We start from the raw sequence: 71,754 nt of genomic DNA, 5'->3' as shown, positions 1-71,754 counted from the left end.
GGCACCATGTCACTTCGTTTCAGAAGTTCTGACTTTTCCCATACTGGGTTAGGCCTTTTATCATCACTCACCTAAAGTATTATGTCACCGTTTGACTGGATTAAGTGTCTGTTGGGTTCCTGCTCTGTGGCCAGCCCTAGGAATACATTGTCCCTCCGTTTCCTGAATTATGAATTAGAATAACTACAGATGTTACTTCCTGCCAGGACCATCGTGTCTCCTAGTAGATCAGGTGAGCATGTCCCTTTCCTCGTGTGTTGGTAGGGAAGATACCAAGGGCTGGGGAGTACGAGGCGCCTCACCTCTGGGAGCCACCATCAGCTGGATTAGACTTCAGGAAAGGCAGGTGAGTGGATGTCAGTATTTGTGAGAAGTCGATGACCAGTTGTCAAACCAGCTCGTGGAACTTGTGGTGTGGTTACATTACTAGTGTACCAAGAGAAGCAGAATGAGCAGGTCCAGCGTGGCTAAAAGTAGCATCAACGTTTGTTATTTGTTTGTTTTGTTTTGTTTTGTTTTGTGGTTTGTTTGTTTGTTTGTTTGTTTGTTTGTTTGTTTGAGTTCACAGATAGGAATTCCCCTACTCTATTCCATTTGAAGATCATGTTTTTTGAAATTCTTGTGTTCAAGTGAACGAAACTAGCAAAACTTACCTATGTAAATTGGTGCCATTTCTCCAGTTGTTTTAAGTGATGTTTTGTCATGATTTGTTAATTTGTGTCAACAGTCTTTCTTTTTTTTTTTTTTTTTGTATTTAAAAAAAAAAAAAGATGTTTTATTACCACCAGCAAGCATGGGCTGTATGGTGTGCTGGGCTCAGGGGAGCACTGGACTGGGTGGACGGGAGAGGCAGGGAGGCCGGCGCTGGGGCCTCAGTTGCATTTCTGGCAAGGGATGCTCTTCAGGAAGGACTCGTGGCAGGCAGTGGCTAAGCCTCCAATGAGATTAAGAAATTCTTGGAAGTCGAGCTGCCCGTCACTGTTTAGGTCCAACTTCTTCATCATGCGGTCAAGGACGCCAGGGTCCTTCTGGTTCTTGGTGAAGGCGCCCAGTTCTGTGTTCATGAAGGCTATGAACTCTTGGAGAGTTTGCAGCTGGTTCCGTCCCTTCCAGCATACTTCTGGAAAATGGCGATCAAGGACTCGATGCATCGCTCCGTCTCTGTGGGCATTTTTGTGGGCTGGAGAGCGGCGAGGCTTGATGGAGAGGACAGGTTTGATGTACTATGCACTCGGGGCTCAGGGCTCAAGGCTCCAGCTCAACAGTCTTTCTTAAAAGTCCTGTACTTCCCTGGGCATAGTGGAGCATACCTGCAATCCTAGTACTTGAGAAACCAAGACAGGAGAATCACAGGTTCAAAGCCAGCCTCAGAAATTTAGAGAAATTCTCAGCAACTTAGTGAGAATTTGTTTCCAAATAAAAAATAAAATAAGGCTGGGTTGTAGTTTGGAAGTAGAATGCCCCTGGGTTCAACCCCCACTACCATATACACACCAAGAAGTCCTATCCCTCATTTAAGGAAAAATATTAATAAATGTGAATTAAATCATATTTCAGGGAATTTTTATATTGCTCTCCTAGATAAACTGGAGACATTCAGAATGTAATATTTGGTTGTGTTTTGTAACTGGGGATTGAACTTGGGGTCATACTAACACTGAGCTAGTCCCCCAATTCCTCCAGCCTGTTTTATTAATGTTTTTATTTTGAAACAGGGTCTCACTAAATTGCTGGGGCTAGCCTCAAATGTGCGATCCTCCTTTCTCAGCCACCCAAGTCCTGGGGTTACAGGAGTATGCCACCACACCTGGTTAAGTGCCACATTATTTAATTGCACTGGTGTTGCTGATGAGGTTTAGACGTTCAGTGACTTGCCTTCACTTCCTGTTGTCTGTTTTCCCTCAAGTAACATTTTTAAAAATAAGCTATTACAGAAAAGGAAAATCTGAACTCAATAGAAATGCTCTTGGACCCTTGGATTTTGCCTGGGGCTTTTGGCAAATGATTCCAGTTGACAAGTTTGCTTTTTAGAAAGGGAGAATTACAATGAATCTAAATAGAAAATGAATTAGAACTACTTGAGAACCTCTTATATCTTTGATCCTTTTTTCCTTCGGAAATATATAAATATTTTGCTGCTTTGAAACTCCAAACAAGGACCTTAACTGTGACGGCCACCAGGGAAGGCTCATCTGCTGGTCACCAGGAATTATACAGACCCTGTTCCTCTGCAAGTCCTGCCTTGTTTCTTTATACAGGTTCATGGGGGAAGGTGGGAGAAAGGAAGGAAGGAAGATGACGTAGCCTATTCTGCAGTTGTTTAGCATGGACAACTTATGGGTATCTGGACCACACGTTGAGCCTTTTGTAATTGTGGTTGCCTCTGGGGAGTGATGCTGCCTGGAAGTTCTCCTTGGGCATCTGTGACCCAGAGCTGAACGCTGCAGGGAATGGGCAGAAGGCCCAGATCACGGCTGGTAATCCCATCTGTGCCTCCTCAAAGGGCAGTTCTATGCGCTGTGGACACTGGACATGCCGGTCAGATCTTGATCTGAAGAAGGAAATCAGATAATCAGTGATGTTTGCATCTACCACTCCTTAATGATGGTTCTCAACTGGTCATTTGAATAATTATCACGCAAGATGGTGTGGGTGTCTAGGATCATGGAGTTTAACTTTCAGCTTTTTAGTCTTAAAACTTTCAACCCTATACTAAAGCAGAATGAACCCCATGCAACTTAATGGCTGATGAACAATTAGCAGCCAACTCCTGGCCAGTCTTGTGCCATTTACATCCCACCTGCCCTCTCCACTCTTGCAGTTTCTATCACCGTAACTTTGGTTTTCCTGCTCCTGACCTTCATGTAAATACAGTCGGACAGTACTTGTTGCTCTTTTGCAACTGGCGGGTTTTGCTCGTGAGTCTGAAAGATTCACCCATGCTATGTGTATCAGTATTTTGTGTCTATTTTTTCTTTCTTCCATCCTTATTTGTTTGTTTGTTTGTTTGTTTATGGTACTAGGGGTGGAACCCAGGGGCTTTTTGCCTCCAGGCTATACTCTCAGACCTATTTTATACTTTGGAAACAGGGTCTCACTAAGTTGCTGAGAGCTTCACTAAGTAGCTGAGGCTGGCTTCGAACCTGTGCAGTCCTCCTGTCTCGGCCTCCTAAGCCCTGGGATTACAAGTATGCCCCACCGTGCCGGGCCTTCCATCCTTTTGTAATTGATTAATTATTTAATCTATTTTTGGTGCATGCATGTGGCACTGGGAATTAAATTCAGGGGTGCTCTACCACTAAGCTATATCTACCACTAAGCTATATCTTTATTTTGGCCTTGAACTTGCAAACCTCCTGCCTCAGCCTCCCAAGTAGCTGGATCAACAGGTGTGCACCACTGCTCCCCTTTCTTTTTTTCTTACCTGCTAAAAGGCTGAGCTTCTTGGCCCCTGCTCTGATGCTTTCCCATATCTGTATCTTCCAGGCCTCTTTTGTGCTCCTTCTCTTACTGATTTCCGAGTCCACTCCTGAGCTCCTCATCCCCTTTATCTCTCTCGGGCGACCTCTGCTTCTAGCATCTTTCCTCTCGCCCTACTTCCTCAGCTTTGAGAAATGCTCTGATGCCAACCAGCTCATAAAACAATCTGGCCCCTGAAGAGTTATTTCTCTTCCTGTCTTCGGCACACAGCCAGACTTCCAAATAGCCCTATACTTGCCACCTGGGTCCCTGAACCCAGAGTTCTCTCTTCAGCTCCTTAGTAAAGAAGCTCTAATCCCTTCACACCATGGAAACTCTTCGTGCAGAGGTCCGCAGGCACCAAGGGCCACCCTGACTACCAGGATTGTCTAGGCTTGCTCTCTCCTTCCTTTACTAAGTAACTACCCAGCTTTTAGTTGGTGGATGACAATTCTGGGATGTTTGGTGCTTTTTGGGGGGAGGGTTGGTTTTTTTTTTTGTCTTGTTTGGTTAGTTTTTTGGTGGTATTGGGGTTCCTGGAAACCCTTCTACCTCCGGGCTACACTCCCAGACCTATTTTTATACTTTTTTAAATTTGGAAACAGCGTCTCTTAAGCCAGCGAGGCTGGCTTCGAACCTGCGCAATCCTCCTGTCTCCGCCTCCCAAGTGCAGGAATTACAAGCGTGCGCCACCACGCCCGGCATGGTGCTTTGTTTTTTAATCATAAAAGTATCACATGTGAGCTGGGTATGGTGGCCCACGCTTGTAATCTCAATACTTGGGAAGCTGAGACAGGAGGATTGCAGGCTCACTGCCGGCCTCAGTAACTTAGGCCCTCTGCAACTTAGACTCTTTCAAAACAATAAAATAAGGCTGAAGGTGCAACTTGAAGATAGAATGCCCCTGGGTTCAATCCTCAATCCAAAAAAAAGTATACCTCCCCTCTGACCTTGGCAGTCTTCTAAGTGGCCGCCTCCCCTGTTGCCTCAGTTCTAAACTGGGAAGAACAATGGTAACAACCTCATAGCATTGTTTTGAGGAATAATGCAGTTCATCCGTAAGGCCCTTGGAACAATGTTTGGCAAGAGTAAGTGCTATATAAGTATTACCTATTATTATTAAAAAAAAAAACTACAAACTTCCAATTACAGGAATATATATATGCCTATCTCATCAACCTAGTGAGACCCTGTTTAAAAAAAAAATTAAATAGGCCTGGGGGGTGTATCTCAGGTAGAATGCGTCTGGGTTCAGTCCCCAGTAACACACACACACACACACACACACACACACACACACACACACCTAAAGTTCTTATCACCTAATAATAACAACTACATTTTAGAGTATATTTATCTAATATGATGTGTGTGTGTGTGTGTGTGTGTGTGTGTGTGTGTGTGTTTGTGGTACTAGGGATTGAACTCAAAGGCTTTCTACCTCTGAGCTACACCTCTAGCCCTATTTTATGTTTTATTTTGAAACAGAGTCTCACCAAGTTGCTGAGGGCCTTGAACCTGTGTTCCTCCTGTCTCAGGCTCTCAAGTACTGGGATTACAGGTGTGCACCACCAGACCTGGCGTTTTTTAACTAAGCATATTTATGCAGCGTTAACTGGCCTTCCTGACCCTGCTTCTGCCCCCAGCACTTCCTTTCTTCCCTAATCCTCCCTCTCCTCCCCTAGCTTTTGAGTGTTGCCATCTGAGGGCTTCCCTGCCCCTTCTCTGTGCCTTTGAAGATGTCCTCCCTGACCTTGTCCCTGTCCGTGTGAGGAAGGCCCAGTCCATGGGTGCCCTCTGCTCTTTATTTTTTTCATGCTTGCCAGCAGCCATCTCCATGTCACCACTCTCTGTTCAGCCCTAAGAATAATGTAGTGTCTGTTCCTACCTTTCCATTTCTCTTGCATTCTGCTTTCTCTATTTTGTGCATTCTAGTTGTCTACGTATTTGAAATCTCGTGCTGTAACACCTCGTGACTGTAGATAGCAGTGGATGGCTTCCACGTGCCAGCTCTTCTCTATATTATTTCATTTGATCTTTACAGTCCTATGTGGTATGTGTTCTCTTTATCTTATATTACACATAGAGAACCTGGGAGTTCAGGGAGAATGAATGACTTAAAACCATCCTACACTAAGTGACAGAGCTCAGATTTGAATTCAATTCCATCTGATTAGGCCCCAAACCTGATTCTAGTGCCTACCCCTGGGCTTCCATGGAAATCGTCTTGACTTTCTTGACTTTCTCTGTCTCTCACTTCTGTTTCCCTTCCTAAAGCTGCTCCATCACTTGTCCATCATCACTCCCCTATGCCCATCACATCTGTTCAGAAACCTTTGGTGACTCCAGTTTCACATTAAAAAGCCACTTAATCTGGGCGTGATGGCGCACGCTTGTAATCCCAGCACTTGGGAGGCTGAGACAGGAGGATCGAACAGGTCCGAAGCCAGCCTCAACTACTTAGTGAAGCTCTCAGCAACTTAGTGAGACCCTGTTTCCAAATAAAGTATAAAAAATAGGTCTGGGAGTATAGCCCAGAGGTAGAAAAGCCCCTGGGTTCCACCTTCAGTACCACACACAAAAAAAAAAAGCCATGTAAGCCAGTTGTGATGGCATATATCTGTGAGACAGAGACAGGAAGATTGCAGGTTCAAGGCCAGCCTGAGGAATATAGTGAGAACCTCTTTCAAAATAAAAAGGGTTGCAGATTTTATTTAGCCCAGTTGGAGAACATCCATGGGGCCAATCCAGTGATGTATAGAATGGAAAAAATAGTCACTTTAATCTACTCTCTGGTATTCCCCCAGTATCCACTCTGAAATTCTCTTCATCTATTCTGGTTCCCAACTGTCAAGGGATAGTTCATTGCAGACCTAGATCAGCATATGTCTTCTCTGCCGGCCCTTCTGCAAAGTCCTCATTCCTGCCTTTGGGTGTTTTGTTGGAGTCCGTCCTTCCTTCCTTTCTCATATCTGTGGTGTTCAGGATTGAACTCGGTGCCTTGTGCATGCTCCAGCCTCCTTATTTATATTCAGGACTTAGTGCATCCTGCTGGAATCCTGAGTCCCGTCACCACCAGTGGGGTAGCCTGCATTCATTGTTGGTGATGCCCAGCCCCCAGGGTGATCATAAATGTCACTGAGATGGACAGACTCTTCTTAGTTCTTTCCCAGCTGGGTCCTCTCTGACTCGCTTCTCCTTCCCCTCCTAGAAGTGGGCACCACCGAAAGCCCGAGAATGGCTAGCGTCACTTCTAGTCTAACGTGGATGCAGCAGCATTTGCCCCTTGCCTCCCTTTCCTCTCTCCCATTATGTGTTTGGGTTTGGGGTCCTGTTGAAATGCACTCTTAGGGGGTGAGCTCTTATCTGCTCAGCAATATTAGAAAGCATGTGCCTGTTGCTCAAGGTGGACCAGATGCTTGGCCTGTAAAGCCAGACTCTAAATATCTCTCTTCTGTTTTGTCAGCCCACCAGGGTGGGGACAGAATGGCTACATCCAGGTTGAGGGGTTCCGTCACAGCTACCCTCATCCCTGCTCAGCCAGGAGAGGGAAGAGAGGGCCGGAGGCAGGTCCTTCAGGGAGGCTGGTTGAAGGACACCCAGGTAGTCACAGAGGTGTAAAGGAAGGTGCAGGTTTGCTGGGTTTAGGTGTGAAAAGGGCCACAGATCACTTTGTCAGCCAGCCTGTGGAATGTTCTGCCTCCTTCCTTAAACAAACTGGTCTTGCCTCCTTCAAGGTATACGTACTGTATCTTTGTGTTCCCCACTCTCATAGGTCAGGCTTGGTTTAAAGTGATTGTAAATTTATTTAACAGGTCTAATTCAGAAATCGCTTCCTTCTGGCACGGTGGTTCTTTAGGCTTTAAGGAGGGAGCATCAGAATCACTGAGCAGGCTTTCCGGAACACAGGTTGCTAGACCCACCCCGGTCCTGGGTTCTCATTTGGTAGTCCTGGGTTGGGATCTGAGAATTTACATTTCTCTCTCTCTCTCTCTTTTTTTTTTTTTTTTTTTTTTTGAGATTTTACATTTCTAAGAAATCTCCAGGTGATCCTGAGGTTGCTGCTGCTGATATGGAGACCACAGACGGAGAGCCAAGTTGGTCCTCCTCTGTGGCTCCTTCTCTTCACAAACGCTTAGCACCTTGGGATACGAAGAAACAATCCCGAGTGTGATCTTAAGTTGTCTGGGAATCCCTCTTCATATAGTAGTACTCGCCTCAAAGGCAGTGAGGTGTTGTTTGTTTGTTTGTTTGTTTGTTTGTTTGTTTTTGTGGTACTGGGGTTGGAACCCAGGAGCTTTTATACCTCCAGGCTATACTCCCAGACCTTTTTTATACTTTATTTGGAAACAGGGTATCACTAAGTTGCTGAGAGCCTCACTCAGTAGCTGAGGCTGGCTTCGAACCTGTGCCATCCTCCTGTCTCAGCCTCCCAAGCGCGGGGATTACAAGCGTGCGCCACCACGCCTGGCAAGCAGGGAGCTATTTTAAGACAAGTTTTGTCTTCTGCTTCTCTGATGGAGCGCACTTCTCCGCCCACCTCAGCAGGCTTCTGGGAGTCAAGAGGGATGCAGGGTGGAGCGGTGCTTTTAGAAGCACCTGGCTTCTTTTCAGCTCTGACATTTATTTTCTAGATATCTTTGAGAGCTTTGGCATCTCTGGTTGGCAAATATATTATTATTGAATACTAACTTTAACCTGATCTCCAAAATAGAATATTAGCTAAAATAAAAACGAGATGCATAGCAGTGCATTCAATATGTTTCTACTTGTTTTTTTTTGTTGTTGTTGTTTTTTTTTTTGGGGGGGGGGGTTTGTGTTTGGTTTTTTTTTTTTTTTTTTTTTTTTTTTTGCAGTACTGGGGATGGAACCCAGAGGCATTTTACCTCTGAGCTACACCCCCAGCCCTATTTTTGTTCTTTATTTTGAAACAGGGACTCACTGAGTTACAAAGGGCCTTACTAAGTAGCTGAGGCTGTCTGCGAACTGTAGATCCTCCTGTCTCAGCCTCCCAAATGCTGGGATTACAAGCATGTGCCACCACGCCCAGCTTACTTGTATTTTTAAGACATAAATGCATACTCATGTCATAAGTGCCTGAGACCGGAGGATCGCGGTTCACGGACAGCCTCAGCTACTTAGTGAGGCCCTCCACAACTTAGTGAGACCCTGTTTCAAAATAAAGAATAAAAAATAGGGCAGGGGGTGTAGCTCGGAGGTCAAATGCCTCTGGGTTCTATCCCCAGACACCCCCCCCCAAAAAAAAAGAAACTGGTAACAGTGATTGCCTATGAAAGTCTAGAGTTCAAGGAGAACTAGATTGTGTTGTACCCTCAACAGCTCCCTACCTAACAGTTGGAGAATGTAAATAGTTCAAAACTGTTCAAAATGTTTACTGTTTTCTTATTCCCCTTGCTAACATTTGAAAGCTACTTAATAAGGCAATAGTAATTTCTTCAGGGATGTCCTGAAGAGTAAACAAAATACCTGTACACAAAGCCCTTAACACAGTACCCAAAACAGAAAAGCCAGTCTGTAAAATTACCTTTGCTTTCAATATTCAGTAGCTGTTGAATTAATCCGTTCATTTATTCATACATTCTTCAGTAAACACTTCAGAAATAGGGTCACCTTAAGCCAGCCATGCAGAGAGAAGCAAACCTTCTCTCAAGCCAGTCTTGATACACTGGGTAGAGACTAACACTGCCTTGTAAAGTTGCTCTCAGTGTTGACTATAAACACACATCTCCGTGCATGGCTGGATCCTGGCACAATATTGCATGGAAGGAACTGGGTCCTACACCTCTGTGGGTCACTGTAAGAGGGCAGCCCCTCGGGGGCCCGCCTTCAGCAGCTGAAACCCGTTTGGAGTGCAGCACGCAAGTGCACGGCAGCGGGACCCTTGAACCCTGAGGCCCACACAAGTGGCCATCGCCTGCTGGAGGCAAAAGTTCAGAGTCACCAATGGTCCCTAATCAAGTGTGTGGGAACCCCAGGAGCTCCCACTGGCTTCTCAGAGCTGTGCAGGGAACCAGGGAGGTGGGTATCCACTGGCTCAAAACAGTATTTTGCAAGATATCTGTAGCAAAGAGCAGCAAGGTATATCCTTTTTCTAAGAAAACAAACACTGGGCACACAAACATCCCCAGGTGATAGGTTCACAGAGGCTGGCGTGTTGTTCCATCACACGTCTTGACCTAACCCAGGTATTTATCGAGGCCTCGTTCTTTGCATTAGTCAGTAAGAGAGGGAAGGTGGCATGTGAGGCCTCACCTGCTTGATTAGGACATAGCTTTGAAGTCAGAGAAACTTGGATGCAAATCCTGTTTCTAGCTACGTGATCTTGGGCAAACTGTGTGACCTTCCTGAGCTTTGGTCGGTCTCTACAGGTATGAAAAACCCAGCCCCTTATGGTTACAGAGAATATTAAAAGAACTAACATCTGTAGAGAGTGCTTTAGGACAGTAGCTGGCACATAGCAAGTAATGAATATAGATATTTGCTATATTTATGGAGCTTACAGTTTAGGAGGAAGAAAATATTTATACAAATCAGTTGCGTAATAGGCATTAAATAGCATACAATTAAGCACTGAAACAAATGGTGTTACAAAACTTTTCTTCTCAGGAAAAAACAAACAAACAAAAACAAAAACCTAGATACACATGCCAAATTTTGCATAAAATTTTAGAGTATTCTAAAATGACGACTCCGCCTGCCTGCTCTCTTTATGCCTGGCCAGCCCATGAGGAGTCCTTGATCTCCTGATCTATACACATTTAGCAGGAATAATTCATAAATGCAATCAGTAACTGTTAACAAAAGTAGTTAGGGAGACCTTCTTTGGAAGAGGTAAGAAGTGAACTGGACTTTGAAACAAGAGAGAATTTAAATAAGCCAAGAGAAGCAGGTAGAGAACTTGAGAGGAGGAGCGGAGGTGGGACTCGAAATCACAGCCCACAAGGCGGGGACTAGGGTGTTGCACGTAGCCACAGAGGTTCCGGCCTGGCCTCCGCAGTCAGCCTAACCGGCTCCAACCCCAGCCAAGCAGCTTGCTAGCTGTTCGACACTAAGAACATACTGAACTTCTCTATGGCTCAGTTTCTTAATTTGTAAAATAGAGAGAAGTCAAACCTACCTCATAAAGCCATTACGAGGATTTAGTAAGATAATGTACTGACCGAGTCTGGCACTTCAGCAAGCTCCAAGTAGAAATAAGCTTCTCCATGATTAGGGTGCATGATTAGTGTTCATGGGAGCAGAAACATTAGCAAGGATCTTGAGTACAAAGTGGAGCCCTTTGGGCTTCTCTTGGGGGATCTTGGGAAACGCCTGGAACTTGCCTGAGCCAGCTTTTCAACGAAGTGAGCTGAAAGTGGTGCTGTGTCCAAGCATGGTGGCCAGGAGAGATTAGGCTAGAGGACTAGTCCAGGCAGAGTGTTGGTTGTTACAGTAGGCTGAGGTTCTGGCTTGAGGTGCAGGGAACCAAGATGCAAGAAAGATGGAAACCAGGAGAATGGGGAAAATCGGAGTCAAGAGAATTTAAAAAGTACCAGTATCTAAGCTTGCACTGTCCAGTAGAGCAGCCAGTGTCCAGTAAGACACCATGACCATGGAGCACGTCGACTTGACTGGCCCAAACCGAGATGCACTGCAAGTGTAAGGTGCCTGCCTGGTTTCAAAGATTAGGACTAAAACGTGTAAACACTCTCAGTAATTTTTATAAGGATTACACATCAATTTAGTTCATACTAAAATTTTACTCTTTTCTATCTTTCTTTTCATGTGGCCCGTGAAAATTTTTAAATAACACATGTGGCTCACACTTCTATGGGATAGCTCTCGGCCTAAGGAATCAGAAGGCAGGCTGAGACAAAAGGATGTCTCAGTGACCAGGACAGTGGAGGTTTCAGTCCTTCAGAGAGATTGGGGCCGGGCCGTGGCATTTTATTGAATTTTGTCTGTGACTGTGTCCATGCAAGTGTAAATTTCAAGAGACTACCATTTGGACATTGGAACTGAGGTAAAGGTCACAGTTGTATGTGGAGTGTTTTGGTCATGGATAAAGTCATAGGGTGGAGAGAGCATCCTTTCCTTCCCCTGAGGACCAGTGTGTGTCAGGCAATGCTGACTAATTTACATGTGTCTTCTCAGTTTATCCTGGAAGCAATCCTTTGAGGTAGATGCTATTATTAGCCCTTCTCTTTCTTTCTCTCTCTCTCTTTCTTTTTTCCTTCCTTCCTTTCTTTTTTTTCCCTCTTTCTCTCTTTCTCACTCTCTTTCTCTCTTTCTCTTTCTCTCTCTTTCATTATTTCTTTCACACTAGGGATTGAACCCAGAGACATTCTACCTCCAAGCTACACCCCCAGCCCTTTTTATATGTTTGTTTTTGTTTTTGATTTTGTTGCTCTGTTTTGAAACAAGGTCTCACTAAGTTGCTGTGGCTGGCCTCAAACCTTTAATCCTCCTGTCTCAGCCTCCCAACTACTGAGATTATAGGTTTGTGCCGCCGTGCCCAATCATCCTTTCCCATTATATAGATGAGGGAACTGAGGCTCAGAAAAGTAAAGCACTTGAAGAAGTGAGTGATGAGCCTGGATCTGAATTATCTGACTATAGAGGCCCTTATTGGCTCTGCCTCCTCACGAGGGACTGACCCCTGAGAGCGCCTGCTCAGAGACAGGAGTGAGAGCTGTTGCAAAGGGAAGCCATGGGACAGGAGCAGCATTGTCCAGCATCTTAACACTTTGCAGAAGGAAATAGCTTTTAAGGAAACAAATTTAGACTTCAGTAGCAAATAAGTATGTTAAATGAGAAAAGTGATTTCATGCTAAAGGAACAGGTCAAGTCCTATAGGTTAAAGTCATTAAAAGAAATTAGAATTTTTCAGGGCTTACTCAGAGCTTTGTATAAGAGGTGGTATTTTTTTCTAAGTTGATCTGTTTAAATTTCTGGGTAGAAGTAAACATGGGCAGGATCAAGAGGCAGAGACTTTGGTCATCATCAGTTTCTCTAATGAGGGACCTACATCAGACTCACCTAAGAAGTTGGGTTTGTTTGTTATCGTTGCTTTGTTTTGTTTTGTATTCAAAATTAAACCCAGAGGCATTCTAACTCAAAATTATACCTCCTTTTTTATTTTATTTTTGAAACTGAGTCTTCCTAAATATTTAAGGATCTCAGTAAGTTATTGAAGCTGGCCTCAAACCGGTGATCCTTCCATCCCCGCCTCCCAAAGTACTGGGATTACAGGTATGCACCACCACACCGAGTTGGAAGGTTCTAGTTACAGCTTCTTGGGTCCTGTCCTGGATCCACTGAAGCAAGTTTATTTAAAAAGTGCCCCAAGTGTTCTGGACGCACAGTGAAGTTAGCAGTTCTCTGCCCAGGCTCTGCAGCTCCCTCTCCTTCTGGATTTATTACAGGGTTGGCTCATTCCCATGGCTCCCTGCCAGTTTCTCGAGGGCTTGGAGGAGGATGGGATTGTCTTCTGTCTTTAGCAATAGCCTTACTTGGAATCTGGGGCAGTTGTTCTTTTAAATAAGAACAACCTTTTCTCCTCGGCTTGTCTTTTTGCAAGGCTGCTTAGAGCCACATCTCCTCCTGTCTGGGTGAGCCGCCACAGTCCCCCAAAGGAGCCTGGTGTCTTCTGTGCAGAGCTTCTGGCTGCCACCTGCCCCTTCTTTCTCCCTCTTTCTTGCTGTGTCCCTGCTGTTCAGAGGCTTGTCAGTACAGGGTGGTGAGAAAGACCACAATCGGGAGTTGATAGCACCGAGCCCAGCTCCACCATGTAAACCACTGTGCAGGAATTGCTTAGCATTTCTGTGTCCTTCATCTGTAAAACTAACATGATAAAAGGGTATATCTTCTAGAGTTATTACAAGAACTCAACGCAGTGATGCATGGAATTTACTCCTGGGCACAGACTAAGTATTCAGTAAATGGTGGCCATTGTCAAAGTTAATAATTTTTGATGTATTATCTTTATCGTTATTATTCAGAGCTGTACCCTGGAAGGCAGGTAAAATCAGCCAATGAGAAGCACCAGACATGGACCTCAGAAACTTTACAAGTTTAAAGCATGCTACTTGTACAAGATGAGCTGCTCATGGTAGGCCAGTTCTGAGCTGGCATAAACTTCTCTTAACTGAGCGCTACCGCTCTCTCTCCCCATCCTACACCATATCCTCCACCTCTTCCTCTCTTCCCCCACCAGCCAGTAGCATGTTCCTTTTGCCCTTTGCTCTCAGGACTGTGCAGAGCAGGCAGAGCAGGCACCTGGCCACAGGTTCAACGAACTGCCCCGGGCCTCGTGGCCTGCAGCTGTGGTAGAGAAGGGAATTGTGTCTCATTTCTCCCTCCTTTCAAGTCTGGAGTTTGGGGTGTTCTGCAGTGATGGCATGGCAGTAATAGAAATCATAGCTAGTATCTCTTAAGTTATTCATGGCTTACCAAACACCCAGTTAATAATTGTGCATTGCTCGTGGTTCAGTTACAGCAAACAAAGTGCTCTGGGCAGTTTTCACAGAATGGGCTTTAGAGCTGGGAGTTAGATGCTTACCAAACCATTTCAAGACTGGAGGTGCAGGAGTGCAGATCAGGAGGCTGTCACAACCCCCGCCTCGCTGTCCTCTCAGTACCTGGGTGCTTGTGACCGGACAGTGGAGGTCCCCTCACCTCCACAAACAGCAACTTGCCTGTCAGCCTGCTGTGGGCAGAATAATCCAGGTAGTTGCAAACCCGCCTCCCTCGATTCCACCTGTCAGACCTTGCCTAAATGTACTGGATGGTGTTGCCTGCGCGGACCAGAGCCCCAGGAGCAGGAGGACCCAGGTGTGTTCATTTGCCAAGAATGTATAAGCGGTGGCTGCAGGTGAGAGGGCTTGAGCAATGGCAGCCGAAGCGCTCACATTTGTGCAGACTGCAAGTCTGAGATCGAAGTGTTGGGCGGATTTGCTTCTTCTGAGGACTCCCTCCTTGGCTGAGATGGCCGATTCTCCTAGTCTTCTCTCTCTCCCCCTTCTTATAAGAACACCAGTCATACTGGGTTAAGGCTCACCTTAATGCTTTCATTTTGATGCAGTTGCCTCTTTAAAAATTCTGTCTTTGAGCCGGGCGTGGTGGTGGCGCATGCTTGTAATCCCTGCACTTGGGAGGCTGAGACAGGAGGATCGCATGGGTTCGAAGCCAGCCTCAGCTACTGAGTGAGGCTCTCGGCAACTTAGTGAGACCCTGTTTCCAAATAAAATATAAAATAGGTCTGGGAGCATGGCCCGGAGGTAGAAAGTCCCTGGGTTCCATGCCAAGTACCACCAAAAAAATAAACAAATAAATAATAAAAATTTTGTCTTCAAATACAGCCACATTCTGAGGTCCTGGGGGTTAGAGCTTCAACATATGAATCTGTGGGGGACACAGTTCAGCCACAATGCTGGGAGCTGTCAGCTTCCACTTTCCAGCCCTGCAGTTCAGGGAGGCACACGAAGGAGAAGGTACAACTGCTGCCGAGTGCCCATCCATTAGGCACCGGGAAGGGCTGAGTGTCACAAGGTACAAGCGAGGAGCGTGCAGGTGCCAAACACGCAGGAAAGGCAGTCTCTATATTAAAGCCATGTGCTTTTTCTTTTCTCTTCCTCTTTTCCTTCTCCTCATCTTCCTCCTCTTCCTTTTCTTTCTCCTCCTCCTCCTCTTCTTCCACCTCTTCCTTTTTCCTTTTCTTTTTTATAATGCTAGGAATAGAACCCAGGACCTCACACATTCTAGCAAGATCTCCACCACTGAGCTCTACTCTCAGCCCCTCACATATCTGATGCTCATAACAATCTTTGTTTGTGTGTGTGTGGTACTGGGGATAGAACCCAGAGGCATTCTACCTTCGAGCTACACCCCCAGCCCTATTTTTTATTCTTTATTATTATTTTTTTTTTTTGAAACTGGATCTCGCTGAGTTGCAGAGGGCCTCACTAAGTAGTAGCTGAGGCTGTCCTCAAACCGCGATCCTCCTGTCTCAGCCTCCCAAATACTGGGATTACAAGTGTGTGTCACCAGGCCTGACTCACTCATAACAGTCTTTTAAGATATGAAAATAATGCCACGTGTAGTGGTGCACACTTGTAATACCAGTATTTGTGAGGCTGAGACAGGAGGATCGTGGTTCAAAGCCAACCTCAGCCACTTAGTGAGGCCCTCTGCAACTCAGTGTTTCAAAATAAAGACTAAAAGATAGGGCTGGTGGTGTATCTCAGAGGTAGAATGCCCCCCTGAGTTCCATCCCCACCCAGTAACCCCCCCCACACACACACACACTAGATATGAAAGTAAGCCAGGCATAGTGACACACACCTATAATCCCAGTACTTGGGAAGTTGAGATAGGAAGGTGGCGGGTTTGAGGCTAGCCTCTGCAATTTAGTGAGACCCTGTGTCCAAAAAAACTAAAATAGGGCTCGGAGTATAGTTTAGGGGTAGAACTCTTCTAGCTTCAGGATGGATGGATGGATGGATGGATGGATGGATGGATGGATGGAAGGAAGGAAGAAGTATTATTGTCCCATGAGAAAATTGAGGTTTAAGTAGTTTCCAGGCCTTGTTCAGGGCCTCTGAGCTACATAAGTGGGAAGTGGGGGTGTGAGCGCAGGTGCCCTGGCTAATCTTTGACCGTGTCTCTGGAACTGGATATCCAGGTCCTAGCGTAAAGGCAGCATCAGGAGTTCAAATAGAAGGCCGGGCAGGTGCGCCAGCAGATACTGAAGGGGCAGCACTACTCCAAGCCAGCCCAACTTTGTAGGATATTCTGATTTTTCCATATATCTTTCTTTTAAAGTGAAATCTCTCGATTTTTTAAATGTCCACAATCAATTTATAGTTAAAACACACTGGAGTTAACTCTGTGTGTGTGGCCCAACCAAACACATCTGCAGCCTGGCTGCGGCCCGCAGACTTTGGGAGGAATAGTAAATGCTTCTGAGAATAGAAAAACCATTCCTAACAACCCGCTGCGCGCTCCCCACATTTTCACTGAGGCCATATTAGAAAGTGGTTGCTACCTGGTCCCACAGCTTTGAAATTCTTCAGTAGCTATCTGAATCTTCCTCCTGCTTCCCACCAAGCACACGCCCAGGGACCCAGCATTTAGTAAACGCGGGTTCACTGACACATGCCAGGTGCGTTGTGTGCTGCGCCTCTCTGCCCCCCTAAAAAACCCTCTGGCGTAGGTCTTCCTGATTCCTTTTACAGAGAAGGGTCAGACATCTGAAGTGGAAAGCAAGGTCAGAGGGGGAATAGAAGCCTGTGGTCTTTTTTTTTCTTTAAGCCACTCTTTTATTATAACCACAGGGGCGTGTTGGTTTGCTCATGAAAGCTGGCCGCTCTCCAGTGATTCAGTTACCAGCCAGACCCGAGTGGCTTGGGACTTAGACCCAGGGGCTTCCCGGTGACTTGCTCCCGGAGTGTGCTCCAGAGTATGCTGGGGAAGCTTTCCCTCCTTCCCTCCTCTGCAGGCCCCGTCCACAAAGATTAAAATGTCCATATTTCCCTAATGAGACATCTTGTTCCTGGGAATTTCTAGGAAGCTGAGAATTCAGATGAACTACAGCATTAAAACCAATGTAAATGATTTGACTGGAGAAGTACTGCGTGTGTTTATTCAAATCTCTTACCCTTACGCAAAACCGAAAGTAAAGCTGCAAGAGGGACAGCCAGAGTTTCCCCACATGGCCCTCTGCACAGGCTCACACAGGCCCTGACCCTTTGGGGCAGGATGGGACCTTGGGGGCTCAGGACCCCCGGATGCAGACTCAGTCCTTGCCCAGGAGCTCCAAGAGAACTTCCTTGCCCAGCTCCTGCTTTTATGAGAGCAGAAGTCCAGGCACTACATATGCAAACAGATGCTTTTTTCCCAGAAGGGGTGTTGCATAAACACAGCAGTTGGCAAGCCCTTGACTCCAGGTCACAGGGGGCCAAAGTCACTCTTGATTAAGAGCCACAGTGTGGAATGTTCCCGTGATGTCCCGAGTATTTGTGAATCGATTTAATTGGAATTGCACCCTGTTCTTGGAGCATACAGGAGGGGTAGTTTCTGAAGAGAAAAGGCTTACAAGCTTTGCTCAAAGTATGCAGTCTGGGTTACCTTGAAACAAGCTTTTCTTCTCTTTCTCCCTTTTTTTTTTTTGGGGGGGGTTATATGTAGGAGTTACTGGGGATTGAAACCCAGGGACATTCTACCTCTGAGCTACACCTACATCTTTATTTTTATTTTTAATTTTGAAACAGGGTCTCAGGAAGTTGCAAAAGGCCTTGCTAAGTTGCTGAGGCTGGCCACAAACCTGCGATCCACCTGTCTCTATCTTTCTAACCTGTTGCCTTACCTGTAAAATACGGGTGGAATAGCAATGCCCCATGCCGGATTGTGGTGAGGCGTCCTGAAATGAGATGTGTGAAGGCAGCATGCATTCTCCAGGTCCCATACAAAGATTAGGTGGTGTTTGCTTAGAAGCTGTTCTTGGTGTAAGGAATTGGGCTACCAGCAGAAATAGCTACAGACCCTTGCCATTGAGAGGAGACCAGAACAGACCCTCTGGAGGCACAGAGATGTATGGAGATGCCTCTATCCAGCCTCCCAGACTTGTTCTGCCCCAGCTGTTGAGGCAGTGCAGAGCAGCTGCAGCTGGCCCAGCTCTGGGAGCGCCTCCTGCCACTCAGGAGTTAGGCACAGGGCCCTGCCAAGACAGAGGCAGCTGAGGAACTCCATGTCCCTCCAGGAGGCTCCTCAACTTGAAACTATACAGTTTCAATCTGACTTCTCCACAGGAACAAAGTGATAATCAGAGATGATGTTCTTTTCCAGTGGCCCCTTGTAAAATGTTTTCCAGGGATGCCCACAATTAGCTTCCCAAAACTAATGCTATACAGTGTTCAGTAGACAGCTGTTTGGTGTTCAGTGAGTCTGTGATGCAGTAAAAAAAAAAAATTTCCATGTCCAAAACTTTAGCTAGTTATCCATGTACCTGCAGATGGGAAGAGACTTTCAGGAAAGGATTGCAGAGCACTGGCAAGGTTGGATCCTTTTAGTTGTTTAGTGTTGTTTATCTCTTTTAGGGCAGAAGCTATACCTGTCTTATCTATTTGTTCTCTGCATACTGTACCAAGTACCCGTAGCATGAATTAAAAATGTATTGAATAGCTGGATGTGATGGCACAGGCCTCCCATTACTTGGGAGGCTGAGACAGGAGGATCACAGGTTCAGGGCTAGCCTGGAACAGCTTAACAAGACCCTTTATTTTGAAACAAAATAAAGAATTTTATTTATTTATTTATTTATTATTTATTTATTTTTGGTGGTACTGGGGTTCCTGGAAGCCCTTCTACCTCCGGGCTACATTCCCAGACCTATTTTTTTATTCTTTATTTTGAAACAGGGTCTCACTGAGTTGCAAAGGGCCTTACTAAGTAGTAGCTGAGGCTGCCTGTGAACCACAATCCTCCTGTCTCAGCCTCTCAAATGCTGGGATTACAAGTGTGCGCCACCAGGCCCGGCTAAAATAAAGAATTTTATAAGAGGTTTCAGATATCATTCAAAGGTAGAAATGCCCTTGGGTTCAATCCCCAGTACAAAAAAATATATAGGCTGAGCACTGCATTTCGTGCTTTTGTCCCAGCTACTTAGGAGGCTGAGGCAGGAGGATCATTTGAGCCCAGGAGTGCCAGGCTATCCTGGGCAATATAGTGACCTCTCTATAAGAATCAATCAATCTCTCTCTCTCTCTCTCTCTCTCTCTCTCTCTCTCTCTCTCTCTCTCTCTCTCTCTTTGTAGTAGTATTGAAGGTGGAACCCAGGGACACTCTACCACTGATATCCTAAGTTATATCTCCAGCCCTTTTTATTTTTTATCCAGTAGGGTCTCACTGAGTTGCCCAGGATGGCCTCTACTTGCAGTCCTCCTACTTCAGTCTCCCAGTTAGTTGAGATTTACAAACATGAGCCACTCTCCTCCTCAAGACCCCATCTCTTTAAAAAAAAAAAAAAGAAAGAAAGAAAGAAAGACATGTTTTATGGAGCTTGTAGAGCTTGAAACCCACAGGACTCCCCAGAGGAACCTGAGGAAGCAAAGAGGAGGCCCTCCAGTGAAGGAGATCTGAACAGACATCAGAATCGAGAAAGCCGCATGAATTCAGGGCTGACAAGTGTGAATTGTGGATTTTCTCTTTTTTTTTTAACTTTATTTTATTGCTTCTTACTAGCTAGCTATTTTAAGTCCTGATTATAATTTAATCATGCAGAAAGAAAGTCCTCCGTGTACTCGATGCCAATTATCTCACCACTTTGAGAGGCACCTACCCAGGCTTCTTATAGAGGCCAACCACGGACCATTTGCTTTATGTCCACGCAGGTGGGAACAGGGACTGATCCAGTCTCCCTGCATGTGACCTGTTTGCAATTACAGAAAAACCTGTCCAGGCCTTGGGAACTGTGTGCCCTGCAGGGTGAGAAGAGACTACTTGGCATTATTCTCATGCAAAGGGAACAGTTAGAAAATCCTGAGGAGGCAGCCTGGGAACCACAGACCTATCAGAAAAGGTGTCCTGTCCCCATGCTGGAGGGGACGGGCCTGAGGACAGCCACCAGCTGGAGGGGAGTCCAGTTTCACAAGCCGCAGGGAATGGAATGAGGTTACCCACAGCCTCAATCACATTTAGGGGAGCAGAGAACTGGGCTAGGCCAGGTGGCTGGGTGTGGCCGGCACTGGGGGAGGAGATTGTATGCCTCCCCTTAGGGTGGGGCCAAATGACTGAGGAATCCCTGGAAGAGGCAGCTGGTCCTGGACTCTGTTGAAACCAGGTCGCCCAAGGCCAGGACCAGAAAAGGGCAGCCTGCCCTGCCACGTGCATGCTTCCTCCTTCAGGTTTCCTGTTCTGCTAGGGCTTCTTTTTTCCTAAGGAAATCATCTTTGGCTGTCACCAACCCTTCCCTTCTGCCTGGGCACTAGATTGTGGCAGAGCTGCCTAGGGTGCACTCAAAGTGCTGATGCCCATGGCCCCACCCAGACCACTGGGTCAGAATCCCGAAGGCCACTGACCGGGTGGGGGAGGGTGGGTAAACACAAGCCCCAGTTCATAGTGCTGGTGTGAAGACTCTAGGATAAAAGCAATACTAGCTGTTGAAGTTTATGGAGCGCCTTGGTCCTCTGCTAAACACTACTTGTGCATCAGCCACTGAATCCCCCAAAACCCTTTGAGATGGGTAGTAGTGCTTTATATGACAGGTGAGAAAACTGGGACGCATAGAGGTGAAGGAGGCTGCCTGGTTTCACCCTGCTGGTAAGTGGTGGAGGCAGGATCTACACCCAGGAATGCAAAGCCTGCCGATGAGGCCTGATGGAAAATTCTACATGCAGCTAAAAGCAGCTTTATCTGTGCATTTGACCTTAAGCTTCCTCAGAAGGTCTGAGCCCTGAGCTGAGCCCTTGGAGACATCCTAAGTCTGGCAAAACTCAGCGTGGAGCCCGGGGTGCACACACAGTGGACACCCTGGAGCCTGTGAATGGCTGGTGTATTTTGCAGCTTTTGCACAGCTGTAGGCTCTGCAGAAGGTGGAATCCTCCAGGGTTTGCTGCTGGCGCCACGGTGCCCTAGGACTGCTGAACCCTTGCATAGCGCGGCGAGGCACACCTACTGTCCACCTGCTCCTATGACTCATAAAACTGCCACACTGCTGCCAGGCCTGCCAGCTCTGTGTTTTCCTCCAGACACCACCATGCCCAGAGAGAACTTACCATATATGGCAGAGGCACCAGGCCACACTCATCCCAGGCCCCCCCTTCCTCTTGAAATGTGCCACCAGCTAACCAGCCAGGTCAAAGCTCAAGTGCCAGGCTGTTTCAGTTGCTTTACATCAGGGAGCTAGGCAGAGAAAGCAGCCTAGAATCCAAGGGCTCAAGCTAAGGAGGAGAGTGAAACCTGGCCAGACATCTGGGGAAGGTAATGGGATTAGCAAGTGCCTTGGCCAGGGAGAGGTCAGAGAAAGGAATGATAAAGCTTCATTAATTATTTCACACTTTCAGCTACTCATGTATCTCATTTGACGTTTACTGAGGACCTGTCTTTATCATTGGGAGTCTTTCAGCTGAAAGGTTCTCACTTTTTCTTGAATAAAGACTTGTTTACCTGCCCAACTAACATTTTCAAAACTATTGCATATCTTGATAGCACTCAAAAAAAAATGTACTCTCTGTGCACAGCTTTCTAGAGGAGAGCTTGCCCAGTTTTTTGTCACCAGACTTGCATCAGCCTGAGAGTTGGTTAAGAGAGCCTGAAAGAAATCACCTTCAGTCTTTTGTTTAAAGTAGGTTAGTAGTAATATCAAAATAATGTGTAATGTGGCCTCTGTCAGCAAATGCTTGCTTTTGCTGAAAGCCCTTTAACTACTGCAAATGTTTATGTGTATTTGTTTCTTCATTTAAAAAAATCTGTAAAAGGCCACTTAAATGTTATATGTTGGGATGCTAGTGCTGGGTTCCTGCAAACCAAAGATGTATGGAGATACTCAGATGAGTGACAAGCTGAAACACTCAAGCGCCACTGAGATTGCTGACGGGCATTTTAGCTCCCAAGAGGCTGTCATGGTTGGGTCAGAACCTTTATTTCCCTTAAAGTAACATGCATTGTTAAGAATGTTTGACTGACTTAATGATGCCTGTCATTCACCTTTTGAAAAAAATTTCTCTACAGAGTTCAGGGAGGAGCAGTCATTAAAGATGTCCAGCAAGACGGCAAGTACCAACAACATAGCCCAGGCTAGGAGAACTGTGCAGCAATTAAGATTAGAAGCATCCATCGAAAGAATAAAGGTAAGGAGCTGCAAAGGCTGTACTGTGCATGCTCTTCAGTCCCTGTGCTCTGCCAGGACTGGAGTGCAGCTCAGAAAAGATAATGCCATTCGATTCAACTCGCTTCTAGGATCTGCCTGCCGCAGGATGAGGGTCTCAGAATCTTAATTTTCGTTTTCTACCTAGCACAGGCCTCATTTCAAAAGAGCCAAGGATCCAAATGTCTCAGTTAGCCCTTCTGTTTATTAAACCCTGGGCAGGATTTCCCAAGGACCTGCCTTCCCTGACTGGACATGGGCAGGTCCCGCAATTAGTGGGGTCTAAATTGGGACAGGATCCCAGGTGGGTTTCATAAACACTTCCAATCCCACTGGAATGTGCAAGTGTTCTAGAGTATCCGAGCAGTGGAGGTCACCTTGGATAACAGGTCAACAGTCAGTGTCTTCCTTGTAAGAAAATGCTGCTTTTTGAGTGTGTGCCTTTGATGGCCGCTTTCTACCCCCAGGGTGAGTAATGGTGGCTCCCCATAGAGAATCGGGAATGTGTTTCTCAAGTCAGCTGACTTTGAAGTCTTTCCCCTCAGTCCCAAGAGAGGACTAGGCAGTAAGAGCCCTGGAATGTTGTGTCTAGGTTGTTTCCTAGAAACTGGAGCAGTCACCTGATAAATTCCTTGGAGGGGGGCTGAAGATAGTCACCTGTCCTCAAAGCAGGAGGTTGGCTGCCTGTGCCAGCTTCAGGGGTGCTACCCCACACTCCTGGCCTTAACTTGCTGACCTGAGTATTCCCGGAGATCTCCCACCCCAACTTCTGAAGCAGTATCTGGTATTTTCACTCACACCAGAGTAAGGCACTGCGTCTTCCCATACTACTTTTGTTCTTTATATTTCCCCCAAACCCAATCTCTACAGTAAGTCTTTTCTTGTTTGTTAAATTTGCTTTTTTTTTCCCTTGCTTTTCTTTTGTTTTGCTTTTTTGCATTGCTGAGGGTAGAACCCAAGGCCTCATGCATGCTACACAAGCGCTCTACCACTGAGCTACAACCCTATCTCCCTAACAATAAATCTCAAAGCTGCACAATTTGGCTCTAGAGTTTTGGCTTCCAGCCCTTAATTCAGTTCTAAAACTCTGTTCTGCATTTCAGTTGGGTTTTTTTTGTTTTTGTTTGTTTTTGTTTTTTTTTTTTTGGATAGAAAGTAAGATACAACAGTCCCATGATTTGCACACACGTTTCCTTCCCCACCCTCAACTTTTTGTTTTGAAAGACTGCAAACCTACAGAAGGCTTGTAACAACAAACATTCATATTCTCTTTACCCAGATTCACCAGTTGTTCACATTTGGCCATGTTCACTTGCACACACCCCCAATCTGTACATATACTTAACAAAACACATGTAATTTTTTTCTTTAGCCACTTGAAAGTTATTTGCATTCCAGAATTATCTAGTCATAATATCTAACGCACAGTCCATTTTTGAAGATTCCAAGGCTCTCATTTTGCAAAGTCACAATCACTTGGGTTGTAATCCTTTGCTGATTAGGTTCTGGTTAAGGGTTTGGCAAGAATTCCAGCTAGCTAGTTGGTGGGGTGTCTTCAGCGTTCATACAAGGGAAAATGTGGTGCCAACTTGTCTGATCACCAGTTAAAGAACACCATACCTGCCAGAAACCGTTTCCCTTTGTACCTGACATGCAGTCTGAGAGTGATGCTCTGAATCTCATTATCAGTCTTCAAGCCAGACTCAGTGGCACATGCCTGTAATCCCAGTACTTAGGAGATCGAGGCACAAAGATTACAAGTTCAAGGTCAGCCTATGCAACTTAGCAAGACCTTGTCAAGAAATAAAAATTTGAAAGGCCTGGGAGTCTAGCTCAGTGGTAGAACCACCCCTGGGTTCAATCCCTAGTACCATAAAAATGTATTAATAATAACAATAATAATAATCAGTCTTCACCCAGTAGCTCATCATTCACAGGCAGTCCTGACATCCATGAATAAAGTATTTCCTTTGTTGTTGGTTTCTCCAAGGTCTCAAAGGCATCTGCAGACCTCATGTCCTACTGCGAGGAGCATGCCAGGAGTGACCCTCTGCTGATAGGCATACCGACTTCAGAAAACCCTTTCAAGGATAAAAAAACCTGCATCATCTTATAGTGAAACAGCGAAGCCGTCTCTCACCTCTTCTTAACAGAGCAGATACAAGCAGCTCCTTGAAGAGATTTGCCTCCAGCTTATTTGGTAACCACTGCTAATAACTAAAATGCTCTTCACTTGGAATAATGGACTCTGAGGTCTTCATTGTCCAAGTTGCCCTCTCTTTAAAATACCCTTTACTGATTTAATACAGAATAACAATCTTGTTTTCCAATTAGTAACTATGGTATCATATTGGGTTACTGTTTAAGCAAAGTTGACCTGGCCCTTCTTGCAAACATAATTATATATTTAAATATACAGTTGATTCAGATATGCCAAGACCTAAATTGCCTAAGCACCTGTCAAATTAAATTGCAAAGAATAACTTCAATCCTAAAACCTGTAAATCATATTATGTCCTTGATAAGGTTTGTGCCAACCTGTATAGTGCTGTGCGCGGGGGGGGGGGGGGGGTGTAATTGTGTACGTGTGTGTCTTGTGTGTGTACACATATTGAAGCTTATTTCCTTACTAGAACTCCCCTCTATATATACATCAATTTTTCAAATCCAGATGTGATATCTTTATCTTGAGCTGTGTGTAAGTGGAATAAAAAAATCTTTTCATATAGTTATTGTACAAAAAATAAAGAACATCCTACAGATTCTATTCATCATAATCAGGCGATGAAGTCATCTCTCTTGAAATCTCGCTGGACTTCTTAGGTTATGATAAACCATGCCAACTGAAAAACTTAAAGCTGAACTGAAAGCCCTTTGGTAAGGTACTAGACAACAAGGATATTTTGGGCTTCAGTGATCCTGAGAAAGAGAAGGGGCAGAGACCACTGGGACCCTTGCTGGGTTAGGGGAACACACCTCTGAAATGTCAACTCTAGTGATTAGAGGGACAGACAGTGAACTGTGAGCCCAGCCAAGAGGGGAGCAGAAATGTGTAAAATCCAGCTGCTCTTCCCAGCCTAGCTTTGCAATTTAGCCCCCTCTCTTTCTCCCTTGCCCCTTTGTGTCTTTCCTGTGCTGCTAGAGCATCCTTTTTCAGAGGTGACATCCCCCTCTCCAGCCCCAGGAAGGTGGATCGTGGTGGGATAGAAACGTAGGAGCACTAGTTATGGTATTGGGACACTCCGGCCCTCTTCAGATGTCTGCACTTTCATCCCTGCCTGGTCCACAAGCCATCCAAGGGGAATGCAGGCCTCCCAAGAGGGGCCGCACTCCATGAGTCCTGGCAGCTGGATTTCGAGTTCCTCGATCCTCTTCTGGACATAAGGATGGCCCTTTTGTCCTCAAAATGTCCAGTGAGGATCCCAAAGGAATTCATTTCCCCAGACAACAGAGTGTCTCAACTTCAGCAGAGAAAAGAGAGGGTCCTTTTCAAATGCTCACTGAGGGGCCCAAACCATACACAAGGCTGGTAAAATTTTAATCCACCTTCCATTCATTAAAAGGAACCTCTAATGAAGAAGTAAAAACATCCTCAAAAAGGATTCTACCCCAAGGAGTTATTTACAGAGGTTTCCCCTACCTGTGTATGCTCTGCCCTAGAAAGTAGGTCCCTTTCAAAGTTTAATGTCATGCTCACCAACGGTGAACACATGCAGTACTCTTTTTAGAGGGTTTCAGCGTGCTCAGTATTTCTCCCCACCGCCCTGCTGCTCAGCACTGTGAACGGACCTGTGACAGTCACAGCACTGCCGGTCCTGTGAGCCCTGCAGTTCCAGGTAAATCATAGGCACCTATGTCAGAGAGATGACGCTTGTACCTTGCAAAAGGTGAAATTGGGGATGTACACTGAAAAGACAACTTTACATTGAATGCTTCACTTAATGAGACATTCTTTTTTTATAAGTATATTTTTCTACTGATAGTTTCAGAACACTAACCTTATTTTCACTCTAGTTTTTAACATGTTTCTTTACATATTTATAATGCAGCTTATTATGGAATCTTTCCATTGAAATTGCTTTTATCATACCATCTCGTGCACGTTATTGGTAGCAAATATAGTTTATTCTTTAGCACGTTAACCCTCTTTTGCCTAGTGGCAAACAGACATGTTTTGCTGTATGTTTGTTCATAAGCTCATAGTGGGAAGAAATGGACTTGAGGTCCCAGGAGATTTCATTTTATTTTCGCTGCTCAGATAGAATAAAGGCTATGAGTATAAATGTTATGTAACTTCCTAACAGGTGTGGGGCGTGTTCATGGGGAAAAAATGGAATCAGATAAATCCTTTGATGCTGAACCCAAGAGGGGGAAAATTGTAGCTAGATGTTGATTTACTTATAAGTAGACGTCTATGTGAGAAAATATAATATATGTATACATACATATGATATGCAGAAGTCACTTTTATTTATCTGGCTTTATTCTACTTAAGAAGCCACAGTTTAACTGTCTGCAGCAGTTGGTTTATGATAATGATAGATGCCCAATATGTGTTGTTTTTTTCCAACAACCACTGCAATGACACATTTCTATAATATATACAGGCAAGCTCGTGGCTTCATACCCATTAAACTATTTAAATACTATAAGTAGATTTTTTCCTTAATGCTGCTTTTGTTAACAGTGCTCTTGTTCTTTTTGTTTTTTATATCTTCCCTAGTTCATCATAAATCCATACAGTTGAGGTCCCAGGACCATGGCAAGATAGGCTAGACAAAATGTCATGACTCCAAAGTAGTTTACAGAAATACATTTTTAAAAATAGGGATAATGCTTTATATGCCAGGTCAATCTCAAGCTATGAGTTGTAGCTAAGTACTTTTTTCTTTTTCTAAAAAAATAAAAAGGTTTTAAATTTCTTACCTTATTAAAGTGAAAAATACCATACTAACCTTTTAAAGGAAAGGCCTGAATTGCTTTCTCTATGTTTGGATATGTTTGTACTTTATTAATCTTTAAACTATCAAATAAAAGAACCTTTATACCAACAATTAGTAATTTTGAGACATAGATTAGTTTACATAGTGGAAGATGTGCCAAATTTCCTCTTCAGATGCCAATTTCTCGCCAATTTATAACTAAGATGGTACCATCTGACTGATGACTCTGAGTTTTTATTTAAGATATATACAGGCTCAAGAAGTGAACAACAGAACATGTCAGTCATCTCTCAATGAAATAAAGGCAATACTAGAGTATGGTATGAATTGTACTGCCCTATTTTATGATAGGCCTGTGGGTAAGATAAAATACATCAAATCAAATAGATTGACATTTGTGTATTAACGTAAAATACCTACCTGCCATCAGTGGCCTGGATTTTAGCCCTGAGTCATTTTCCAGTCAATCTTGTGATCTTTGGACAAGGCACTCCTCTCTCGGGGCCTCCACTTCTCCATTTGTAAACCAAGCAGACAATGGCTGTGGTCCCTTCCCATTTCCAGCTGCCTCAGTTTCACTTCCCTGTCCCTCACTGACCCTGCCAACGTGTTGGTGCTATAAGCTACTTCAAATAGAAAACTGGCTTGTCCACCATGTACACTCCTTGATAGCTTACGAAAGGCTTATACAGTGCTTCCCCCCCACCTAGTTTTACAAAATTGGTTCCTGTAATGATGTTTTTAGCCTTGTAACTACAAACACATATTTTCTCAATGTCTCAGTAAATTTGCATTTGATATATCGTTGGTGAGATTTTGTTGTTTTGTAACATTCTTTGGCTATTCATCTGTCCAGCATCTTATTAACCTAAACACTGTGACCGTTGTTTGAAATCTGTTCTCTGGAAGGAATAAAAGCATTGACTTCACAGCTAGCATGTTCACCAATTTGAAAGAAGTTTCATTAAGAGCACCGTTGCTGTCTTGACTGGGTCAGTGCCTCGTTGTATCATTCTACCTGTGTTTTGCTCAATAAATGAATGAAAGACCATCTCTCTTGGTTCATTCACTTGGCATTTTCAAAACACCTGCTGGGGTTTGAGTGCTGAGAGTCTGGCAGGTACACGCAGATACATGACTCACACCAGCCTGAGACCCTCAGCATCTAAGTGAAGAGGCTGGAACCGCCAGATGCATACATTTGTCATTATAGTACCATCTGAGAAGCCCTGGAGCTCAGGGGAGACCTGGGAGAAAGGGACTGGCTGAGCACAGGGAGGCCTCTGAGAAGGCTTCCAAGAGAGGGATGTTTGCTGGAGCTTGATAGAAGCAGAAACACTGTGCCTTGGCATGAAGTTTTGGGAGGATATGACAGAAGGAAGAGAACAGTAGACACAAAGCTGCTGTTCAGAAGGGCTCCCATGCAAGTGTCTATTCTGTAAGCAGCAAGGATACCTGAGAGGTTCTTAAGGAGTGACATGATGATTCCCTAGACATAGAGGGCTGTTTCCCATCCTGAGGCCCAGCTGTGACCATGGAAACAGATAACAAATGGAAAGGTCATTAGATTCCTGGTGACTCATATTCACCAAGTGTTTGCTGAAGGTGTCCTGTCTCCTCCTCTGACCTTTTTTCCCCAGGGTTGGGATTCACTCACACACACACACACCAATGTCTTCCAAACACACACACAGTGGGAACAAATGATGGTAACTCAACCCTTTCTTGTAAAGGACTGAGGAATTCAGGTGCTTTGGTTATGAGTACTAAGCAACGACTTACAAGCAATTTCAACAGTTCTGACCAAATTCCCAAAGTTCTTGTGGTTCTTGGGGGAATCCAACTGTATTGAGGGGTTTAATCGGATTGCATAGAAAAGAGTTTCTTAGCAGGGCGTGGTGGCGCACACTAGTAATCCCCGTGCTTGGGAGGCAGAGAGAGGAGGATTGCGCTGGTTTGAAGCCAGCTTCGCTGGCTTAAGAGACCCTGTTTCCAAATAAAAATATGAAATAGGTCCGGAAGTGTAGCCCAGAGGTAGAAGGGTTTCCAGGAACCTCAGTACCACCAAAAAAAGAAAGAGTTTCTTAAAAGATAGGATGAAGGAGGGTGATGCGACTGAAATGAGAGTATACAAGTGAACATGACAGGTGAAACATACACTACCTCAATGTTGTGAGTAAGAAACTCACACCCCCAAGTAGTGGTGGCAGCTTGGTGCATAGTCTTCCAATTCTTATCACACCTGAACCATCCTGAGCTCTCCATTGGCAATAGGGTCAGTTACACATAAATACATGGATATTCACTAGGAGGCTTTTTGCTAGGATAGACAGTCTTTGGAGTACTTGTTCCTTCCTCTCTGTGGCCACATTTGCCTTTGGCTTAAGATCCAACCATGTTTTAGCTCCTGGTCCCTGTCAGCTCTAGCTGTCTTTGCACAACCTGGCATGGCTAGTGCTTAGCTGGCTTTCAAACCATGGCAATACTTGCTACTCCACCTTTCCCTCCGTGCAGCACATAACCTTTACCTTTGGATGGGCCTCTGTTGCTCCAATAGCTGTCTTCTTATCTGAGTCATTCAAATCAATTAAGGCCATTAAAACCATAGGCCAACCCTGGGCAAACATGTGCTGTTAGTCTAAGAAATTCTCACCTCATCTATCCATTTTTTCAGAAACCAATCTTTCCTTTGCCCTGGAGGAAAGTGCAATCCAAGTAAATTCCAGGTAAAAGTGCTAATGATTATATTGATCTGTAGATCAAGGCCACTGACACCATAAGACAACTATGGAGACAGCAATGTTCAGCACACAGGAGTAGAAGTTTTAGGCACCATTGGGAATTTGTTTTAATTTTATTTATATGTGGATATAGAAAATAGTACACATTAGACTGTGCTTGGTGCCCTCTCCCCTCACCTGTTCCCCTTCTCCCCCTCCCAGCAATGAGTGTGCAGGTTAACCATGCTGTATTCATACTTTTACACATATTCAGATGTAGCTCCTCCATTAATCAACCTCAGCCTTCTTCCTCTCCTTACATTCCAGCTTTGCTGAAAAGAACATATTTCACCATTGGGAATTAACATACATGTGAAGTATTCCTAGACTAATTTCTCCCAGACAGTCTAGACTGTTATGAAAGCAAGTAACTAAAATAATTGAGATGCATGATGGTACTGTGTCAGGCTCTGAAGTCTAAGAAATTTACAGCTAAACCAAGTGTGGTGGTGTACACATGTAACCCCAGTGACTCGGGAGGCAGAGACAGGAGGATCACAAGTTTGAGGCCACCTGGGGAACTTAGGGTATAGGAAGAGAAGGTAGGTTGTTTGGCAGCTAGACAACTATTTGAGTTACTATTCTAGTCTCTAGACCTAATTACCCTGAACCCCTCCACATACACCCTGCTTAGTGATAGAAGGGAGAGCTTCATTCACTAGAAGACCTTAAATCTGGTACTTGAGGACATTAACTGTAGAACAGGGCTAAGCAGTCACCCCTTGAACAAATGAGAGCAGTAGTACATCCTCTGAGTCAAGCACTGACAGACTGGGTCAGTAATGTCCCCTGACATCAGGGTAAGGACAAGCTTAAGGTTGGCATGTAAGATTTAGATAATACACAATTTTTTTTCTGGTGTTGGGGATTGAACCCAGGGTCTTGTGCAAGCTAATTGCACAATCTACCACCACAATCTACCACCAAGTTACACCTCCAGGCGCAAATAAACATTTTAAGTTACTAGTTATATAATTTTTATAAAGCCGGGCGTGGTGGCGCACGCTTGTAATCCCCGCGCTTGGGAGGCGGAGACAGGAGGATTGCACTGCTGCGGAGCCAGCCTCGCTGGCTTAAGAGATCCTGTTTCCAAATTTAAAAATATAAAATAGGTCTGGGAGTGTAGCCTGGAGGTAGAAGGGCTTCCAGGAACCCCAGTACCATCAAAAAATATATATATATTAGGAAAACTAGAAATAGTATAAGTAGCAATGTGAAGTTTCCCTATAAAATAGATTTTTTTTGTTTGTTTGTTTGTTTGTTTGGTTTTTTGGTGGTACTGGGGGTGGAACCCAGAGGCTTTCTACCTTCAGGCTATACTCCCAGACCTATTTTATATTTTATTTGGAAACAGGGTCTCACTAAGTTGCTGAGAGCCTCACTAAGTACCTGAGGCTGGCTTCAAACCTGTGCGATCCTCCTGTCTCAGCCTCCCAAGCTTGGTGATTACAAGCATGCACCACCACGCCCGGCCTATAAAATAGATTTAAATAAACCAATTAACATTTTTTAAAAATATATGCACATTTTATACTTAGATAAGACAAAAGTTGTACAGAGGCTTTATATCCAGAAAACCATCATCCACCAGACATGGTGGTGCTTAGTACTTGGATCACAGGTTCGAGGACAACCTCAGCAAGTAGTGAGACTTTTACCAACCTAGCAAGACCCTGTTTTAAAATAAAAACAAAAGCCAGGCGTGGTGGTGCACGCTTGTAATCCCAGCATTCGGGAGGCTGAGACCGGAGGATGGCGGTTTGTGGACAGCCTCGGCTCTCTGCAACTTAGTGAGACCCTGTTTCAAAATAAAGAATAAAAAATAGGGCAGGGGGTATAGCTCAGAGGTTGAATGTCCCTTGGGTTCCATCCCAGACCCGCAAAAATATATTAATTAATTAATTAATTAATTAATTTAATTAAATAGTGCTGAGGATGTGGCTTAGAGGTCAAATACCCCTGGGTTTAATCCCCAATACCATAAAGAAAAAAAAGAGAAGAAAGGAAGGAAGGAATGAAGGAAGGAAAAGAGGGAGGAGAGGAGAGGGGAGGGACATCCCTCTTGAGAAGGGTATCCAAGGATTGCCCAGGTAGAGCATATATAATCACATTTCTACATTGAACTTTGAAGGATTTTCCCATGGCCAATACATTTGAAATGCTTTGTTCTAAACTAAATAAACCTTTTAGATCTGCCCTCAGTATGGGCCACGCAACACCTGCCAATATTTATAGACATTTGAGCAAGGCACTGGGAAAGGAGAGAGCCAACAGAACTCCAGACACCGGTCTGGTGCCTTACGTGTGTTTTCCCTTTTAAGGCTCACACAACAAGCGCTTGTTTAAACAACACCTGTGAAGCCGGGCGTGGTGGCGCACGCTTGTAATCCCCGCACTTGGGAGGCTGAGACAGAACGATGGCACAGTTTCAAAGCCAGCCTCAGCTACTTAGTGAGGCTCTCAGCAACTTAGTGAGACCCTGTTTCCAAATAAAATATAAAATAGGTCTGGGAGTGTAGCCTGGAGGTAGAAAAGCCCCTGGGTTCCACCCCTAGTACTACCAATAAACAAACAAACAAACAAACAACACCTGTGTAAAGGAAAGTAGATATGACAGAACCACATCTTATAGATGAGGAAAGTGAGGCTGAGAGAAGAAACTACAACTAAAAGACACAGATCAATCCGAAGCTCCTACACCTCTGCCGGCCAGATTCTATGATCCACAGATTGTCTTCATAGAGTTGTAAGATGGTTTGAGTTGAGAGTTTAAAAAATGACAGTAACTCTGAGAATATTAAAATAAAATAAGTAAAGTAGAAAATAAGTTCTTTTGTAATGTTTTGGCACTAATATGTAATATGCATATGTAATATCTTGGACCCTCACATAAGAATAAACAGTAGAACTGGGCGTGGTGGCGCATGCATGTAATCCCAGTACTTGGGAGGCTGAGACAAGAGGATTGCAGGTTCTTGGCCAGCCTTAGCAACTTAGTAAAACACTCAGCAATTTACCAAGACTCTGTTTCAAAATAAAAAATGGAAAGGTCAGAGGTAAGTCCCCTTGGGTTTAATCCCCAGCACCAAAAATAAAAAATAAAAATAAAAAAATCTAGCCAAGCATAGTGGCATATGCCTATAATCCCAGCACTTGGGAAGATTGCAGGTTCAAACCAACCTTAGCAACGTCGTGAGACTCTCAGAAATCTAGCAAGACCTGTTTCAAGTTAAAGAATAAAAAGGGCTGGGAGTATAACTCGGAGATAGAATGTCCCTGGCTCCAATCCCCAGTAACTACACACACACACACACACACACACACACATACACACTGTTCATGTTGCTTAGTATTATTTAAGGGAAAATATATTTTTTATTTATTTATTTATTTTGGTGGTACTGGGGTTCCTGGAAACCCTTCTACCTCCAGGCTACACTCCCAGACCTTTTTTTTTTTTTGAAACAGGGTCTCTTAAGCCAGCGAGACTGGCTCCGAACCAGCGTGATCCTCCTGTCTCCACCTCCCAAGCGCGGGGATTACAAGCGTGCGCCACCACACCTGGCTATATTCTCCTTTAACCACGGGGAATATATTCCAAGACCATAGGAGATGCCTGAAAACACAGATAATACCAAAACTATATTTTATATATTTTTTTCTATATATACATACCTATGATAATGTTTGATTCAAAAATTAGACACAGTAAAAAATTAATAACAGTAACTGATAATAAAACAGAACAATTAGCTGGGCATGGTGGCACACGCTTATAATCCCAGCATTTGGGAAACTGAGACAGGAGGATTGTCGTTCACGGACAGCTTCAGCTACTTAGTGAGGCCCTCTGCAACTCAGTGAGACCCTATTTCAAAACAAAGAATTAAAAATAGGGTTGGGCATGTAGCTTGGAGGTAGAATGCCCTGGGTTCCATCCCCAGTACAGCAAAAATAAATAAATAAATAAATAAATAAATAAATAAATAAATATAAAACAACAATTACCACAATATAAATATTAATACTATAACAAAATAAGACATGAATTATTTATTTCTGGTCTCATTTTCCATCTAATATTTTCCCACCTCAGTTGACTGTGGGTAACAAACCTTGAAAATTGGAACCTGGGATAAAGTGTGACTACCGTTCCTTAAAACCAGGAAATGCAGGTTCCGGTCTGATTGCCACCAATTTGCTTTGCGACCTTAGGACATTTCTGACCTCTACTTTTGTTTCCTCTTCTATTAAAAAGACTCTAAGCTAAGTGACAATTAATGCTTCCTCTCGTCTGAGTTTTCACAAATTGGAAAAGGGAGAACGATTCATTTCTGTTGGTTTTTACCGCCTCCACCCTAAGTCACTTAACATTTTCCTCCTTGAATTGAAAATTGGGAGAAAAGCCAATGTCCAGGGTATGGAGTCAGAGAAGAGTATGTGGGTTTGCTGTGAATAATTATAGGTATTTAAAAGATATTTAAAGAATCACTTCCTTATACCTCAGCTACTAACTCCTCAGCAGGACTGGAAAGAATTTTTAAGGAAAAATGCATTATAGAGAGCTATTCCCAAACACTGAGTGTGAGTGGCAGGGCCTTGATTTTAGAAGTGGGACAAAGAGAAATTCACTCATTTGTTGAATAGCTACTAGGAGTGTTGTAGCTCACATTAGCACCGTGGTAGGTTTATCCTTAAAATAAACCCAGAGCCAGATGTGGTGGTGCCCGCTTCTAATCCCAGCATTCGGGAGGCTGAGACAGGAGGATCGCAGTTTGCAGACAGCCTCAGCTACTTAGTGAGGCCCTTTGCAACTCAGTGAGACCCTGTTTCAAAAATAAAGACTAAAAAATAGGGATGGGCCGGGTGTGGTGGCGCACTCTTGTAATCCCCGCGCTTGGGAGGCTGAGACAGGAGGATCGCACAGGTTCGAAGCCAGCCTCAGCTACTTAGTGAGGCTTTCAGCAACTTAGTGAGACCCTGTTTCCAAATAAAGTATAAAATAGGTCTGGGAGTGTAGTCCAGAGGTAGAAAGCCTCTGGGTTCCACCCCCAGTACCACCAAAAAAAAAAAAAAAAAAAAAAAATAGGGCTGGGGATGTAGCTCGGAGGTAGAATGTTCCTGGGTTCCTTCCCCAGTACCGCAAAAATAAATAAATAAATAAATAAATAAATAAATAAACAAACAAACAAACCCAGAAAAGACAAGGCTCTCTCAGGAGAGTTCAGAAGGGAACAATGCAGATTGGGCAATAGGAGGTAAACGGATAAATGACACAAAATGTGGGTAAATGCTAGTCTAAGGTGTCACTCTGCCTGAATTTATCAGAAAAGGTTATACAGAAAAGGTATCAGTTGGGCTTTGAAGGGTAAGTAGGAGCTTTTTGGTGAAAACTAAAGAAAGGACAGTCTTAGCAGTGAAAACAGCATGGATGGATGCCCTCGGTGTTCAAGAAGCCTGGGGTGTCAGGGTAACAGAGATCTTTGTGGCAGAGATGTGGAATGTGGCAGACACTGCAAAAGAACGTTGTGTCCTTGAATTCCATAGGGTGGGGAGTTGGTAGAGATTTTTAATCAGAGTCTTAATATGATAACGTTTGTTATTTATGAAGACAGAGTGAACAAGGTGAATAAACTATAGTGGAGAAAAACCGGTGCCAGTGTTTCCAATCTCTACTGCATCCCTGACAAAATGCCACAGAGTCCTTCTAAGAGTCCTCAGCCAGCTAACTTCTTCACTTAAAACCCTGGTGGTGGCCGGGCGTGGTGGTACACGCTTGTAATCCCCGCTTGGGAGGCGGAGACAGGAGGATCACGCTGGTTCGGAGCCAGCCTCTCCTGCTTAAGAGACCCTGTTTCCAAATAAAAAAGTATAAAAAAAAAAATAGGTCTGGGAGTGTAGCCCGGATGTAGAAGGGTTTCCAGGAACCCCAGTACCACCAAAAAATAAATAAAAATAAAACCCTGGTAGCCCTCTTCAAACTCCCCTGCCCCCGCTTACCTCCTGTTCACTGTGTAAATAGTAAAATAAAATTTTATTTCTCCATAATGTGAAATAAAAAGGCCGGGCATGGTGGCGCATGTGTATAATCCTAGCATTTCGGAGGCTGAGACAGGAGGATTGATTTTGTAGGTTCGAAGCCAGCCTCAGCTACTGAGTGAGGCTCTCAGCAACTTCGAAACAGGAGACCCTGTTTCCAAGTAAAGTATAAAATAGGTCTGGGAGTGTAGCCCGGAGGTAGAAAGCCCCTGGGTTCCATTCCCAGGAACACACACACACACACACACAAAAATTAAAAATTAAATAATAAAATAAGCTGGACATGGTGGCGCACACGTGTAATCTCATGGCGTGTGCACATGTATGAATGTGTGTGTTGTATGTATATGTGTGTAGTGCATGTGTGTATGTGTGCATGTTGGGGTTGGAGCCATCTGGCCTGATGGCTCTTAAAACGTGCCACCTCCCCACATCTACACACCTCCATCATGCCCAGCTGCCTTCAGACTCACAGGCTGAGAGGCAACTTCCTCATGCGGCCCAAACCCTCAGCTCTCTACTTCGCTCCCATCTTCTCACCTTTTATTAAGATTTTTCAGTTGTTGAGCCTGGTGGCACACACCTATAATCCTAACACTTGGGAGGCTGAGACAGGAGGATCGAAGGTTCCCAGCCAGCCTCAGCCACTTGGCAAGGCTCTCAGCACTGAACAAGACTCTGTTTCAAAATAAAAATTAAGAAGGGCCCGGAGGTAGAATGCCCTTGAGTTCAATCCTCAGTACCTCAAAAAATTTCCAGTGAACGTTCTCCTCCCCACCTGCCACCTTCTCAGGGAATTACAGTCCAGGTCTTACTCCCACTATTATCTCACAACAAAATGACCAGCGTACTCCTAATTTCCAAACTCAGTGGAGCCTTCCGGCCCCTCTAACAGTGTGAATCATCCTCTCCCATAAACTCGCCATTCTGTGACACCAGACTCCTCCTTGCGCTCTGTCCCTTCTTGTGTGTCCCCTAAGTTTCCAGGTTTCTGTCGGGGCCCACAAAGCTCTCCTCACTCTCCCTGTTCTTCTTGGAGACCCCGTGCTCTCTCGTAGTCGCTATGCTGATGATCCCAAAGTCTAAACATCCAGCCTCAACCTCATGTTCAAGCATTAATTTTTTTTTTTATGGTAGTGGTACTGGGGATGTAACCCAAGGGCAGTCCAATTTTTTATTCATAAGTTTGAAACAGGGTTTCACTGAGTTGCAAAGGGCCTCACTTAAGTAGCTGAGTCTGACCTTGAACCCAGATCCTCCTGTCTCAGCCTCCCAAATGCTGGGATTACTCGGCTCCAAGAATTAACTTTATCTATTGCCTATTGGATTTTTGTTTTGGTTTGGTTTTTGTACTGGTGATTGAAATCAGGGGCATTCTACCTCCAAGCTACATCCCCAGTTCTGTAAATTATTTTTAAATTTTGAAATAAGGTCTCCCTACATTGCTAAGGCTGACTTCAAAACTGCAATCCTCTTGTCTCAACTTCTCAAGTACTGAGATTACAGGCATGTGGCACCATGCCCAGCTCTACCAGACCTTTTTTTTTTTTTTTTTTTTTGCGGTACTGGGGATGGAACCCAGAGGCATTCTACCTTTGAGGGCACCCCCAGCCCTATTTTTTATTCATTTTGAAACAGGGCCTCACTGAGTTGCAAAGGACCTCACTAAGCAGCTGAGGCAGTCTGCGAACCCAGATCCTCCTGTCTCAGTCTCCCCAATGCTGGGATTACAAGCGTGCACCACCACGCCCGGCTCTACTGGACATTTTCAACAGTCATCTAATGCTCCGAAACAAAATAAGTCCAGGACTAAGCCCATATTCTCTCCTCTCTTTTTCTCTCAATCTCTCTCTCTACATATATATATGTAGATATATATGTAGATATACATATATATGTATTTATGTAGATACATACATATATATGTATAGAGAGATATATCTAAATATGTATATATACATATATATGTATATATACATATATAGATATATATACATGGAGAGAGAGAATATATATTCCATATATATATGGAATTGAGTCTAAGGACATATCACTGAAGTACAGCCCCAGCCCTTTTGATTTTATTTTGAGATGGGGTCTTGCTACCTCAAAATTACAATTCTCCTGCCTGTCTCCCAAGTCTCTCAGATTACAGCCATACACTAACATGTTCAGCTCCCTAAAATTGAATTGGTAGCATTACATCACTAAAGTACCCAAACTGGAAACCTGAGAGACATCCAAGAATGACCTCGCAGCTGGGCACAGGGACGCCCACCTGTAATCCCAGTACTTGGGAGGCTGAGACAGGAGGATTGCAGTTGTGAGGTCAGGCTCAGAATGTAGTGAGACTCGACTCTCAGCTACCTAGCAAGACTCTGTTTAAAAACAAAAAACAGAGAGCCAGGCACAGTGGCACACGCTTGTGATCCCAGCATTTGGGAGAAGAGTCAGGAGGGTCCGGGTTCAAGAACAGCTTCAGCTACTTAGTGAGGCTCTTTGCAACTCAGTGTGACCCTATTTCAAAATAAAGAATAAGAGCCGGGCGTGGTGGTCCATGCTTATAATCCCCACACTTGGGAGGCTGAGACAGAAGGATTGCACAGGTTCAAAGCCATCCTCAGCTACTTATTGAGGCTCTCAGCAACTTAGTGAGACCCTGTTTCCAAATAATATAGAAAATAGGTCTGAGAGTATAGCCCGGAGGTAGAAAGCCTCTGGGTTCCATTCCCAACACCACACACACACACACACACACACACACACACACACAATGAAGAATAAAAAAGAGGGCTGGGGATGTAGCTCAGAAATGCCCCATTTGGGTTCCATCCCTAAGACCGCAAATGAATAAATAAACAAACAAACAAACAAACACAAAAAAACCCCAAAAAAAGAGCTGAAAGAAAGATTCCTCATTCCTTATGCTAGTCTCCAACTCATGTCTATTTGATTTCTCAAATACTTATCAAACCCATTCTGTAGTTTTCTAATCAACTGTAACAAGTTGGGCCCATGTCCTTCCTTGCCTGAACCACCACAAAAGCTTCCCATTGAGGCTCCAGACTCCAGATTTGCCCCTGGCATTAGGGCACCCAGTTGTCACAGTTAAATTGGGACAGCCCTGGCTCTAGCACTAAAGTCCCACATTCCAGAAATCTCTCAGAGATTTTGTTTGGAATGTCTGCCAGAAATTGCTCAGCCTACTTTTAGTTGCAAATGAAACTAGTTTAAGCACCTAAGTGAAAATCCACAGACCCAACTTCAAGTATGGCTGGATTCAGGAGCTCTGCTTTCCAGTTTCTTCTCTGCCCTTTTGTTTTGAATAGCCTTCAACTCTGTGACAGGCCAAATATTATAGATGTATCCTCCTGACAGGCAAAACCAGAAGAGATTCAGCTGTGACAGAAGTCTCAGGAAGGCCTCTGATTGGCCTTCCGAAGTTACAGATCTACCTCTGAACCAATCGCTATGCCAGGAGGATAGGCCAGCCCTTCAGGACAAATCTACCCAGCGCAAAGAAAGAGGGTTAGCCAGGGTGGCATGGTGGTTCACACCTGTAATCCCGGTACTTGGGAGGCTGAGACAGGAGAATTGCAGATTTGGGGCCAAGTTCAGCAACTTAGTGAACTTTTCTGCAGTTTAGAGAGACCCTATTTAAAAGTAAAATAAAAAGGGCTGGGGATGTAGCTTGGAGGTAGAATGCCCCTGGAGTCATTCTCCAGCCGGGTGTGGTGGCATGGCGCAGGCATGTAAACCCAGCATTTGGGAGGCTGAGACAGAAGGATTGTGGTTCAAGGACAGCCTCAGCTACTTAGTGAGGCCATTTGCAACTCAGTGAGACTCTGTTTCAAAATAAAGAATAAAAAATAGGCCTGGGGTTATAGCTCAGAGGTAGAATGCCCCTGGGTTACATCTCCAGTACCACACACAAAAAAAAAGGTTTAGTGGGGCGCTGTCATGTATACCAATACTCTCTGGTATAGAGCACTACCATAGAATACCCAGATCTGAACATTTTTTTTTTTCTCTATACAAAATCCTCAGCACCTCCTCATTGCCTGCCAGGCAAAGTCCATGCTCCTGAAAAAGCATTCGAGGCCCCCCAGGGTTTGTCTCTGTCCACTTTTTCAGTTTGTCCATCCCCACCCCTTGCTTCCTTAACACCTAATCCCCTAGTACACACCACAGAAAGAGCCGCATGCGTCACACCCTTCTTCCCTGATGAACTCCTAAAGGTGCTTCGAGACTCATGTCAAGCGTCACCATTTCCTGGAAGGCTTCCCGGCCCCCTCCCCCTCACACACACCCATTGTACATGCCCAACTTGCCGTGACACTACACTGACTCGAAAGTTGTCCGCGTGTCTGGCAGCTCCCTGCACTCCGCATCCCAGACCGCAGGCAGAAACTGTACCTCCTGTCACCTGTCGGAGCAAGCTGTAGCACAGTACTTGGCACACAGCATGTTCCCAACCTAGATTCTGAATATAGAGCTACTCTGAGAGTCCAAATGTGGGATGATGAACTAAATTAGGTTCCTGGAAAGGAGGAACTAGATTAGTGAAAAATTAACATACTGTAACTGGATGGTGCCTTGCTACCTTCAATCATATTGGGCAATGTAGTTTGCTGGGTTTTTTTTTTTAATTATTTAGATAATTATCTAAATTTGCAAACCTAGAATAATTACATAGAGCCAGGTGTGGTGGCTTATGAATGTCATCCTAGTACTTGGAAGGCTGAAACAGGAGGGTCACAGGTTGGAGGACAGCCTCAGCAAGTAGTGAGACTCTCTCTCATCAATTTAGCAATACCCTGTTTCAGAATAAAAATAAGAGGCCAGGCATGGTGGCACACGCTTGTAATCCCCGTGCTTGGGAGGCAGAGACAGGAGGATCGTGCAGGTTCGAAGCCAGCCGCAAGCGCTTACTTAGGAGACCTTGTTTCCAAATAAAAAAAATATAAAATAGGTCTGGGAGTGTAGCCCAGAGGTAGAAGGGCTTCCAGGAACCCCAGTACCACCAAAAATAAAAAATAAATAAAAATAAAAATAAAAAAATAGGGCTGAGGGATATGTAGCTCAGAGGTAGAATGTTCCTGGTTCAATCCCCCCCCACACACACACACACACGAATAAAATAATTACATAGAAAACACACACAGACAAAAAAATTACCAACTTATAGGAAATGTCATTGTTATTAAGTGTTTCTAGGGTCTGAGCTAAGTGCTTTCTATGCATTGTTTCTGTTATCTTTACAACCCGGCAATAAATGTCTTGTTCGCTTTCTCCCTTTTATAGAAGAAGAGAGACTTAGAAATGTTATGCTAACTTTCCCATGTTCTAGCTGGGATCCAGAATCCAAAGCCCACTGTCTCAGCTGATGTGCTCTTCCTCCTAACTTTCTGCCAGCCCTGTCCTTAATAGTTACACAAAGAAGCCAAGTGAAATAGGACTCCTCCAAGTGAGACATTCTTATGACAATCAAGTCAGATGTTAAGTGATAGTTCTAACATTGCTGCTTCTGAATAAATTCTTTCTCAGGCCAATTTATTTCAGGGGGGAAAAAAAGTTAGTTAGCATAAAAACCATAGATACAAAGATCCTTTTCTCAGAGCAAGGTTCTAAGATGAAAGAGAACAATTCTTAGAATTCTCTTCTCCTGCTTTTTATCTCCTTTAGCTTCCCTGAGGCTCTGTCCCACTTATCAGTTGAGCAAAAGATTAGATTCAGTTGGTTTCATCCTCCCCCAGGGTCTCCTCTGCTGTCTGGTTGTCCTGCTACAGCCCTGGTATAAAGAGCATTGAATTCACAGAAAAATTCGGTTCTTTCGCTTCCTTACCAGAGAATCTTGGATATGTGTGTGTGTGTGTGTGTGTGTGTGTGTGTGTGTGTGTGTGTGTGGTGTGTGTGTGTGTGTGTGTTGTTGTTGTTGTTTGTTTTGTTTTTTTGAGGGTCTGGAGGTGAATCCGAACCCAGAGCCATTCAACATCCGAGCTACAAACGCTGCTCTATTTTTTCATTCTTTATTTTGAAACAGGGTCTCACTAAGTTGCGGAGGGCCTCACTCACTAAGTAGCTGAGGCTGTCAGAAGCACCATCCTCCAGTCTCAGACTCTCAAATGATGGGATTACAAACGTGTGCCATCATGCCCGGCTTTTATATATAAATATATATATTTAACCTCTCTGGGGCTCATTTGCTTTAGCAGAGAAACAGATACATTAATAAGTGCAGAAAGCATATTGTAAGGCTGAAAGTGCTAGTGAACACAAGAAGACTAGGACCCCACTCACTTCCCAGGGCCTGCCTTGTGCCTGATCTTGAGGGATACCCCATGTAACAATAACAGATTATCTTTATTCTGCCAAACACCTTCTTCTACGTGCCCAGTACTATGTTGGCACATTAAAGGTCTGTGGGTCCATCGGTTCAAGGAAGAGCCTTTCTGTCTGCAGACTTTCCCACTTTATGTGATTCTAATGACTTGTCCAGTAAACTCATAAATTCTCTGTCCCCAGGTGGCCAATGGCTCTGCTACACCTCTTCCCTGGGAATCTCTTCAATCTTTACAGAGAAATGTGCATTCCTCAGCTCCTGGGGGGCTGACATCAAGGAGGGAATGCTGCCGGCCCCCTCCCCCATTCAGGGGATTTGAAAAGAGTGGCTGAGCTGAGTCTGCAGTTGTGGGAACTCGAGGAAAGCGGGAGGTATTCCTCAGACTTCCTGTTAAGGAGAATTACGGGAAGCACCCGATAGAGAAATTCTGAAGCCAGGCTTGGTGGCACAAACCAGTAATCTCAGTCCTTGCAAGACAGAGACAGGAGGAACACAGGTTCAAGGTCAGCCCTTGCAATTTAGCAATCCCTTCAGCAACTTTGAAGCCTTGTTTCAAAAAAAATTTTTTTAAAGTAGTCAGGTATGGTGGCACTTGGCTGTAATGCCAGGACTTGAGAAGCTGGGACAGAAGGATCGCAGATTCAAGGCCTCCCTCAGCCAGTTAGTGAAGCTTTCAGTAACTTAGCAAAACCCTGTTTCCAAATAAAAAGTAAATAAAATAGGGCTGGAGGTGTAGTTTGGAGGTAGACACCCACCCTGGGTTCAATCTCCAGTACCAAGAAAAGAAAGGAAATTCTTAGTCTTATTGCAGCCTCACTTAGATGATTCTGGGAAGGGATCTTGAAAGCTGTATTTTATTTTATTTTATTTTATTTTATTATTTTGCAGTATGGGGATGGAACCCAGGGGCATTCTACCTCCGAGCTACAATCCCAGCCCTACTTTTTGTTCTTTATTTTGAAACAGGGTCTCACTGAGTTGCAAAGGGCCTCACTAAGTAGCTGAGGCTGTCCACGAATCATGGTCCTCCTGTCTCAGCCTCCCAAATGCTGGGATTTACAAGAGTGAGCCACCATATCCAGCTACCAGTTATTTTTAAATCTTTTCTCCCCCCATCTTTAAGGTGCTGGGGACTGAACTCAAGGCCTTGCACATGTACATGCTAGGCAAGTGCTTTACTGCTTAGCTATACTTTTTTTTTTTTTTTTTTTTTTTGCAGGTCTGGGTATGGAACCCAGGGGCATTCTACCTCCGAGCTACATCCCCCAGCCCTAATTTTTTGTTCTTTATTTTGAAACAGGGTCTCACTAAGTTGCGGAGGGCCTCACTAAATAGCTAAGATTGTCCAGGAACCGCGATCCTCCTGCCTCCCGAATGCTGGGATTACAAGCATGTGCCACCACACCTGGCCCCTACCAGTTATTTTTAAAGTGCTTTTTATCACTTCGTGGAAAAAAGGTTTGGCTGGCAGCAAAATCCTAGTCTGGTTCCTGCCATTTTTCCCACTTCACCACCCATCTCTGGAGGGCATGACTGCACCGTGGCTTTGCCACTAACAATACAACTGGGCAAATTACTCTCTCTGTATATATCAGTCTTTTCAAAACAGAGACAGTAGAGCTGGTATAGCTCAGTGCTTATCTAGTATGGGCAAAGTCCTGGATTCAATCTCCAGCAGAGAGAGAGAGACAATAATAGTATCTCCTTCCATACGATAGTTGTGAGTGCTGATGAGTTCCAAGAGGTGAAGTGCTTCGATCAGTTCTGGCATAAAGCTATATAATTGTTGTCATTCCCCAGAAAGTAGCCCCAAACATGACTTGAACTGCAATTCCTCCTTCTTACATAAATGCCGTTCATGTTCCCTTTAAAGATCTCTTCATCTTTCAGGTCTCCCTGGACCTGGCAAACATCACTTGGCCCCAGGAAGGTATGACTATTATCAGGACGACATGACTATTATCACCCATCACCTATCATCCCTTATCACTTAGTATTGAAGGTATCAGGCATCTCCACTAAATTGTGAACTAAATCCTTCATTTCTTCTTTGGAAACAAGGGTCTCACTAAGTTGCAGAGAGCCTCAATAAATTGCCAAGCCCAGCTTCGAAAACCACGATCCTCCTGCCTCAGCTTTCCAAGTACTGGGATGACAAGTGTGCGCCACCAAGTCCAGCTGCACTAAATCCTTAAAGGCAGGTGCTTCTTCATCTTTCACAGCCCTGGGACCTAACACAGTGTCGGGTACCTGATAGGCATTTAATAAATAGCATCAAAGGCGAGGCAGCAACTCTGCAAGATGGGCAATTTTATCTCCGTTTTATAAGTGAGAAGAGGATGGAGAGAGAATGGCTGCTACTCATGCTCTTCCCACCAAACCTGCTTTTCTTCATTCTGCCTACCTGGTTTAATTCAGTCATCTTTGCACAAGTTTTTTTTTTTTTTTTTTTAATCAAACAGTAATTATGAAAAAAGTTTGAAAACCCTAACTTTAGTAGGAAGGCAAGAAAACCCTCCTGTTTAAAAACACTGCTCTCAAAATCCTCTGGTAATATAAAAAGTAAATATTAAATTCCAGTCTTGCACACTGCTTTCAAGATACAAGAAACCTAAACAAGGCCTAAAAGCCCACATTTATAGCAGATGTGGAAAAGTAGAAACTTCATTGCAAGAAGGGCCCATGGCTCTAAGATATGCAGAAACTTACACGAGGTTTTTGTTGCTGTCAGTTGTTTTTTCTCTACTTTTGCCTGATTGTAGGTAGTCGTGATAAGGATGGGAGATAGATGATGGGGAGGGGGCATGCAGGGGTTTGGTTTGAGAAGTAGACAAAGCAAAATGCTAGGCCTTGCCTCTGTAAGCATTTTTTGCTTTCTTTGGATCTGTCTACAAGAGATTGTTGCAGTTAATTATCAAGTGACTGTTCCAGCTAAAAGATGATTGTTCTGCTGAAGGCTTTCAATTCTTTTGCTTCTTTGCTCTCTGCCTCTCTTCCATCTGACATAGTTTAACTAGATCCCTCAGAACTGTGGTGGAAATGTTTAGCTGTCAGGCACAAAACACTAGGGCGCTGCACAACTCTGCCAGGCCACTTCTGTTCTTCCCTAAATATGGTTCTGCAAAATGCACGGCCTCCAACTGGTACACTCACTTCCTAACTGGCCTTTTTACCTACAGCCATTCATCCCAGTAACCATCTCCCAACAGCCCCCGGGTTATCTTCCTACAACAACTGACGCTGCTACTTCCTTCTGCAGACTGTGAAGGCTTCTGCAGAATTCTCACGTTTACAGAAAGCAGCCCAAACGCACAAGACTGACACCGAATGCCCTTGAGTCTGGTCCATATCTCTTATCTTTAAGCCACAGGGGTGGTGAATGCACACACAATGTTCCCTAACAGGTTGTAATTCTTCAGGCCTTCCTCCACACCTTTGCACGGGGGAATGCAACTGCTAGTAATACCCCTTTGTTCTACTTAGAAAAATGAAACGTTTAAGATCCAAATAAAATGATCTCAGTAAAAGCTTCAACTCCTCTTGCAGGTAGCTCTTAACTTCTCTCTGCTTCCACAACATTTTGTTCACAATTTCATCACAGAACTAACATCACTGAACTATAATTATTTGTATCCAATTTGGCAAGTTAACTTTCTAACTTCCTTTTCCTTAACCCTGTTTTTCTATTTTTTTTTTTTTTTTTTGACCCAGTGTAGAGCAGGGCATCAGTCAAATGTCTGCTAATAGAATCCCAGTTAAGGCCAGGCGTGGTGGCGCACGCCTGTAATCCCCGCGCTTGGGAGGCTGAGACAGGAGGATCGCACAGGTTTGAAGCCAGCCTCAGCTACTGAATCCCAGTTAACAAGAGACAAAAAAGCACACATTGAGAAATGATGCAATTATTCCATACCAGTTTATTGTATTGTGTTTCAAAAAAAAAAATGTATAGCATAAATAACCTTCCACATCATAAAATAACTTAGTACGATTTATAATAAAACTTTTGAGAATTTACCATCTCATCAAAATACAATAAAATACGGTTTTAAAATATGATTAACCCTTTCAGCTTTTCTTTGACTCGAGGGCATTGGAACCCACAATACCCAGACTACTGCTGCACATTTAAGCTTCAACAAAGCATATTTTGGTTTATTTTAATGTAATGCAACCATCCTAAATTAATATAGAGTTTTCATTCCCGCATAGTTCTTGGTAATTTTTGTTCTTTTTACTGTATTTCTGTTTCAACAGAGCTTCCTTCTTCATTTTCACCTCTTTCCATCTGCAAAGTCATCTAACTCCGGGCCCCCAGAACATGTAGTTGAACTCACTCAGCCCCTTGACATCAGTTTCTGTAATCCTTGCATCAGTGTGGGGAGTAACTGCTTGAGTAACTACAAAGGTATTTCAAAACTTCAGTGCAATTTGGTTCAGTTATTTTCAGTCAGATGCCATCACCGTTCCGGGAGATTAATCACTGGAACCCACTGATCCATGTAGCGACTTTCCCGGCAGAAACAAATAAGTTGACTTAAGGCAGGGTCCTTCCATTGTGATGAATGTGGATTCTGGGAACAAATTTAGAAAAAATTAATTTCACATGTACATCACTTGCTAATAATTATGCACCAATTTTGGAAGGAAGATAATTCAACATGCTATATTTTGGCCATGTGACGTGGAGACAAGTGATAAGCACAAAGGCTTCCAGGTAGTTGGCTTTTCTGCAAAGTCATTAAGGGTAATTATCTATTAACCTCTACTCGGCAAAGTCTAAACACATGTGAGCCACACATGCAAAACTGAATAAATACCACACACGGCATTTGCATGAGATATCATTCCCAGGTTTGCCCTACCAAACTTGTACTCTGGCAGTGCTACAAGTGAAACAATTCTGAAAAATATTTTCATGCTGTGTGCACATAGATGAAAGCTGCACAGCAGTTAACTGGAATTGCCACCTGTTATCTTCCCAAAAGATAAGAGGAGTACATTTCAAGAGCAGCAAATGGAGCCTGCCACTTCCCTAGACCAGTCAAAAAGAAGTAAAATTCAGAAGAAAAAGCAAGCACATTTACCTCTGACCACATTGTCTACCCACCACAAGTTTTCATCAGGAAAAAAAAAGTCCATGAAAAATGTACAAGATTGCAAAGAAAAAAAATTCCACTCTATTCTCTTAATAGTATTTCTAGGGAAATAATTTAGGTCTGTCTCCTACACCATTTCTATTTTTAGCCTTGACTGGCAGAGAATGGAGCTGCCTTCTTAATGAGGGGTGAGCCAGGAATTTATTTGGCTTTATCTAATCTGCCCTGCTAAAGGAATTAGTCACGGGAGGTAGTGCAGATGTAGGTAGGGAGTAGCTGGGCTGACTGCTGACTCACAGGGATCTCTTCCGCTGCTGGCAGCAGCCAACATGCTTAGACTTGTTCAGTCCCAGAGAAAATCCCGATGATGAAACTAGTACATCTCGGCTGAAAGTCCAGCGCACGCTTTAGTAGGGCAAAGGCAGCCTCCCTCTCGACCTCCACCCGTTCAGCTGCAGCGGGGCGCCCAGCCATCCCTCTTCCTTCCCGGGCTCCCGCCCGCCCCGCCGCAGCCCCTGCCCCTGCCCCTGCCCTCACCGTCACCAGCACGCAGTGCAGGTCCGGGGGCTGCGCGGCGCCCTCGCTGGCCGCCGGGCTCGCGTCGGTCTCCAGCAGCAGGAGCTCGGCCAGCCGGCCGGGGTTGCTGACGCGCAGGATGTTGATGTCGTTCTCGCAGCAGAACGCCTGGATCAGGGTGAAGTGGATCTGCAGAGCCACGTCCCGGTCGTCGTCCTCGTCCGCCGCCAGCAGGCACAGCACCACGTTATCCGGGTCGCTGCGGGCAGCGGGGGGCGCGGGTGAGCGCAGGGGCTCCCCGGGGCGCCGCACCCCCCGCCGGGCCCTGGGGTCGCCCCGGCTGCGCCAGGGCGCAGGGGGCGGGGAGGGGGTGCCGCGGAGGGCCGGCGCCGGCCCCACTTACACGTTGAGCAGCTTGGCCGCCTCGTACACCCCGACGGTGATGGTGCGCTGACTCAGGGCTTTGCTGAGCACTTCCTCCAGGGCATCGCCCACCTTGTCCATCCTGTGTGCCGGCAAAGGCCAGGGGGCCCGTCAGCTCGGGGGCCTCTGCCGCCCCCCAACCAAGTACCACGACCCTCCCTCCGAGGGCAGCGCACCCGGGCTGTCTGCAAACCCGGGGCTGCCACGACCGCGTCGCCCCTGCTGACCCCTCGCTCGCCCCAGCCCGGCGTCCCGTGTCGAGCCCCGGGGGTCGCCGCTGCTGTCTCCGCAGAGCCCCGGCGGGGCTCGGCCCCGAGAGACCCACGCCAAACTTTTCGGCTCGTCGTACCCGGGCAAAACTCCCGTAGCTCGGCTGCACCGAGAGGCGCGGGGAGTGCGGACGGCAGAGGTCCGCGGAACGGCTTACCTTTCGGTCTTCTGCTCTCCTGCCGAGAATTCTTCCAAAGTCATATTGTAACTGCAGGTCCCTCACAGAGAGCGCGGCGTGCGAGCTGCTCCTGCCACCGTGGGCGCGCGGGCGCCGGCCCCCTCCGATCGCTCCCCGGCGTCGTGCAGAGCGCTCCCGCCGGCCCAGTGGCCGCCCCTGTCCCGACCTCCGGCTGACTAGTTCCTGCGCTCCCCGGCCAGCACCTGGTCCAGAGTCACGACACCAACACCGCAGCTGCCTCACAGCCACTGGAGGACAAAGGGCTCCGCCAGCTGGAGTTATCCGGCCAGCTCTCAGCCAATCACGTCTTGCTTCATTTGCATGGAACATGGCCATTGGTTCACGGGAATTGGCCCGTTTCGGCAATTTGACCCCAGCCCGGGAGCTAAGGCTGAGTGGAGCGGAAGGGGGAGGAGCTACGCGGGAGGTGAGCTGAGAGGAGGCAGGCGGGGCAGGGACCCGGAAGGCGGGGTCCCGAGCCGGCTCTCTTATCCGGTCGGTGGGGGCCCTCTGGAGTGGAGGGCTTCGCAGCGCCGGGAGGTGGCTTCCCCTTGGGCTGCATCAGCCTGCCAATTGTTTTTCTAGATGGTTCACTTTCTAAAAGTTATCCCTTTATATTTTTTGTTTGAAGGGGTGGCTATAAAAATCGATTATTCCCAGGGTCAATGGACCCAAATCTAGTCATTATTAGAGCAGATATAAATAAATAAATAAATAAATAAATAAATAAATAAATAAATAAATAAATAGTGTCCAGACCCCCCGGGCAGTTTACCTCAGAAGTGTTGTTTATGTAAGTCTAGGCAGAGCTGCTTATTAGTAGTAATAGTATTTCGGTGCCCTGATGGTTGGTTTATTTTTGGAAAGTTCAAGGGTTGAACTTTCAAAAAGAAAAACCAACACATTTGTGTTTAGCGATGGCAGAGAACCAAGCTGGAATCTTTTCCATCCACAGAAAGGAGAAAGGCTTCCCACCCGCTGCGTGTAGCTCCGGGAAACCCTCAGGAAGCTGGTGACCACTGCTGCACATACCAGCCTGACAACCCAAGTTTACCTTTCTCAAAAAAATGCCTTTCCCAAAGAAGGGTCATTCTGCCTGCTGCACCAGCTAAGAGACGAAAATCTGATACCCAGACAAGCCCGCCACAGTCTCAATTCAAAATGCTCTCCATATGCCCTGAGTTTCCTTGCAGAAGACAAGTGAGCATGTCACTACCATCCACAGAGATCCTATGATCTCACTGTGAATTATTGATGTTAGATGCTGAATCATGAAGCTGTAGTTATAGGACATTTTAGTCATATGCTAAAATTTCACCTTTGAGATAATGGCAACTTGTGGGTGGAAAGCAGACTTTTATAACTGCAAGCAGTTACACATTTCTTGAAAACAAACTTTAATATGAAGATGTTCACTGAATCGTTCAAAAGTTCCTTCCTTTGTTCTATGAGTTTATGCAGCAAATGCAAAAACGCTTCATGAACCTAATGAAGCTACCAAAGTGGCGCGAATGCCTCCCACCTGCTTATATTCAAAACAGTGCTTATATTATTAAGGTCACTGAGCTGCTAAAGGTCACAGAAGTAAATTTTGCACAAGTGCATGGGAATTTTGTACCGTGTGATCTAGATTTTATCTAGATTTTATCTAGAATTCATTCTAGATAAAATATCTAGAAAGAATAGCTCTCTTGATCTTTATTTAATGAAAAAGAAAAGTGATAGGTCGTTTTTTCTGATGCATTTATTTGAGCTGCCATTGTGCACTTAGTCTCTAGCTGCATTGCAACAAGGAACAATGAGTAAAAGAATAGTTGTCTTCAGTGCATAATTCACCTAAGGGTGCATGTGTGTCTCATAGCTATACCTTAAATCCGAACATGAGGTGTCTTTGTTAAAGAATTCCACAACATCGGGGCTGGGGATGTAATTTAGTGGTGGAGCGCTTGCCTAGCACCTGTGAAGTCCTGGGTTCGATCCCTAGCAAGTGTGAGTGCACACACACACACACACACACACACACACACACTCCTCAGCATTGTTTTTTGTGGTACTGGGGATTGAACCCAGGAGCATTCTACCTGTGAGCTACACTCTCAGCACAGGGTTTCACTAGGTTGATGTGAGTCTCAGGACTTGCTGAGGCTGTCCTTGAACCTGAGATCCTTCTATCTCAGCCTCCCACATACTGGGGTTACAAACTTGTACCACCACGCCCTGCTTCATCTTTGAAATTCAGGCAGGTTGTAAAGCGTTTTCAGTTTTGCAAACAAAATCTGAATTATACATCTGGCCTGAGTCATCATTTGGAAATTACTGCACTGCATTCCATGAAACTCCAAGGTCCTGTCCGCTAGATATTTCTTAGAGGTTCTCTAGAACGGAAGTTTGACACAAGCTAACAAAGAAATGCAAATCATGTGACCTTCTTGACAGCAAGGACTGTGACTTCATCAGCTCGGTGTCCTCAGCACCTAGCACAATTTCTGCATTTAGGGGAATCACAGTATTTATTGAGTTGAATAGAATCTGAGAGTTGAACAAGACCTCAGAATCCTGCAGCCTGTGCATTGCATGGGTTGTCTCTAAGATAGTTCACCTTTAACATTAATGCAAAATACTTTTTGATGTCCTATTATATGTACCAAGAGCTGCACAATTTCTAGTTCTTTGTAAAGAGTTCGTGATCTAATTTGTATGACCATGCTTGAACTGGCTTTGGGGACAAAACAGTATCCACTGTCATCAGCTAGCTATGCTGAAAGTCCCATGACTTTAGTCATCTGAATGGAAGCTATGGGACAGTAGAACCCGTGCATTGTTTACACCAATTCGAATGAAACACAGTCCTAATAGTGCCCCACCTAAGTCAACTATATGCCGTAGAAATGTGCTCTAAAATAGCAGAAATAGAGGGTTATTCCCTCACTCAAGAACTATACTGTGTGCTATATTTGGACTCAGGGAAAGTTATTTGTTCAAGTGTTGAGGAGTTTTCTCTGTGAGATAATCTTAGTCTTCCAGTATTCAAAAACATTTATTTGTCATCCTGACTCAGATCTGTTACATCATTTTACCCCATTACTGAGTTCACCTAGAATGTTTCATCAGTGAGTGTCTTCTGAGCTGGGCCTCGTGGCTGGAAGTAGGAACTGCACTTAGCTACGCAGATTGCCTTTTTACATCAGAGAGGTTATAGATTATTCATTTTGTAAATGTTATTACTCCTGAGGGGAGTTGGGATCCAATGGTAAATCAGATACTGTCCCTAGATCAGTATAATATCTAGGTAGCTATTATAATCAGCATAAAGCTCCAATAGGTAAAGTCGTATTTATTTATTTATTTATTAGTTTGTGATACTGAAGATTGAACTCAGGGGCATTCTACCTCTGAGTTATATCCCTCTCTTTTTACTTTTGGTTTCGAAACAGAGCCTCACTAGGTTGCTGGAGTCTTGCCAAGTTGCTGAGGCTGGTCTTGAACCCTGTGATTCTCCTGCCTCAGCCTCCCAAGTACTGGGATTACAGGCATGTGTCACCATGCCCAACCTTCCCTTTGAATTTAACATGAAGGTTCACCTTAGCTGTGGTAGACAAAATTCTAAGGTGGCCTTGATGATCTCCAGCCCCCGGTGTTACACTCTTTTTTTTTTTTTTTTTTTTTTTTTGGTGGTACTGGGGGTGGAACCTAGAGGCTTTTATGCTTTATTTGGAGACAGGGTCTCACTAAGTTGCTGAAAGCCTCACTAAGTAGCTGAGGCTGGCTTCAAACTTGTGTGATCCTCCTGTCTCAGCCTCCCAAGTGCAGGGATTACAAGCGTGCGCCACCACGCCCAGCCTTGTGTTACACTCTTCTTATTTTTTTTTATTTTTTTGTCTCCCTTTGATATGGGCAAAGCACACGACTCGCTTTAACCACTAGAATACAGCAATGGAGCCGAGCTATCACACCCGTGACTTACCGCATTCCACCGCGAAGTCCTAGGTGAAAGGACTTCGAAGGTGTAATTAAGGTCCTTAATCAGTTGACTCTGAGTTAAGGAAAACGAGATTGCCCTGGACAGGCCTGACCCGGACAGCTGAGGTGTTCTGAAGAGAACGAGGCCTTCTCTGAAGCGAGATCGGATTTATCACTCCATGGCTAGCTTGAAAGAAGCAAACTACAGCTGCAGAGAAATGATTTATTTCTAACCTTCGGGGGAAGCTTAAGAGCAGTTCCTTCCCTAGTCAAGCCTCTAGATAGAAACACAGTCTGGTCAACACTATTCTTAGCCCTCTGAGACCTTGAGACCCTGAGAAGAGAACCTAGCTAAGCCATGCCCAGACTTTTTTTCTTTTGTATTTTTTTTTTTTTTATGGTACAGGCCATTCTATTGCTGAACTACAACACCCCCAGACCTGTTTTACTTTTAATTTGACACAGAGTTTCACTAAGCTGCAGAGGGCCTCACTAAGTTACTGAGACTGGCTGCCAACCTGCAATCCTTCTGTCTCAGCCTCCCAAGTACTGGGATTACAGGTATGTGCCACCGTGCCTGGATATGCCTAGACAGAATTATAAGATATAAAAATAATATATAGATGCTAACCGGTCGTGGTGGCACATGCTTCTAATCCCAATATTTGGAAGGCTGAGACAGGTGGATCACAGGTTCGCAGCAAGCCTCAGCTACTTAGTGAGGCCCTCTGCAATTTAGTGAGACCCTGCTTCAAAATAAAGAATGAAAAATAGGGCTGGGGGTGTAGCTTAGAAGTAGAAGGCCCCTGGGTTCCATCCCCACTACCAAAAAAGAAAAGAAAAAATATATAGATGTTGTCTTAAAGCCACTAAATTTGCAGTAATTTGTTACCTACCATCCAAAATGAATATTAGTAGCCAGCTGGGCATGGTGATGCATGCTTATAGTCTCAGCATTTGGGAGGCTGAGACAGGAGAATAGAGGTTTGAGGCCAGCCTCAGCTACTTAGTGAGGCTCTTTGCAACTCAGTGAGACTGTTTCAAAAACAAAGAATAAAAAATAGGGCTGGGAGTGTAGCTTGGAGGTAGAACGTCCCTGGGTTCCATACCCAGTTTGGAGAAAAAAAAAAAAAAAACAACCAAACAACAAAAAGAATATAATGCCCTACTGCATCTTTTGTGTGTGTTTAGAAACTCCTCACCCTAGGGAAATTCTCTTCAGCTATGAAAAATTATGATAGTGGAGTCATGGCATTGTTTTGAGTTTGGGGTCAACTGCCTGATACTGCCACCAAGTGCTTGCATCTCACCAGCCAAGGTGGGGGGAATAGCCATTCTGTGTGGGATGGAAGGACTCCCTCCTCACCCCCTTCCCCACCTCCCAGCTGGAAAGTGTGCATCAGAAGCTTGCAGCCCAGAAGGAATGTTCTGGGAGTCTCTGTTGGTGGGCTGATCGCTGGTGAGGAAGGTAGGTGGGTGGTCCAAGTTACTAATTGGCCATTGGCCATTGGTGGTTTGTTCCTGCATCTTAAATAGGGTTTCTTTCTTTCTTCCTTCCTTTTCTGTTTTGCTTTCCTTTTCTTTCTTTTCTTTTCCTTTTTTTTTTTTTTTTGATACAGGGGATTGAACGCAGATACATTCTACCTCTGAGCTACACCTCCAGCCTATTTTATTTTATTTTATATTTTGAAACAGGATCTCACTAATTTGCTAAGGGGCTAAGTTTAGCTGAGGCTGGCCTCAAACCTGGGATCCTGTTGTTTCAGACTCTCAAGTTCTGGGATTACAGACGTGTGCCACCACACCTGGCTTGAACAGATTTTTTTATTTTCCTGACTCTGAAATAGAAGAGGTGATTCTGTTCACCCATCAGCTTCCTTGCAAAGCGCCTTCTTTCTTGTCTCTTAACAGCTCATTCCTTGGACCTCTTCTCCATCTACCTCATGCTCTTGGTGACCTCAGCTGTCTCATGGCCATAAATATTTATAGGCTGATGACTCCCAAATACATTCCAACCTGGTCAGCGCTTACTCATCATCTTTGTGGGGATGGATGTACAACAAGCATCTCCAACTTAAATTGACAAAAGTTACCCTCCTGGTTATCCTCCTAAATCTGCTCCTACTGTAAGTCAGTGTAATTCCATTCTTCCCATTGTTTGTCTCCTAAACCTGGGTGTTAATCTTGATTCCTTTACCTCAGAATTCACATCTAGTCCATTAGCAAATCGCGGTGGCTCTTCTTCAACCCAAGATCACTCTACCCTTCTCATCACTGTGTACCCCCCACCCCGAGTGTGACCACCGCTCTCAGCTTCTGCCTCCACCTCCAGCAGTTACAGTGATGTCTCCTCTTTTCACTCAGAGAGGAATCCAGTGTTGTTCTTGTGCCTTAAAACATCCTCCAAGCTGGGAGTGGTGGCACACGCTTGTAATCCCAGCATTCGGGAGGCTGAAACCTGGAGGATCGCGGTTCGCGGATAGCCTCAGCTACTGTGAGGCCCTTTGCAACTCAGTGAGACCCTGTTTCAAAATAAAGAATAAAAAAAAAAAAATAGGGCAGGGGGTGTAGCTCGGAGGTTGAATGCCCCTGGGTTCTATCCCCAGACCCGCAAAAAAAAAAAAAAAAATCCTCCAAAATCTGCTCCTCACAATGAAACTATTATAATATTGATAGTGGTGATATTGCATAACCCTTTTAATATAGGGGACTCCGTGGAATAGTAAGTTTGGGATAAATAAATTGTATGTACTCTGAGTTATAGCTTAGTAAAGCTGTTATATAAGCCGGGTATGGTGGCACAAATTTGTAATCCCAGTACTTAGGCTGAGAGGTTCACAGGTTTGAAACCAGCCTTAGCAACTTAGTGGGGTCCGCTGCAACTTAGTGAAACCCTGTTTCAAAATAAAAGAATAAAATCAGGCTGAGAGTGTAGCTCAGAGGTAGAACGCCCTTGGGTTCCATCCCATATACCCCACCCCACACATAAAACTCATTTTATATATATCTATATATCTATATATATATATATATATATATATATATATATCTACACTCCCAGCCCTCTTTTTTATTCTTTATTTTGAAACAGGGTCTCACTGAGTTACGGAGGGCCTCACTAAGCAGCTGAGGCTGTCCGTGAACCGTGATCCTCCTGTCTCAGCCTCACAAATGCTGGGATTGGGATTACAAATGTGAGCCACAACACCCGGCTAAAGCTGATAAATATATATTTTTTTTCTTTTTTTTTTTCTTTCTTTTCTTTTTCCCAATTCGAATCTTGCTTTCCACTATTCTGTGTGCTCATTCCTCTCAAGCTACCTTGTCCTTCCTTTTGGCTTGGAGCCTTTGTGCTGATGCTGTGCCTGAAGTCTTCTCTCTCCTCATCTCCACCACTTCTTGCAAGTCCCCTTCACAAGAAGGCTTTGCCTGTCCACTCTACTCAAGTTGCAAAACCTTTCTGCTGTGACACTACTGATCCCTAAGCCCCATTCTCTTTTTTTTTTTTTTTTTTTTTGGTGGTGGTGCTGGGGGTGGAACCCAGAGGCTTTCTACCTCCAGGCTATACTCTCAGACCCATTTGTATTTTATTTTGGAAACAGGGTCTCACTAAGTTGCTGAGAGCCTCACTAAGTAGCTGAGGCTGGCTTCGAACCCGTGTGAGCCTCCTGTCTCAGCCTCCCAAGCGCAGAGATTACAAGCATGCGCCACCACACCCGGCCATTCTCTGTCTTTTTAAAATCATTTTACTAGCCAGGCGAGGTAGCGCACACTTGTAATCCCAGTATTTGGAAGGCTGATCAGGAGGATCACGGTCTCAGCAACTTAGTGAGACAATTAGCAAAATCATCTTTCAAAAGATAATAGGCGCCAGGCATTGTGGCACACGCTTGTAATCCCAGCATTTGGGAAGCTGAGACAGGAGGATCATGGTTCGCGGACAGCCTCAGCTACTTAGTGAGGCCCTTTGCGACTCTGTGAGACCCTATTTCAAAATAAAAGAATAAAAATAGGGCTGGGGGTGTAGCTCAGAGGTGTCCCTGGGTTCCATCCTGGGATTACAATGCTGGGATTACAAGCATGTGCCACCACGATCATCCTTGGAAGATGTCTTGATAGAATCATCTTTTGCTACTTGTATTTTTTTTTAACTACATAGAGTTGTATGCCCTTATCTGCATTTTATTCTTTATATATATTATATATATACATATACATATATATTTAGGAGCCATAAACTGGTCCATTTTGTAAATGGAGGATTTGTGACCTCTACCAGCCTATAATATAGACACATCTAATACCCAGTAAGAAAAGGTGCTTGGTAGCCAAGCTTCAAGTCTTGTTCTTTCACTGTAGCATAAAGAGTTGAGGAGGAAAACAACCTTGAAAGGTTTTATAAAGGTGAGTTTTTTTGTTGATACTGGAGATTGACCCCCAGGGGCATTCTACCTCCAAGCTATACCCCCAGCCCTATTTTATTCTTTAGTTTTTAATTTATTATTATTATTTTTTGTGTGGGTCTGGGGATGAAACCCAGGGGCATTTGGCCTCTGAGCTACACCTTGTGCCCTGTTTTTTATTCCTTATTTTGAAACAGGTATCACTAAGTTATGGAAGGCCTCACTTGTAGTCGAGGCTGTCTGCGAACCGCAATCCTCTGGTCTCAGCCTCCTGAATGCTGGGATTACAAGCATGCACCACCACGCCCGGCTTTTAGTCTTTATTTTAAAATAGATGTTTTTGGCCAGGCGTGGTGGCGCACGCTTGTAATCCCCGTGCTTGGGAGGCAGAGACAGGAGGATCGCGCAGGTTTGAAGCCAGCCGCGCGCTGGCTTAGGAGACCCTGTTTCCAAATAAAAATGTAAAAATTGGTCTGGGAGTGTAGCCCAGAGGTAGAAGGGCTTCCAGGAACCCCAGTACCACACACACACACAAAAAAAATAGATGTTTTGCTAAGTTTCTGAGACTGGCCTCAAACCTGTGATCCTCTTGTCTCAGCCTCCCAAGTACTTGGATTGCAAATGTGTGCCACCACACCTGGCTTGAAAGTGAATTTTGAACTGGGAGATATAAAAGAACTAAGATGGGGTATTTTGTTATAAAAGCAACATGTAAACTATACAAATGAAGATTAAAACAAAGCAACCGAGTAATATTTAGGAAACTAAAAACAAAAGAAATAAGGAAAATCAGAGCATTCTTAACTACTGTTTAAACTTTTAGCCCTCTTGCTGGCTTCAGTGCTTTTAAGCATGTAATCTTTATTAATAGAAATTTCTATCAGTAAAGCTTATACTTTGATATTGCGTAGACAATTTCTTTTGTCCTGTGAATACTATGCCCTTCTTATGTCTCTCTTTGGCCCCCCTTTACTTTGCCAGTGAAATGTCAGACTCAAGGCCTGGAGGATATTAAATATTAAAACAGGATCATTTAAGATTGAGCCCTGTAAGACTGTGATCTTTCTAAGAGGGCCTCAGGCATGGCCTTTTAGAGCCCTCATTTCTGGATGACTGGTCTCAAGCATCAGCCACGGCCACATTTTTTTCTGACTCTTTCTGGCTACTGTATGACTTGATATCGTAAAAGTCTAAAGTAGCCTCATTTTTAGTAACCAAAGAATGCAGTGAGCAGTCTGATATCTGGCTGTCCGTTCTGAACACTCCGCCTCTGTGCTTCTCAGACCCTATCAGTCGAGGCAAAGTGATGGATTGTGTTTAACATTCTGTTGTTGACCTGTGTGGGTTCTGGCCATATGCTCTAGCTCGTCCCCTTGAGATACAGGAGGAGGAAGACTTATGAGCATCCCTGGCCACTAAGCAGAAATGTGTCAGGGATTTTGCTTCCTCAGCTGGAGCCTCACCCTTGGCAAGCTGTCCTCCCTATTTTAGGAAAGCATCACCATCAAATACCGAAGGCCAGTTTATACACTGATTTGGTTGTTTTATTTTAGATTTGGTTTGTATTGAAGGAAGTTTGGATATGATGCTGTAAAATGAAGATCGAGGTAGCTACTTTGCATACACAGCCAACTCTGACAAGTCCAGTTTGATGTCCCTCCAAGAATGTGCGTCACCCTAGGCAGGCTGTTTGCCTTCTCCATTTGTCAGTTTTCTGATGTGTCAAGAATCTGTGAACCTTTTTTATTTTTAAGAGAGTTCTCTTTTTCCAAAAGACATGTTTGGTATAACCCCCCCATATATATATATATATATATATATATATATATATATATATATACACACACACACACACACAGAAGTGTGAGCCGGGTGTGGTGGCACATGCCTATAATCCCGGTACTTGGGAGGCCAAGACAGGAGGATGGCAGATTTGAGGCTAGCTTCAGCAATTTAGGAAGACCCTGAGTAACCTAGCAAGACTGTTTCAAAATAAAAAGAGAAAAAGGGCCGGGTGTAGCTCAGAGGTAGAAAGCCTTGGGTTCAATCAATCCCAGTACCAAAAAAAGAAAAAAAAAGTGTAGCTGAAGTAGCCCTCAGGGAGGGGGCAGAGTTCTGTAGGTGCAACTTCCATACCCCACCCCCACAGTCCCCCCAGACATGCTTGGGCTGTAACTAGAAATGGAGAAGTTCATTCTCTAAGTTTCTTCCAGCTCTAGAATTTTTTATTTTTTTATTTTTATTGGTGCACTGTAGTCTCACACCATAATGTAGTGCACAGTGATGGTGGCATGCATGCCCACAGCCCTTGGTGGGCTTCCCCCGGCTCTCTCCCCACTTCCCCTTCCCATACAGGATGCTGAGATTGACCCTGGTATTCTCATGTATACAATGTTAATGGAAGTGATTTCTTCATTGATCCTCTCTCCAGCTCTAGCATTTTTTACTTAATAATTTTGTTACTCTATAATTATCCTCTAATCTTCTGTAGTCACTGGAAAACGGTAATACCTTACCTTGCCACAAAAATATTATTTTTCTGGACCTTAAAAATTTATTCAGCAGAGAATATGTCTAAGGAATTAAAAACATAGTCAGCTGGGTGTGGTGGCACACATCCATAATCCCAGTACTTGGGACTCTTAGTAACTTTGTGAGATCCTGTTTCAAAGTAAAACAAACAAACAAACAAAAACAAAAAGGACTGGGTGAAGCCAGGCGTGGTGGTGCACACTTGTAATCCCAGCATTTGGGAGACTGAGACAGGAGGATCGCAGTTCGCTGCCAACCTCAGCTATTTAGTGAGGTCCCTCGCAACTCAGTGAGGCCCTGTTTCAAAATAAAGAACACAAGATATGGCTGGGGGTGTAGTTTGGAGGTAGAATGCCCCTGGGTTTCATCTCTAGTACGCCCCCCAAAAAAGGACTGGGTGTAGCTCAGTGGTAAAATGCCCCTAGGTTCAGTCCCTAGTACCAAAAGAAAAGAAAAGAAAAACCAAAATGCCCTAAACAACAAAAACACAGTCATTTTCCTCTGCTTTTATAGCTTGATATCAATTTTCAGAAATTTCAACCCATCTCCATGGGTCAGTGGAAGTTCAGTTACAACTTTCTGTATTAGCCTCAAAATGCTGTCTGGTTACCAAGCGCTAAGGAGTATGATTTGGCACTGCGTCCTGATAAACAGGTCACACCTGGGAGTCGGTGGGAACTCTCCCATCTGAGAAGAAACAGCTACAACAGATGGTTAAACGACCGAAAACCAGGTGGGGTCATTGTTTAATGACCATCTGAATTAAGTTTGGTTAATTTGGCATGTCTCTAATTATCCCTAGCAACTGGACCCCCTTCTCCATTTTATAAGTTTGGATTTCTGTCTTTTCTATAAACTATCAAAACAAGTCCATCTGTGGTCCTGAAACTCTACTCCCATTCAGTTCAGCCACAGCCCTGGCTTCTTGGGTTCTGGCTGCGAGGAGCCTTCAGTTCCAGGCTTTTACCGAGGCCTGCGCTTTACTCTTTCGCTGGCGACTTGTCATCTGTGACATAGTTACTTCCTTTCATTCTTCTCTAAGTTTGTATTAATAAAAAGAACTTCCTTTAAATCTAAGACACTTATTAGCATGGCTCCCAAAAATCAAAGATGTTAAGACCTCAACCCATGTGCACCCGTTTAGAAGATTTTCTTATATAATGCGTGCGGCAGCCAGCTGACTTCCAGAATGTTTTGGAAGATTCAGAACTTGTTCCATCGCCAGCACTACAATAGATTCAAAGCCTGTCCGCTTCTTTAAGACACTCTCTGACCACACTTCTTATTCTTTAATAAAACAGCTCGTTTGTTCAGTGCTTATCATCTGCTTGGCACTATGATAAAATTTGTATTCCTGTGACCTTACTAGACTCCCCTGATAACCCGCAAGGTGGATACCTTCATCTTTATTTTGTTGGTAGTACATTGTAACCTATTAGAGAAGTTAAACTAGTTAAACTGCAGTGGTCGAGCCAGGATGCAAAACACGTCCTTAATAAGCCTCACCTCGCAAGCACATGGACTCTTTCTTTGGAATAGCTGTAATTCACGTCACATCGGTGTTGCACTCAGGACACAGACTCTGGAGTCGGACTTGGGCAAGTCACCTAATCTCTTTTGTCTTTTCTGACAAAAGCCATCTCATAAGGTTATTGAGAAAATTAAAGGAAATGATACGTAGTCATGCAACACCTACAGTACAGAGCTCATAGTAGAAGGCCATAAATGTTAATTATGACACCCACTTTGTTGGTTCTTAGTTATTTCCTCCTCATCCTCCTCGTCCTCCTCCTCGTCCTCGTCCTTGTCCTCCTCGCCCTCCTCCTCCTCCTCCTCCTCCTCCTCTTCCTCCTCCTCCTCTTCCTTCTCCTTATTGGTATTGAACCCAGAGGCATTTTTCCTCTGAGCTCCATCCCAGCTCTATTTTATTTTTTTACTTTGAAACAAGATCTCGCTATTTTCTGAGACTGTCCTAGAACCTGAGACCTTCCTGTCTCAGCCTCCCAAGTCCTGGGATTACAGGTGTGTGCCACCACGCTTGGTTTAGTCCTGGGATTACAGGTGTGTGCCACCACGTTTGGCTTAGTTCTTTCATCTAAGTAAAGTTTTGGATTTATTTTGATTTTCTCCAACATTTGGACCATCATTGCTAATGACAATAGTATGGGGATTCCCAACCCTCACCTACTGCTGTGAAAAATTCCTCTGAATGTTAATGCTGCCACGGATGAGTCCAATGCACCTGCTTTACTCCAGCCCTATTTTTTTTTTTTTATTCTGAAACAGTCTCACTGAGTTGCCAAGGGCCTAAGTAGCTAAGGCTGTCTGCAAACCCAGATCCTCCTGTCTCAGCCTTCCAAATGCTGGAATTAGAAGCATGCACCACCACACCCAGTTTCCTGCTTGACATTTTATTACTTTTGTGGTACTGGAGGTGGAATGCAGGGACTTCTCTACCTTTGGGTTATACTCCCAGACCTTAAAAAAATTTTTTTTTAATTTGGAAACAGGATCTCACTATTTTGCTGAAAGCCTAAGTAGCTGAGGCTGGCTTCAAACCTGTGCAATCCTCCTGTCTCAGCCTTCCAAGCGCTGGGATTACAAGCGTGTGCCACCATGCCCAGCTACTCCTGCTTGACATTTTAGATCCTTACGTAGTTTTTCTTTTCTTTTTTGTACTGAGGATTGAATTCAAAGTCATTTTACCTCTGAGCTACACCCTTAGTACCCTGTCCTCTTTGAGACAGGATCATACTAAATCGCCGAGGCTGACTCCAACCTGCCATCCTCCTGTCTCAGCCTCCCAAGCACTGGGATTACAGGTGTCCTTGGGCACCTTTGATAGTGATGTGCTTCTCTGTGCTGAGAAGCTGGGCTTGATGTTATTCAAACTCTTCTCATTTGTGTGTTTTTAAATACAGAACAATTGCATTTCTTAAATGCATGGTAGAATACCCTTGTTTTTTCTTTTATCCTTTGAGAGCTTCCTGTATTTGTGAACTCCTTTCAAATCAGCAACTGCAGCCTCAACATCTGGATCCTCCCCGCTGTAGGGAGCATAAATTAACTGGCAGCGTCCTGTAAATGTCACAGGCAGGAGCTCAGGGCATGCACGGAGGCAAGCCAGGGCGCTTTCAGGATCTAGCAGCTGGTCCCAGGGCAGCAGCGCCTCAGAACTGGTTTCAGCTGACGTCAGATAACGCTGATGTGCACCAGATTGGCTTGTGGTACCAGTAAAGCAGAGCCCTCCCACTTCCCCTACTGCCCCAGTGCTTGCCAGAGCGCTGGAGACCATTATGAACTCACAGTTGTCATTTGATCTCCATCTGGCTGCTGTCACCAAAGCTGCCTTTTATCGCTTGCCAAAAGTGTAAGGCTAAAGACGTTTCTGTTTCTCATAGATCTTTGCTTCTCGTCCTTGCTTTTCAGATTTTCTGGGTAGTTTCAAATAATTCTCCTTCTGTCTGAGTCTGTGTGCCACCACCGGGAAACAAAGGACCCGGTAGACTATTTCCCCACGTGTTGTTTTCTCGGTGAACTGGATTTAGCAATCGTTTTTAAAGGACATGTTCGAGGTGGGCTGTGGCTTTGTTGACTTCAAATACTATGTGTTAAGTTTGATGTGGTTTGAATTTCTGATATAAATGTGAGATTTGCCTGTATGATCTCATGCTGCGGTAAGTTTTATGAGGATGTGCATCACAGCAGTCTAGCCATACAATTATATGGGTCCCTGCATTGAATTAGAATCTACACAAATTAAACAATAAATATAATAGTAACACGCCATAAATTGGGCCTTCTAACAGTTTAATAATCTGAGGGGGCATAAGAATGAATTCTGAGGTGACGTTCATTGTGTTCAGTCACTAGAATATTCCCCTAAACAGAAGCTGACCGTAAATCTGGTGCTGGCCTACAGATTTACTGTTAGTGGTTGTCTGGTAGTTAAGGTTTAGCAATCTTTTCATCATAGCCTGAGGATCATTCTTGGTCAAGGAAGGTCTTTAGGGAGGGCTGTTCACATTCACGAGGTGCTGTCAGTGGTGATGAGATGAAGCTGTCACAAGCTCTAAAAGTTTGGGAAACAAATTTAGGATCCTGATTTTTATCTAGTTTAGTGGGCTCGTCTTTTAAAAGGCAATTTAAAGACCCTTTTATGTATGCCCTTAGTATACTGCTTCTTGGTTTTTTTTTTTTTTTTTTTTTTTGGTGGTACTGAGGGTGGAACCCAGAGGCTTTCTACCTCCGGGCTATGCTCCCAGACCTATTTTATATTTTATTTGGAAACAGGGTCTCACTAAGTTGCTTGAGAGCCTCACTCAGTAGCTGAGGCTGGCTTCAAACCTGTGCGATCCTCCTGTCTCAGCCTCCCAAGCGCGGGGATTACAAGCGTGTGCCACCATGCCCGGCCTAGTATACTGCTTCTTAAAAATTAAAAGGCACTGCATTCTCTCTGAGTCCATACTACATTCTGTGTGTGTGTAAAAATAAATCAGGAGGACATATGTCAAAATGGAAGTAGTGTTCCTTTTTGAGTGAGGGGATCACCGGCCATGTTGGCATGCTTATTTTTACTTACTTTTTATTTGGTAACGTTTCGCTTGATAGGCATGTTTTTCTTTAAAATACTTTTAACCAAAGTAAAGTTTATGTTCAGTGAAACACACAGATGGTGAATGTACAATCTGAGAATGTCCATGTATGCGTAGGGACTAGGGACTGAACTCAGTGGTGTTCTACCTCTGAGCTACATTCCTACCCCTTTTTATTTCAAAACAGGGTCTCGCTATGTTACTGCCTGCTGGCCCTGAACCTGTATCCTCCTGTCTTAGCCTCCCAAGTTCTAGGATTACAGGTGCGCGACACCTTGCCTGTCTAACAGTCTGACAAATATGCATACTTCAGCAACCCAGTGAAGACATAACCCTAGCCAAGCACAGTGGTGCACACCTGTAATCTCAGTACTTGGGAAGCTGACACAGGAGGATAGCACGTTAAAAGACAGTTTGTGGTAACTTAGCAGGACCCTATTTCTGAAAAAAAAAAAAATTAAAAGGGCTGGGAGTGTGGTTCAGAGATAGAACACCCACCATTGGGTTCAAGTCCCAGTACCATACATGCACACACACAAATGCAAATATATAAACCTAATGACACATCTCCAGTAAAATGCATAACATTTTTACCATCCCAGAAAGCTCCCTCCCCGCCCCCTTCTGCTCTATCTTCTCATCCCATAAGCAACTATTATTTTGATATCTAACAGCATAGAGAAACATGGGGAGGGACATTTTTGTGTGTGTGTTACGGGGGTGGAATGCAAGAGCTTTTCTACCTCCGGGCTATACTCCCAGACCTATTTTATACTTTATTTGGAAACAGGGTCTCACTAAGTTGCTGAGCCTCAGTCAGTAGCTGAGGCTGACTTCAAACCTGTGCGATCCTCCTGTCTCAGCCTCCCAAGAGTTGGGATTACAAGTGTGCCCTACCAAGTCCAGTGGAAACATAATTTTTTTTTTTTTTTGGTGGTACTGGGGTTCCTGGAAGCCCTTCTACCTCCGGGCTACACTCCCAGACCTATTTTTACATTTTATATTTGGAAACAGGGTCTCCTAAGCCAGCGCGTGCGGCTGGCTTCGAACCTGCGCGATCCTCCTGTCTCTGCCTCCCAAGCGCGGGGATTACAAGCGTGCGCCACCACGCCCGTCCGGAAACATAATTTTTTTAAAAAACAAGCTTCTTGCTGGCCGTGGTGGCGCACGCTTGTAATCCCTGCGCTTGGGAGGCTGAGACAGGATTGCGCAGGTTCGAAGCCAGCCTCAGCTACTTAGTGAGGCTCTCAGAAACTTAGTGAGACCCTGTTTCCAAATAAAATATAAAATAGGTCTGGGAGTATAGCCCGGAGGTAGAAAGCCTTTGGTTTCTACCCCCAGTACCACCAAAAAATAAAAATAAAAAAAAATAAATAAATAAAAACAAGATTCTATGTAGACTGAGATAGGACACACCTAAAAAGTTGAGACCATCAAAAAGTTGAGACATAAAAAGTTGCCTTTAGCTGGGCATGGTGGTGCAGGCTTGTAATACTAGCGCTGGTAGGCTGAGAAGGGAGGATCGCACAGGTTTGAAGTCAGCCTTGGCTACTTAGTGAAGCTCTCAGCAACTTAGTGAGACCCTGTTTCCAAATAAAGTATAAAATAGGTCTGGGAGTGTAGCTCAGAGGTAGAAAAGCCCCTGTGTTCCACCCCCAGTACCACACACACATAAAAAAAAATTAAAAAGTTGCCTTTGAGGGTTTTCCCTTGCCTATGAGGAGATGAGAAGAGTAATACAGGCAGTTTAGGAGAAGACGTGTAAGAGTTATAACACATGGCTCAGGAGAACACAGAGGAGAGCGGGATAGTTATGTAAGAGGTTATAAGATCTTAGATCCGTTACCTCGCTGCAGTAGAAAAAGGGGAGAGGATTCCGGACTCTAAGCTGCACATGGCCAGGGACTGTTTGTCTTGGTCACAGTATACTTGACGCCTTACACATCAGCTAGCACAGGGCTCTGACTCAATAAATATTTGTTGACTGAATAAGTGAACACTACTCAGTTAGTCAACAAATATTTATTTACTCTTCCCACAAGCATTTAGTGAACTCTGACTATGTGCCGTGGCTTGTGCTAACAATCCCTGGAGATACAACGGTAAAGTGATAGACGCGGTCCCCAGCCTCGAGGAGCTCACGATAGCATCTTGTGTGAAAGGCTGAGACTGACATGTTCTGGAGGCAGGCAGCATAGCACTGCGAGGGATCTGAGAGTTAGGAGTCGTCAGAGGTAGAGCCTCACCTTGGCAAACGATTGGCGGGGATGATTAAACAAGTAGAGGTGTCAAAAGTGACTCCTGGGGCATGAGCAACTCTGGTTGATGGTAGAGCCACTGTTTTTGGTTTTGCTTTGTTTTTAATCTCAGGTTATTATGCAAAAGAAGCCCAGTTCAAGGGCGGAGTGCGCTGAGGATCTGACACCTGTTACAAGCTGTCGGGGCAAAGGTGATGGGTGGTACAGGGATGGCTGCGCAGGGGAGATGGGGACGTGGAAGGAATTTTCTCGGGTGCCCACCGCCTGTGCTCTTGGGTCCCTTTCCCTCCTCTTGTCCGGGCTTTTCCCTTTCTTCCACTGGCTTCGTATCCTTTCTAGGTAGCCAATAGCTCATCCCTTCTCCGCCGATTGCTGCTCGTTGTTTCTCTGTGATGCGAATGTCTCTTCCCACTGCTCAAACCCTCACATCCCTGGAGTCTGCGTCTTAAGTGGAATGGAATACATACTAAGATAGGATGGGTCCCAGAGCCAGTTGTTAGTTACAATTATTTCTTGGAGAAAGGAGCTGTCCATATGCTCATGTGTGCTAGATCCCGCCTATCCTTCTCTATTGCCCCTATATTTTCTTTCTTGTCCCTTTTCTGTATTTTCTTTGTATCCTCTTCTGATACGTTTTTTTTTTTAAATTTGGGATCTCAGCTCTGTAACCTTGAAGAATTTTGCTTAACATCTCTGAACCTCAGTTTCCTCAGCCATGTTTGGGGTATTATATCAGTGTCACTGGATTCAGTGTCTTTCCCTTTAGTTTCCCTTTATTACAGAACCCTCTCTGTTCCAATTTATTGGCTCCATTTCTGGGAGTCCTAGTCTCCAGAGGTCTCACTAAGGCACACTCAATCTATAGACAAAACAATTTTTTTTTAATAGATCAAACCCAAAGGGCAGTTCTACCTTCAAACTACACCCCCAGCCCTATTTTATTTTTATTTTGAAACAGAGTCTTACTAGGTTGCTGAGAGTCTCACTAAGTTGCTGAGGCTGATCTCGAACCTGAACTCCTCCCGTCTCAGCCTCCCAAGTACTGAGATGACAGCCATGTGCCACCATGCCCAGCTCTATGGACAAACCTAATGGTGCTACCACAATGGATCTGGAAGAGTTCATCTCACTCTCTTCCCTTTCTCACTTGCCTGCTCCATGAGGACATGGCGTCTTTGAAGGGTAGCCATCAGTCTCACCAAGTTGCATCTGTGTACTATCAGACACAATACTTATCAAGAGAAAGGGCGTGGCTGGGTCTGCACAAATCCATCTCTACGATGATGAGAGCAGTTTGGTATGAGCTCTGTTATCAGTCACAAATGTCATTTTGTATGAAGATCATTTATATCTATGAATAATATACCTGTTTATCCAAATCAGTTAACTAGAGCCCAGTACCACACACACACACACACACACACACAATTATTTAAGAAAGATGATTATGAGTCACATGCAGTTCTATTCTTTCTTTCTCTCTCTCTCTCTCTCTCTCTCTCTCTCTCTCTCTCTCTCTCACACACACACACACACACACACACACACACACACACACTCTCACTCTTTTTTGGGGGGGTGGATGGAACCCAGGGACATTCTACCTCTGAGCTACACCCCCAGTCCTATTTTTTTATTCTTTGTTTTGAAACAGGGTCTCACTGAGTTGCAAAGGACTCAGTAGCTGAGGCTGTTTGCAAACAGCTATCCTCCTGTGTCAGCCTCCCAAATGCTGGGATTACAAGCTCGTGCCACCATGCCTGGCTCACCTCAGCCCTTTTTATTTGTTATTTTAAAACAGGGTCTCACAAAACTGCTGAGGCTGGTCTGGAACCTATGATCCTCTTGTCTGAACTTCTTAAATGCTGAGATTACAGGCATATACCACCGCATTCAGCCATGCTTTGATTATTTAAATTTGTATATGTTGATATTCTGGTTTCTTTTTTCTTTCTTTTTTTTTTTTTTTTTGTTTTGGGGATGGAACCCAGGGACATTTTACCTCTGAACTATACCCGCAAGACCTATTTTTTGCTTTTATTTTGAAACAGGTGCTTGCTAAGTTGCCAAGGGCTTTTGTTAAATTGCTGAGGCCAGCCTTAAACCTGTGATCCTCCTCCCAAGTACTGAGATCATAAGCATGCGCCACCACACCTGGCTTGATATTCTGGTTTCTTAAGGTTTATTGTTGTTAATGATGATTTTTTTTATAGTACTGAGGCTCAAACCCAGAACCTAATACATGCTAGGCAAGCAGTCTACCACTAAGCTATATCCCCTCTCCTTTTTATTTTACTTTTGAGACAATCCTCAAGACTGGCCTTGAACTTGCAATCCTCTTGCCTTTGTCTCCCAAGGAGATGAAATTACAGGTATCTGACACCACACCTGGCTAGTTCCTTATTATCAGCAAAGTGGTGAAAGGGAACTTAGCATGAGTAAGAGTTTCCATAAATAGATTGAACCTTGAAAAGTGAAGCATGCACCATCCGTGTGTTAAAAGCTTGTTAAAAAGGAGTAAGTTAGCAGTCAGGCGTGGGGTGCACGCTTGTATCCCAGTACGGGCAAGGCTGAGACAGGAAGAGCGCCAATTCAAGGACAGCCTCAGCAAGTAGTGAGACCTATTTCAAAATAAAAATAGGGCTGGGAGTGTAGCTCAGGAGTAAAATGCCCCCAGGTTCAATCCCCAATAACACACACACACACACACACACACACACACGCACGCACACACACGCACACACACGCATGCACGTGCACACACACACACACACACACACACACACACGTAGTTTAGCTAAGTGAACCATGGTCAGCCTCCCAAGACCTAGGCGCTCACTGTCTCCGTGTTAATGGCACCAGTGTCATTGTATTGACCTTGAACTTTCGAGGCTCTAGCATGCTATTTGATGTTATCCTTCTTGTCACATTCAAACAGCGCTAGTGAGCCAATGGGAACTCAGGAAGCTTCCTGGGAACAAGTTGGCAACTGAGAAATCTCATCAGAAGGGTGGAAGGATCATTTCTTTCTATTTCATGGGAAAAACTCAAGTGACCCAAAAAGTCGTAGTTCTTTGGACGGAGATCAAGAAACAAATAAATAGACTCTTCATGTGCTTCTCTGCTTGTGGGAGTCACAGAAATGGGAATCTACATATTTCTCCCATTTGTGCTTCAGACTTCTCCGGGATGGGATGTCTCTGACAAGAAGGACGTGGCTGATGCTGGGATTACGTCAAGCACTGCTTTGCATTGATCTGACAGAGCCAGGTGTTGTGGTGCACCGCTGTAATCCCAGTACTCAGGAGGCTGGGACGGGAGGATCGCAGGTCTAAGGCCAGTCTCAGCAACTTAGTGGGACTTTCAGCAACCTAGCAAGATCCTGTTTTATAATAGTAAATAATAACTTTTTTTTTGGTGGTACTGGGGGTGGAACCCAGAGGCTTTCTATCTCCGGGCTATACTCCCAGACCTTTTTTATATTTTATTTGGAAACAGGGTCTCACTAAGTTGCTGAGAGCCTCACTAAGTAGCTGAGGCTGGCTTCGAACCCATGCAATCCTCCTGTCTCAGCCTCCCAAGCGCAAGGATTGCAAGCATGCGCCACCATGCCCGGCAATAATAACTTTTAAAAAGGGCTGAGGGTATAGCTTGGAGGTAGAATGCCTCTGGGCTCAATCCCCAGGAACACACCAACACACACACACACACACACACACACACACACACACACACACACACACACCTGATGTGAAGGTCAAAGCAGAATAGCCCTGTTTTTTCTCTTGAACCTCACACCTTGGTCCCCTGGTTGCCTCGTTCCTAGTGAGTTTCTTGTGCAACTTGAGTGATAACTCCTGCAGGTCAAAGCTCATATGCATTCCTTTTTTCCCCCCTCTGAAAAGGCTAAGTTGAAGGCCGGAGCCTCTTTGGCCCCTGCACTCACCACTGCTATGTGATTCCCCTCTTTTCCTCCCCTACCCTCCAGTCCATTCCCAGTAGGACTTCTAGAAGTTTCTTTCTGCGAACTAATCAAATCAGGTCATATCTATGCCGGGAACCCTTCTCTGGCTTCTTGTTAGCTGTGGGACAAAGTCCAGGCTGCTTGGCTGGTCTGACCTCTGCTGACCTCCCCGCCGTCATTTCCTGCCTCATAAAATGCTTCTTCCCCAGGTACTCCTCGTTCCAGCCATGCTGAAACATTTATGGTGCCTCGCAGGGCTGGCTCTGTGGGCACGACACTTGTGCTGCTGCACACGGCCTGTGCTCAGAAGGGCTCCCCGTTGAAGTCAATGCTCTGCCATGACTGCCGGAAGAATCATCATAACTTGCGCACAAAGGACCCCACATCTTCATTTTGCACCGGGCCCTGCAAATTAAGTAGCCACCCCTGGTGCCAGAGATCACATTGCTTTACTCTTCTCTATGCTGCTCACACTTTTCTCTGTGTCTAGTCTGTCTTTCCCTTCACCCCCTTTCTAATGTTCTTCTTTCTTTCAAGCCTAAGTTTTTTGGGGTGGAGTACAAAGGATTGAACCTGGGGACATTCTACTTGAGAGCTACATTACCAGCCTTTTTATTTTTTGTTTTGAAGCAAGGTCTCACTAAGTTGCCGAAGCTGGCCCGTGATCTTCCTGTCTTGGCCTCCCAAGTACTAGGATGACAGGTGTGCACCACCAAGCCCAGCTTCAAACCTTTCATTTGAAAGCCTCTTCCCTGAACATCTGTGCTTCTGCCTCCCACCACATTCCCCCTCCTCACTCTGTGTGACCCCTGCATGCTGCACACAGGCTCGCTATAGAACTTCCATGACCTGTGGTGGTTAATCTCTTACCTAGCTATCTCCTTTTAGCAAACGTGGAATTCCCTGGGAGTTCATGTAAAGTCCAGGAAGTGGACCATAATGTTTAGGAACTCTGGAACAAACTTACCTGGCTGGGTGTAACCCTGCAGAAATTAGCTGGCCTCTGTTTCTTAGTCTCCTTACTTAACTAAAGGAGGATAATTACAGACTCTATCTTGAAGGGTTGGTTCTGTGAGGTCTGAATAAGATAATTCATGTAAACTGCATAGAACAGTAGTGCTTGGCATATAATA

The 71,754-nt window shown here is 44.6% G+C and overlaps 2 protein-coding genes across 4 annotated transcripts; one reads left to right on the top strand and one right to left on the bottom strand.

The window, feature by feature from the left end:
* Nucleotides 1–22,211: 22,211 nt before the first annotated feature.
* On the top strand, nt 22,212–24,437 carry GNG12 (G protein subunit gamma 12; the record flags this gene model as incomplete). The annotated part of the gene is made up of 2 exons (XM_080690876.1): nt 22,212–22,304; nt 24,312–24,437. 2 exons carry the CDS (start codon nt 22,212–22,214, stop codon nt 24,435–24,437), a joined length of 219 nt encoding a protein of 72 aa, XP_080547002.1.
* A 22,446-nt stretch (nt 24,438–46,883) lies between these two features.
* GADD45A (growth arrest and DNA damage inducible alpha) lies at nt 46,884–48,932 on the bottom strand (the record flags this gene model as incomplete). 3 transcript variants are annotated; one of them, XM_080693352.1, is made up of 4 exons in its annotated part: nt 46,884–46,997; nt 48,060–48,297; nt 48,442–48,543; nt 48,889–48,932. In XM_080693352.1, 4 exons carry the CDS (start codon nt 48,930–48,932, stop codon nt 46,884–46,886), a joined length of 498 nt encoding a protein of 165 aa, XP_080549478.1. The 3 variants fall into 3 exon arrangements, with proteins under 3 accessions (XP_080549478.1, XP_080549479.1, XP_080549480.1); XM_080693353.1 differs by lacking the exon at nt 48,442–48,543; XM_080693354.1 differs by lacking the exon at nt 48,060–48,297 and having other exon boundaries at nt 46,961–46,997.
* Nucleotides 48,933–71,754: the final 22,822 nt, after the last annotated feature.

This window comes from Muscardinus avellanarius, assembly GCF_963383645.1.
Source record: "Muscardinus avellanarius genome assembly, chromosome: 3".
Lineage (NCBI taxonomy): Eukaryota > Metazoa > Chordata > Mammalia > Rodentia > Gliridae > Muscardinus > Muscardinus avellanarius.
The sequence above is the reverse complement of the archived record's forward strand: the minus strand, read 5'-3'. Positions and strand labels throughout refer to the sequence as shown.